The 68,848-nt window shown below is 63.8% G+C and overlaps 2 protein-coding genes across 3 annotated transcripts; both read right to left on the reverse strand.

The window, feature by feature from the left end:
* Positions 1-2,669: 2,669 nt before the first annotated feature.
* On the reverse strand, positions 2,670-33,552 carry SLC45A4 (solute carrier family 45 member 4). 2 transcript variants are annotated; one of them, XM_056125200.1, is made up of 9 exons: positions 33,398-33,552; positions 16,638-16,729; positions 14,276-14,813; positions 7,680-7,868; positions 6,728-6,907; positions 5,627-6,642; positions 5,423-5,522; positions 4,779-4,990; positions 2,670-4,075 (listed from the first exon to the last, which is right to left on the reverse strand). In XM_056125200.1, the coding sequence occupies exons 3-9, from the start codon at positions 14,508-14,510 to the stop codon at positions 3,716-3,718; spliced, it is 2,292 nt and encodes a 763-aa protein (XP_055981175.1). In that variant the 5' UTR covers positions 14,511-14,813; positions 16,638-16,729; positions 33,398-33,552; the 3' UTR covers positions 2,670-3,715. The 2 variants fall into 2 exon arrangements, with proteins under 2 accessions (XP_055981175.1, XP_055981176.1); XM_056125201.1 differs by lacking the exon at positions 16,638-16,729 and having other exon boundaries at positions 33,398-33,482.
* Positions 33,553-52,927: 19,375 nt separating this feature from the next.
* On the reverse strand, positions 52,928-53,968 carry GPR20 (G protein-coupled receptor 20). Its single transcript, XM_056125404.1, has one exon. It carries the CDS (start codon positions 53,966-53,968, stop codon positions 52,928-52,930), a length of 1,041 nt encoding a protein of 346 aa, XP_055981379.1.
* Between the last annotated feature and the right edge of the window lie 14,880 nt (positions 53,969-68,848).

Here is a 68,848-nt window from a genome sequence, read left to right on the forward strand (position 1 = left end):
AGACAGCTATCAAGGAGACTGAGGCAGTGAGACCTGTGTTGTCAGGGCCCATAACGTGGACATCGGATGTGCCCTGGTGCCGAGGTGGGGGCGAGTCGCTCCTGGGCAGTGATCTGACTGCCCAGCTGCCGGCCCACGGGGGAAAGGGCCAGTGCTGGACTCTGAGGAGGCCCCTTCCCGGACGAGGCAGCCAGAATGGTGGCGTGCAGGGGGCACGGGGATGGGGGCTGTGCAGGTGGGCCACCAGCTTGTGCTGCGGGGCGGCATGGAGGTGGGAGCACGGCCCCAGGACATCCGGGCCACGTGGCCCCAGGTGGTCAGTGCCAGAGACGGGCGTCGCAGGAGGCAGCAATCAGGGACGCCTGCACCAGGCGGCTAGGGACGGTCCCCAGGGCAGCTGCTCCCGGCCACGGATGGAAGTGTGCATCCCGGGAAACTGCATGCAGAGATGCTGCGCCCCGGGCCGGAAGCTGGTGCCTGTGGGGGCGGGGCTGGTGCCCCGGGGGGGCAGGGCCTCAGGAGTTGGTGCCACTAGGGGGGAGTTGGTGCCTCTGGGGGCGGGGCTGGTACTCTGGGGGCGGGGCCTTGGGAGCTGGTGCCTCTGGGGGCGGGGCCTCGGGAGTTGATGCCTCTAGGGGCGGGATTGGTGCCTCTGGGGGCGGGGCCTCGGGAGCAGGTGCCTCAGCGGGGCAGGATATATCCACCTCTGGGCCTCGAACAGCCCAGAACAGTCCAGCCCCGGCCACCTGCTGGACTTCCTGATGAGAAAGCCGTGCTTCCGTGACATGGGCCCGGCAGTGACAGGAGTGACGGTCAATGCTGGTGGTGCAGGGGATCCAACTCAGACCTCACACAGGGAGGGCAGCTACTCCTTCCCTGTGACCTGTCTCCCAGCTCTCTGATGAAAGAGAAGATGCGGGAGAGCAAACAGGTCTGGGGGTCCCGCTCAAAGGCCCAGAGCACAGGGTTTAATTGCTGGAGACCCAGGTTTGACCTCAGTATCACAAGGTCGCCCGGGCACTGCCAGGAGCAACCCCGAGCACAGAGCCGGGAGCAGTCCTGGGTAGCACAGAGCACAGTTCCTCCCGGTCCCTCCCCCTAAAGAAGCCATCTGCAGGGGGCCGGGCAGGGCCTCACAGCTGTCTTCATTTGGTTCATTTGTTTGGGACTGCACCTGGCAGTGCTCGGGCCACTGTTGCCTCTGTGCTCAGAGGTCGCTCAGAGGTCACTCCCGGCAGTGCTCCAGGCGGGGGCAGAGACCGACCCTGGCTCTGCAGCCCCCTGAGCCCTCTCCAAGGCCCGCTTAGCAGAGGAACTTGCCCCGAGGATGTTTCAGGGCCATGCTTGGCCACTCTAGCTGGAGACCAGTGAGTGTTGCTGCTCGGCTTATGGGAAACACACCTGAGCACTGCTTGGTGTGAGCACTGGGTGGTCCAATAGGGCCTGGGCCCACTGCAGGTGGCCCCTATCAGGCCCCTAACAGGAAAGCCTCCTGAGGGCCATGTTTAACAAATGCAGGGTGCAAGAGCAACGAAGGCTTTCTTGCTTCCTGTCCTTGTAGGGGCCACACCTGGCGGTGCTCAGGGCTCACTCCTGGTACAGCTCAGGTTGGAGTCCCTTTGGGTTCCAGGACTCAGGCGTGGGCCAGCCGCCTACCTGCTGTACCCTGCTCTGGTCCTATACTTCCTGCATCTGCCTAGGGCGACAGCTGGACAATGGAGATGCAGTCAGAACAGCAGCAGACACAGGTTCTCACCGAGCCCACCCCTGGTCTGCACGCATCTCCGGGGCTGCCATGATGATGAGGTGATGCCAGGTGAGTGAAATAGATGAGGTTTATGATGGGACTTTCTCCCGATGTCGCCGTCCTGCCGTGTGGGCCAGTGGCGAGGAAGATGAACGACATTCCCCTCTGGGCTCATCCAGGGTACCTCCAGGCCTCTTCTGCCGGCTATGGCTGGGAGCAGACACCAGGGGGCGCTGCTGGCTATCTTTGCAGGGCAGGACCCAGCCTGCGGGACTGTGGGATGCAGGCAGGGCCCCGATGGGGGCGCCAGCAGCCAGGATCCAGGCAGGGGTGTGACAGGTGGCTGGGTGGGGAGGTGAGGTTCCAAAGGTGCGAGCTTGCTAGCAGCAGGAGAAAGACCTCCAGGTGATGGGCTCACTTGGGAACCAAGTGACTGTGGCTGCCCCCAGCCCAGCCTAGCCTCCCGGCACCCCCATCCCCAATTCTTTCCAGGGCCCTTCAGTGGATGAGACAAGTCCCAGCCACTGGGTCTGTTCTCATTCTGCTTTGGTCGGCCAGCCCCTGCCCACCCACCTGCACTCCCTGGGGGCGGGGTGTCTCCATTACCCCCCAACAGGCCTCACACTGACTTTCCTCAGCTGGGGCTTCCTACTTGCTCCCCCAGGCAGAGGGAACCCAGGAGGGCCAGGGACAGAGCCAGACTACCAGGTTAACAGGTTGAGAGGGTGCGCCCCCCCCCCCATTCCAAAAGGGCAGGGGAGGACAACCTACCCCACACCCGTGACTGCGCGCAGACCCTACGTGTGCTGTGCCCTCCACCCACCAGGAAGCCTGTAGGGCTAATTCCAGGGCGGTGCTCCTCCTCCATGGGGAAATCTCCCGTTTCAATAGCCCACAAGGCCACACCCATCACCACAGGAAGTACACAGAAAATTCAAGTAATTTATTTAAAAATGGTTGGTTTCATCCTGAAATATATATTCGTGTCTGTACATTTGCTCGGACGGTCACACTGCAGCATGATTCTCCGCCCTCCCAGCTCACTCTGAGGGTGCCGACTGTGCGGCAGGTGGGACCCTCGGGCTCTCGGTGGTGGGGGCCCAGCGGAGACGGGGGGCCTGGGAGTGGGCACTGGGTGGAGGGACAGTGCATGGCACGGGGGCAGCAGCTCCCCCGCGCCCCCTGCCGTCCCCGCCTGTGCTCCAGTGTCCAATGGTAGGCAGGCGAGAGGTCAGATGCGTCCAGGGGGTGCCAGCGGGGGCTCCGAGGTAGGCCTGGTGGCAGGATGGGGACAGGGACTGGGGCGCTGCTCTCCCGAGGCCCCCAGAGGCGGTGGAAGAGGCTCAAAGTGCAAGAACAGAATTAGCTGTTGGTGAGCCGAGGGCTGAGGGCAGGCAGCCCGACCCGACGCCACGGGTGTCTCAGCCCGTCCCCAAAGCTGCCTGTTCCCCGAGACCCAGGGGTACTGCTCCCCAGCTTTGGTGCGAGGCGTACGGCCAATCTCACGCGCGCCAAGAACAGGAGCTGCCGGGCTCCGGGAGAAAATCTGTCAAAAGGTCAAGAAAACTAGTCTCTGCAGACAGCACCCCAAAAAGTGCGGGCGCCGGTCACACACGGCGGGCAGCGGCCCAGGACGGGACCTGAGACTCAAGCGGGGGGCAGGCTCGTAAGAGGGCAGATTCAGGCTCTGCTCCACGGCCGCACTGCAGACCTGGCTCACAACGGAAGAACATGCAGAAGGAGACCTGCCAATAAGAGGCCCGAAGTGAAGAGATCTTTCTCAAACATAAAAAATATTTCAAACTGATTAACTGCAGAAAAAGTAATTAGTGTGGTACTTCTGCCTACTGCTGGGGGGGCGCTGGGGGACAGGCAGGAAGGCCTGCGTGCGCTCCCCTGTCCCGCCGCGCCCTCGCCCGGTGCAGCTCCTGCTTTGCGCCCCCCGCTTGCGTCCCCCCCCACCGGCGCTCACACCATGGACTCTGTCTCCACCAGCCCTGCCCGGGCCGCGCCCTCCTTGCCCGCCAGCCGCAGCACCATGGGCTTCTCGCTACTGCTGTCGCCCCCGGCTAGGCCCGAGAGGCCCTTCTGCTCGTCCTTGGTCTCCTCCGACGTGTCGGGGTAAATCACCAGGAACGTGGCTGTGAGGAAGCCCAGGAAGGAGCCCACGGAGGCCACCATGGGGATGACACGCACGGTCCCCACGGCGTCCACCACGCCCCCGAGGGCCGAGGCCACGAGGATCTGCGAGATGTAGACTTGGCAGGAGAGAATGGCGCAATCAATGCCGAAGCCGCGCTTGGAGTTCCCAGGGCTGTGGTGCACGTACTGCAGGGGAAGACGACAGCAGCGTCTGCAGAGCTCTCGCAGCCAAGCTGCACCACGCCCGCCCTGCACCTGGCCCCGCCCACCAGTGGAGCCCCGCCCCTCAGGCCCCACCCCTGCCGAACCCCACCCACCAATCGGAGTCACACCTTTGTGCCCTCGGCCTGCTCAGCCCCGCCCACAAAGAGGAGCCCCGCCCCTCAGGCCCCGCCCCTGATGGACCCCACCCAATTAGAGCCACGCCTCCTGGTCCCAGCCCCTGCTCAGCCCCGCCCACAACACGGAGCCACGCCTCTTTGGTCTCCCGTCCCTGCCCAGCCCCACCCACCGATCGGAGCCACACCTCAACCCAGATGGGTTTGGGGGTCTAGGTGACAAAGGAGAGTCTGAAGCTAACAGTGGAGCTCCAGGGTCGGGCGTCCCTGCAGCCTGAGGGCCGGGTGCCCTCCCACATGCGCGGGGCTAATAGCCACCATGGCCCAGGGCAGGGCAGGTGGGTCCGCAGAGCACACACCTGGGCACAGGGCTGCTCAGGGCACTGTCTGCTTGCCCCTGAAGGCTCCTGTCCACCAGGACCACAGCAGGCCAGCTTCTGGCCTCAGGAGGGGCAGTGAACCTCTGGACAGCGCCAGGGGCAACACTAAGAGCTGGTGGCCAGGTCCTGACCTCCCACCCCCCAGAGCCCAGCCCACCCGCCCGTACGCACCTCCTTGATGTCGTGGTACTGGCCCAGCAGGGCATAGGGGCAGTAGGAGATGCTCATGGACACGATGCCCATGGTGCTGATCATGACCATGGCCACGTAGACGTTGGCGAACATGGCCATGACGGCTGTGCCAATGGAGAAGCCCAGGGTGCCCAACACGTAGATGACCCGGATGCTCAGATCGTAGTTGTCCAGGTACTTCTGCAGCAGCGCTGGTGAAAGGATGAGGCCAGTGGGCACACCCAGGGCCCTGGCCACTTGCCCGCCACCTCCACACACAGGCCCTGCCCACATGTGCCGTGGTTTGCCAACACCCCCAACCATGGCTTCCGGGGCCAGCAGGGAGCTCACTGCACCCTTCCTGGCCCGGGACCAGGCTGGGCCTTCCCCGGAGCCCTCCTGGCCATCCCTCGTGTGGACAGCTGAGCACTGGCCAAGCCTCAGGTCTTCTCCTGTCATGGCATCTCTGCCTACAACACCCGCCCGCCCTCCTGGCTGGACCCCTGTGTGGATGCCCAACCCCGTCCCGTCCACAGGGGCTCAGGACAGTCAGGTTCATGCCCGACCCCGAGGTTCAACCGGGAGACGTAGGGCTCCCTCGCACCTGTCCCCACAAGGTCACCCACTGGGTCAGGCCCGCTTACCGGAGCAGATGGCGCCAGTGGCCGCATAGATGACCAATCCCCAGCAGCCCATCTTGACCCCGTCGTTGTAGTCCTGCCACTCGGTGGAGTTGGAGGGTGCCTGTTGCAGAAGCAAACGGAGCTCAGGAGGATGAGGTGGGGGGCACTGGCCCTGGAAGGGTGGGCTCCACGGCACCACCCGCCAGCGGGCGAGGGGCGGCTCACCTTGGGGTCCCCCTCGAAGATGACCTGGCCCATGAAGTCGGTGTAGAACACGGCCTCGGCGATGACGGAGAACCAGGTGAGCAAGTGGCAGAGGCACAGGCGCGTGAGCTCGCGCGGCATCTTCAGCATGGACAGCCACAGCAGCCGCACCGTCGTCTCACCCTCGCCCTCCTCACTCTCCGTGTCGCCGCTGGATGTGGTGGCGCCGCTCTGGTGCCTGCGGCGGCAGCGCTGCCGCTGGCGCTTCTGCAGGTCGTAGAGATCGCTCATGCTGCGCGACGGCTTGATGAGCACCACGGCGTTGGCCCGCCGGAAGCGGTAGCGGTGTGAGCCCAGCTTGCCGTAGTAGGAGAAGGTGCTGGATGCCTGGCGGCGGAAGGCATGCCGCCGCCGCCGCATGGAGCCCGGCACGGCGGCCGTGGGCTTGGCGTCGATGCGCGCATAGTCCCCCAGGCCGTCCCAGGCCTGGGTGCCGCCCCCGTTGGGCACCTTGGCATCATCCGGGTGGCCCTCCAGCAGCGTCTCGTCCTCTGTGGCGCCGTCCCCGGGCGGGGGTTGCCGGCGGGGAGGCCGGGCCGGGGCCAGCTCCCGGCTGGTGCTGCGGGGCGTGCCGGGGCAGGAGGCGTCGTGGAAGATGGACGGCTCGATGCCGTGCAGGAAGAGCGTCTCGGGCTCCAGGGCCAGCGCCGCGTCCGGCACATGCAGCACCGAGTCGCTCTTGCTGCGCACCAGGTCCGCGTCTGGGAAGTCCAGGCCCAGCTCGTGCTCCGACTGCACCTCGTCAGGAAAGGGCGCGGGCAGGCGTGGGACAGCGGGGCCGTCGGGCTCGGCGCGGCGCTCCTGTGGGGGGCTGTACTGCTCCTCCTCGATGCTGAACAGGTGCAGGGTCACCGACACCGAGAACACGATGGCCGCGAAGAAGAACAACACCTGGTTCTGCGTCCGGAACCAGGCGCCCAGGAAGGTCTGCGTCCAGTCCAGGCCGCCCAGCACATAGCCGATGGCCCCCCCGAGGCCTGTGGGCGGGAGGGAGGGCTCAGAGCGGGTGCGGGGGCGGGGAGCAGGACCCCCCTGACTCGGTGGGCCGGGGCGCGGGCTCACCGGCCGAGAAGGCGTGGATGTTCAGCGCCATGTCCTGCTCCTCACTGTCCACCACGTCCAGCAGGTATGCGCGGATGGGCCCCTCGGTGGCGTCGGCGTTGAAGTCTAGGACCACTACCCCCAGTACGGTGAGGACGATGCCGATGGGCTGCCGATTGGGGGCATCACCGAGGGCCAGGCCTGGCGAGCACAGCGAGGGTCAGGGGAGACGCCCACACCGACCGCGTCTGCCACCCTTGCCCAGGAGTCTCCTCTGTCCCACCCAGAGGACTGGGGACCCTGCCCGAAGGGACTCAACACAGGCCCAGTCCCTGGCTTCGAAGTGTCCCATGGCCAACACAGAGCAAGAGGGCGAGCATCCCGGCCAGAGGAGGCCGCGCTGGGCAGGCACCTGCGGTCCCTGCTCCTCGGGCCAGGCCTTGCAGGGAGCACTGCTGCCTCCACGGCCCCAGGTCTGGGTGCTGCCACCCCCCAGGACAAAGCTGGACCAAGTGACGTCACCTCCAGGCCAGTGGGAACGACCTGCAGGGAGCCGGGACAGGAGCCCCCGCCCGGGAGGCCCCCACGGGCAGGCTTTGTTCCCAGACTGCTGACGGGCACCACTGGGGCAAAGATGGGTGTCCCACGAGAACGCCATTCTTCCCAACACCCCAAACACAAAACAAACGTGAGAAGCGGCAGCAGCGGGTGCTGGCGTGGGGGGGTTTCAATACAGAGCCTGAGAAGACGGCAGAGCGAAGGGACGCCCGGCAGGACGTGGGGGACAGGCAGGAAGGCACAGCCACAACAGGAAGCGTTTCCCTGTGAACAGGGTCCCGTGCAGTTCCCACGGGGGCCGCCGGCACGCCAAGCAGGACCCCGAGCCGGGGCCGCGCCAGGCGGCCACTTAGCAGGGCCCCCCCCTTCGTCAAGCGGAAAGCTGCCCCAGCTGGGACTTCTCGGGGTCACTCACCAATGGCAGAACCGTTCAGGAAAAGCGCGACGCCGAACAGCACGCCCACACACAGGGCGAGGATGAAGGGCCGCCGGCGGCCCCAGCGAAGCGTGCAGCGGTCACTGGCAGAACCGATGAGTGGCGTGAAGATCAGGCCAAGGATGGGGCTCAGAAACCATGTCAGGCTGTAGTACTGCTCCGGGAGGCCTGCGGGGACACGACGTCAGTCAACAGCACGCACGGGCACACACACACGCACTCACAGACACACAGACACACACGGGCACACACACACACTGACACGCATGGGCAGACACTCAGACATACAGACACACATGGGCACACACACTCAGACACACATGCACGAGCATACACACACACTCAGACACACGCACAGGCAACACACATAGACACACACGGGCGCACACACACGGGCACACACACTCAGACACATGCAGGGGCAACACATACATAGACACACAGACACACGCACGGGCACACACACACCTACAGACACACAGACAAACATGGGCACACACACTGACACACAAACACACTCACGGACACACACACACTCACAGGCACACAGACACGCACGGGCACACACTCATAGGCACACATGCATGGGCATATACACACACTCAGACACATGCAGGGGCAACACACACATCGCAAACACAGATACACACATGGGTGCACATACACACTCACAGACATATGCACAGGCACACACACGGGAACATGGACACATACAGACACAGGCACACATGCACACACAGACACATGGAGACACACACAAACATACGTGCAGACGGGCACATTCCCAGACACACATGCAGAGAGGAACAGTCACGTGTGTGCAGACGCGCACACAGACATGCACCCTCACAGCTGACAGTGTTGAGGGTAGTGGAGTGTGGGCACCAGGACCACCTGCTGGCACTGTGCAGCGCCCAGGTCTCGGGGCAGCTTGGTACCATCCTGGGCACACCAGGCACTGAGCCAAGTGGGCCACAAACAGCCCCTCCGAGGACACCAAGGCCACGGCAGCCATGCTGGAGCCCCAGTGGAAGCCCAGAACCAGGGAGACTGGGACAGCCATGGCCAAGCTCAGGTGGCTGCCTCATCTGCAGTGGCACGAGATGGCAGCCCTGCGCCGGAGCAGGCCACCGACGGGACGGCTCCAGGGGCGGCTGCCAACTGTGCACCAAGCCCCGTGTTCTGCGCCCATGCCAACTGCACTTTCCAGATCCCAGGTGCCCTGGTAGTCGGGCGGCAGGTGCTGGGCCCCGGAGCACACACAGGCAGTGCGGGCAGCTCCCCCCGCCAGGCGGGCCAGCCCTGCCCTCAGCAGAGGAAGCAGGAGCTCCTGAGCGGGTTCCGGAATACCGCGAACGCACCAGTTCCTCATCCATCACCCCAGCCCGTCTGCAGGCCACAGCCGGGTCGACACAGCAGGGCAACCGGGAGAGCCCCCAAGGGACGCCCAGACAGAGCAAGGAAGGGCCACGTGTGGTTTCAGGGAGTACCACCGCGTGCACAAGCATGCGGCGCTCACACACATGCACACATGTGCATCCACACGTGCGAACACGCACACTGTGGATGCACACACGCTTGTGCTCACACAGGCACTCGCACACAGCACGCACACTCGCGCATGTGCACATGCTTGCACGCAGAGCGCTCGGCTGCCTTCCTAGGGCCCACCTTCCCCTTGGAATCCTGGACAACTCCGGGGGGTCCCAGGGAGACTTCACAGTGGGGCACCTGCTGCACTTCCGGGGAGTGCAGCTCTCTGTGGGGTGACCAGGCAGCCACGGGCTGAGCCCAGACTCTGGACGAGAGGCCCCGAGGCCCCCGGAGCCCCTGAAGCACCCCTGCCCACCCCCAGCCGACAGGACAGGGCGGCCTCTGGAACACACCAATCCTGAGCTCAGGCCCAGATGGGCTGCCAGCCCTGGGTCCCCTCTCAGCACCCGGCCCTCACCCCCAGGAGGACAGAGGCACCTCCTGCCTGGCATGCCAGGTGCACACGTGGCATGGCCTCCCCTCCCCCAGCCAACCCTGCACTGGACACGTGCGCGGGACCCCGCTCCTGTACCCGTGCCCCCCCACCTACACAGTCAGAGCAACTCTGGGTGTGGGCATGGGCACCTGGGGAGGACACGGAAGGGCAGTGCCTCCTCGTGCCCACACCCTGGGGAGGGGTCACATCAGAGCCCAGGTCGGCCCCCTCAGGCGGAGAGGACACTCGGGATCCAGGGTTCCTGCTGGACAGGCTACACCCAGGCTGCTGCTGTCCTCTGGCAGGAGCCGAGGTCACAGACGAGTGAACAGCTGAGAAGTGACCACCAGGGCAAACGCCTTCCACATGGCCATGCTTGGTACCATGTGCCAGGCCTCGTCAGCTGACGGACTGCTGGGCCCAGGAAGCTCAGGGGAGGGGGAACTGGACTCTGCGCCCACAGCCCCCACCTGTCTGAGCAGGGGGGCAGGAAGCTCCCGCGGCCCCCAGGAGGTTCATTAGGGCCCCCAGAGCTCAGGGTGGAACTGCTGTCCAGACACCAGGGGGCGAGTTTGGGCATCTGTGTCCAAGGTCCCCAGAGCAGCAGACACAGAGTGTAACCCCCGGACACCACAACGGCCAGGCGTGGGGAACAAGGGGAACCCCCCACCCCTGACCCCATGGAACCCAGAAACCAGCTGCCTCTGGGGACAGGGGAGTGGGGGATGGTGGGCCCGGCCCCGTGACGGCCCCCGGAGCTGCTGTGCTCAGCACAGGGCATGGGGCCGGGCTCCGGAGCCTCTGCCCAGCCCAGCACCCCCTGGGCTGGAGCGTGGGTCCAAGGGCCGCCCCTCCTGCCGTCCTACCACCCCAGCCCCAGGCCACCATCCGGCCAGCCCAGACATTCCCCGGGGCCATCGTGAGCACCAAGTCAGGTCTGGAGCCTGCCCCAGAGGTGCCCCTTTCGCGGCCACCAGCCTGGCCCTCAGCCCGTCCCTCCCCCAGCTGGAAAGGCTACCCCTCGAGGGACAAGCAAGGCTGGCTGAGACCTCGGCAGGGGGGCAGGGGCCACTGGTCCCGACGGCGCCCAGAGCCGGAGCCCCGGCACCGGGAGGTCTTGGCACCGGAAGAAGTTGCTCCCCTCGCGCCCTCTGCGACGAGGTGGCCGGGTGGCGCTGCTGCCCGCAGGCCGCGCGTTTCCCAGCCGTAAATACGGTTTGTTTTCTTCCAGCGACAGCCGGACAACAATGGTGGGAGCCGCAGCCACAGGAAACGCGCCGGTGTCACGCCGGCGGGGGCGGGGGGAGGTCATGGGCCACGCGGCCCTGCCATCACGCCGTGGCTCCCGTCCAGTCCCGCGTCTCTGGGTCAGGACAAAGGGCCTGGCTGGGAACTGGGCTCACGCGCACGTGCTCAGACAAAGCGTCCACAGCCAGACGGGCTCGGCCCGAGGCTCCTCCCGTGAGAACCGGGTTGCGGGGACCCTCACGTCCAGTGCAGGAAACAGTCCCTCAGGGACGCCAGGCTCCAGCCTGAGGCCGGGCACGGAGCCGCCGGGAACGTTCCAGAACCTGCCCCCTGGGGAGACTCATGTTAGAGAGAGGACAGGGCAGTGCAGGGCCTAGGGGGTGGGGGTGGGGGGGCGGCACGGCAGGTGGGGGTCAAGGTCGTGGCCTCCTCACACATCACAGGACATCTCCGGCCACTGCGGGTGTCTGCCTGCTGCTGGGGAGGACAGGCAGGAGGGACCAGGGGGTTCGCAGTGGGGGCACAGAGCCACGAGAACCACAGGCCTCCAGATCACGCGACCCCTGGAAACCACAGTGTGGGCCACCCCCACCCCCCCGGGCACTGGGTGTGCTGGTTACCCATTGGGAAAGGTGTCTCCTGGTCGTCCCAGCCCTCCCGACCGGCTGCTGCCGCATCTCCATTCCAGAACAGCACATGTACAGCCAAAACGGAACCATCCCCACGAAGCTGCCCTCCGCCCCGTGCCCAGAGGCCCCTCGAGGCCGGTGGCTCCACCCATCTCTGGCCTGGGGCTCTGCGGAAGGCACCCCCGCAACCCCCCACCACCCGCACCTAGCTGAGAAGGTTTGTACAAATACACCCCAACTCCCTGGCCCGGGCCACCTTCACAGTGCCACCAACTGGGGGATTCCCAGAGCCCCCCACGGCCCCTGGGTGGCGGAGGGTGAGGGCCTGGAAGTCACCACAGCTCTGCAGCGGGCTTGGCGGGGCTGTGGCCTCCTGCATGGTGGGGACTGGGCAGAGGGTCTGGGGGTGTCCGCAAGAGAAGGGTGGGAGAGCCAACGGGCAGGCTCAGGGGAGAGGGCTTCCTGTCCCCCAACTCCAGAGGGCCAGCTCGGCCCCAGGCCTCCAGCTCGGCACCCAGAGGTTCTGGCCCGACACACAGAGGGCCAGGGAAGAGCTCCAGGCAGACGGGCAGGACTGACTGCCACCGCACATGTCCAGCCCGGGGCTGCAGGCCCAAGAGGGGCAGGCAGGGGTGCTCCAGCCCCCAGGCAGGTCCCCCAGGGCTTCCAGCACCTCAGGGAGCAAGGCAGAGACACGGGCGGGGCAGGGTTCGGGCATATGGCTGGACCTGAGGAGCAGTGGCGGGCAGAGCAGCCAAGCTCCGATCCTGAGCCCAGCCACTGTGTCCACACCCGACTCGAGAGGCAGAGCCTCAATGCAGGAGGTGACGGACAGGGACACGCCCCAGCTCCTGGCTTGGTGGCAGTGGCAGGGTTCGGGGCCCCACCAGGGCCAAGATCCTCACAGCCCACCTGAGGGGAAGCCAGGCTGGCCCTGAGACCCCGTGAAAGGTCAGGTCTGCTTCTGCAAGGCCGCAGGGGCGGGGGAGGGAGGGAGAGAGGAGGGGTGGGAGGAGGGGCGAGAGGAGGAAGGAGGAGGAGGGGGAGGAGAGAAGAAAGAGGAAGAGAGGAGAGGGAAGAGGGGAGAAAAGAGGAAGGGGAGTAGAGAAGGGGAAGAGAGAAGAGATGGGCCAGGAAGGAATGAGATGGGGGAGGAGTGAGAGAACGAGGGAAGAGCGGGAGGAGGCGGAGGGCCTGGCCCCAGCTCGGCACCCAGAGGTTCTGGCCCGACACACAGGCCAGAGGACGTGGAGGTGGGTGCTGGGTGCTGAGGGGCCTGTGTGCAAGGTGGGCCGTGCCTGTGCCCATGATGCCCACACTCTGAGACTTCCTGGCTGGAGCCACGGGGCCAGTGGTCTGCAGGAGGCAGCGGGGAGGCAGCAGTCATCAGGGCCTTCCTCAGTCCCAGACTGCGTGGACCCCCGACCCCAAATATGCTGGCAGAGGAGACTGTATCTGAACTCCAATGTCCATGCACCCAAGGGTGCAGGTAGCCCAGTCTTGGAGCAGAGACATATTGGAGGGGGCTGGCGGCAGTGGGTGGCAGGACCGAAGGAGGCCTCGGGTACCAAGCCCAGCGCGCAGCGGGGACTGGTGGGATGAGGGCAGAGGTGCAGAGAGACGCAACCATGAGGGGAAAGGCAGAAAACGGGGGCCACTGGCTTGAGGGGGCCTCCAGACACTGACCAGCACCTGGAACCCCAATGTGAGACAGGCCCATCGGTGCCTGGGGACAGACTCAGGGCACAGCCACTGAGGCAGAGAGGCACAGAGACCCTAAGTATAGGGCATGGAGTGTGGGGGACCCCAGGTATGGGGGTGCGGGGCATAGGGACCCCAGGTATGGAGGCTATGTGTGAGCACAAGGACACAGTGACCCTGAGCTACGGGAAGTGTCATGTGAGGAGCATTCTGGAAACCCACCGTGGTGGGCCTCTGGTGCATCCCTGCCTCCTGGTGGGAGTGTCCAGCCCACACCCAAGGCTGAAGAAGCTGTTGGCATCTCAGGCCCCTGACCTGTTCAGGTTCAAGGTACTTGCTAGTTCCGCCCCCAGATGGGCCACACCCAGATGGTCCTGCCCCAAGAAGGAACCACGCCCACAGACGGCCCCACCCCCAACGGAGCCACGGACCACACCCTCAGATGTCCCCGCCCCTGATGGAGCAGCCCCGCCCCAGATACAGCCCCGCCCACAAATGGAACCACACCCTCAGAGAGCCCCGCCCCAGCTGGAACCATGCCTCCAGGTGGAACCACGCCCCCAGATGGAACCACACCCTCAGACGGCCCCAGCTGCAACAGCTTCTTCAGCCTTGTATGGGCTGGACACCCCAGATGGAGCCACGCCCGCCCACAAATAGAAATCACGCCTTTGGACGGCCCCGCCCCAGATGGAGCCACGCCCACCGGTGGCCCATCCTAGGTGGAGCCACGCCTGCTGGTGCCCCGCCCCCAGATGGAGCCACGCCTACTTATGGCCCCACCCCCAGGTGGAACCACACCCTCAGACGGCCCCGCCCCCAGATGAAGCCACACCCACCGGCGGCGCCCGCCCACCGTGGCCCCGCCCCACCGGCGCTGGTGCTGACTTTGGGTGCGCCGTGGGCCCTGTTCTCCCTGGTGGGGAAGCAGCGGCGTTGTGCGGGTAGGCGGGCGGGCCGGCGGGCAGGAAGGTCCTCGAGGCGGCCCGAGTTCGCGAGAAGCCGCACGCGCCTGGCCCCGCACTCACCGATCTGCAGCAGGATGGGCGTGACCAGGGCCGTCTCCATGGCGTAGCAGAACTCGCGGCCGAACATCACGGCCCCGTGCATCACCCAGAGACGCACGGGGATGCGGTCGATGGAGCCCTCGCTGGCCGCGTCCTCGCGGGCCTCGGTGCCCGCGGCCTTGTGCAGGGGCAGGCCCACGGGCAGCTCGTGTACGTGCATGGACTCGGAGTCGGCATTCTGCGGGGCCATCCTCATCACCGGCGCCCCCGGCACGCGGCGCTCCTCGGCCTCGGCGCTCCGGCCTCCCGCGCACGCGGCCCGGCACACGGCCCGCACCTCTCGCTCGCACAGCAGAACGGGGCAGTTCCGGTTGGGCTGTGAGCATGTGGTGCTGGTTACTGAGCGTCAGAGTTAAAAATCCATGAGTGCCATTCAGTTAATACCAGTTTCATCATTACTACTGAGCAGGTGCGAAAGCAGCAGCTCTGGCGACACAGAGGCGGGAAGGTGACACCAAGAGGGGGTCCACGGTTGCTCCCCATCGAGTGACTGGTGGGTCTGTGAGAGGAAATCGAGCAGCAGAGTCAGAGGCGGCCACCAGCCCCCACCCAGCCCTGGGTCGAGGAAAGGGGTGGGGAGAGAGTGGGGAGAGAGGTCCCGCAGGGTGCTCTGTCCCTGCAGCAGGGTGCTCTGTCCCTGCAGCGCACCTGGGTCACAGGCGAGGGAGCAGGTGGGGGGAGGGGCAGGAAAGGTGATGGCTGGACACCAGGTGCGTTCCCGTGCGGCCAGACAGCTCTGGCGGGGACAGAGGCACAGCCCCTCTCTGGAAAAACCACCACCCCGAGCCAGACTTCAGAGGCCCCTTCTTGGGGCTCAGAGACCCCCGACCCCACGGGTCCCGTGTCCCTCCTGACTGGCCATGGCGGCCAGGTCACAAGTCCCCACCTGCACACACACAGGAAAACAGAGGGCACCAGGGAGCTCAGAGCCACCCCGCACCCCGAGGGTGGGCCCCACAGTTGGGGCTGTGGCTCATCCTGCCCAGGAGCCCGTGGGGAGCTGACAGTCACCAAGTCCCGCTCCCTAAGAATGGACCCGGAAATGGGGGACACCACCTACTCCCCAGAAAGGCCCCAAGACCTGGAGCCCCCCGAAGCTGCGGAGGGCCCTGCTGCAGCTCGACCTCCGTGGGTGATCGAGACCTCGGAGCTCAGCCGTGGGTGACAGCAGCCTCTGGAGCTCGCTCCTCTGTACATGGATGGCAAGAGTGGACAGCAAAGGTCGTGGGATCCTGCCACAGCCCCAACCCCCTCCCACAGCCGCTTCGGGGGGAAACATGCCCTCAGCCTTGGGCATATCCAACTCCCGGGGTCACTGCTGGAGCGCCAGTGTACGAGCATGCAGTGTGTGGACAAGCACACACGTGTGCACATGTGCATTTATGTGAATGTGTGCATGCGTGTGCCATATATGTGCACGAATGCAGGCACTTGGAGAGGCTGGGAGGAGACAGCTGGTAGAGGCGGCTTCCACTGGAGCCTGAGGGGTCTGGCCTCGTCCTCGCGGCCACAGCACAGGTTCTTTCCAGTCATCTGATGATGCGACTGACCGTGGGGTGAAGGTGGGGGGGGGTGCTACCAGCCGGCCCAAAGGTCACGGCGTCAAAAGGGAAGCGTCTCCTTCAGGAGGGCGGGGGTCTGGGATGCTCTGCAGGTCGGCTGGGAAAGGGGCAGTGTACAGCTGTACAGCGGGACTCGAACGCCCCCCCCTCCCAACTCCTGGGAAGTGTCTGTTGTTCCCGCAGCCTTCTGAAAAGGCAAAAGCTGTTCTGGGCAAATCCACGCCGTGCACCCAGGACCACAGCTGGTGACCCCTAAGATCAGGGGGTCCCTGGGGTGTAAGGGCAGGCCCAGGGCTGACGGAGTGGGCACTGCTGTGCTCACACCCCCATTTGCCTTCACTCCAAGTGAACATCCGTCACCTGGCAGAAGCGGAGATGGCAGTGAGTGGGGCGGGTGACTGAGAAGGCGGGGCGCAGGCAAGGAGGACTGGGGGCGGGGCGAGGGGCACCGCCCAGAGGCTGCAGAGACACCACAGCCTCCCCGCATCCACTCAGCCGCAGCATCTGAAGCCAGAGGCCGGCCTGAGGGAGCATCATCTCGGCACGGCACTGCCCACTAGGTCTGGCCTTGGCAAGCGAGTGAGGAGGAGGGATGTGGCAGGTGGGCTCAGGCCCACGGTCCAGCGGGATGCGGGCGGTCAGGCCCTCCCCAGCTCCCATCAGGGGCTGCCCAGGGCTGGGGAAAGCCTGGCCCCATCAGGACATGAGAGGCTGCGGGGCAGGAGCCGGGGGGGGGGGGGGGGGGGGCACGGGCAGGTTACCTGTTATCCGAGTCGTGCAGGCATGGACACAGCCACGTTCCTCCTCCAGCCGGGCAGGGCCGCACGAGCTACTCGGCGGGCGGCCCTCTCATCTACGGACAGAAAGCAGCCGGTCAGCACCACCAGCAACGGGCAGAGCTGCTCCAGCACAGCCCCGGGGCCTCTGCGGGCCTCCCGGTGACGGTGCTGGGGCCAGGTCTGCGAGACAAGTCTCAGCTGGGGACATCCGCCAGAGACAGAAACAATGAGCACAGGAGCCAGAGCCTGCGGGCAGCTGCACAAGGGATGCAGGGAATGGGGGGGCCTCTGCCCTGGGGGGTCTGCTCGCAGGGAGGGGCAGGCTGACAGGCGCCCACCCAGGCCTGGTGCCCTGCACTCAGCCGGCTGCTGGCTCTCCATCCCGGGATGGCTTGGTGCAGGGAGTGGCCATGGGCGGGTGCCGGGCGCCGGTCACTCCTCTGCTCGCTCACTCCCAGGCTCTCGGACTTGCCCCCGCTGACCCTGCACCCAAGTGCACGCCCAGCCGTTGCATGCCACATGGCCCTGTCCAAACCCCATCACCTTGGCCTTTAGCTGAGTGAGGAGAGATTCCGGAGACACTACCTGTGTGCTGACCCTGTCCACCCTCACGCTGTCCCCCAAAACCTCCTGCAAGAGGCCACTGCATGGGGTCACACAAGGGGACACAGAGAGGAGCAGAAGCACTTGCAGGGGTGAGGCTGGGGCTCCCCACCCCGCACCATTAGCCAAGTACCCCAACCCCCGCACATCTTCACAGTTGGGGTCCCACTGCCTCAACATGCTCCAGAATGTGATGCAGGGCCCAGCGGGGAGCCCTGGCCCCGGGGTAGGGCCCGAGAATCCCCAATCCTCACACTCGTGCCCAGTGTAGCGCCCTGGCCCGGGGTGAGACCCGGGAAGCTCCTCTCACAGCACAGACCGTGTCCCCGGGCTCTGAGGATGCATCTCACGGATCCCTCCTAGCGGGAAGGGACCCCCACCCCGCACAGCGGGACACGCTGAGGGCTAGAAAGGGTCTGCGCCTCTCTGGAGTCCGGTCCGCCACTGCCTGGCTTCCCGATTGACAGCACTCTGCTCAGGATTTGAGATTCACCGAGATAAGTGAAACCACAATTGTCCCAATCAACGACTTCCTCTATTGTCCTGTTTCTAATTTAAGGGTGGCCCAGGCCAGAACACGTGACTTCCGGCCATTCGCCATGTGGGAAAGCTGCTGGAAGCGGACATCCCAAAGGGCACTGCAGAGAGGCCACCTCAGCGCAGCCGCACGCTGTAGCCGACCCCCTTCCCTCCTGGGAGACGGAAAGGAGACCCCGGGCTCCCACAGATGCTGCTGCCTAGGGACATGTCAGGGACAAAGGTGCTCATGGCCTCCCCATCCCAAGACACCCGCCAGCACTGCGGGCACTGGCCTCTGCACGGGGGAGTCACCACCAACCCATGCCGCCGGGGACCCAGAGCGGGACAAGGTGTCAGACCCTGTCAGCAAGTTCAGGGGTGCAAACAAGAAGGAGGAAGAGCTTTGGCAAGTGCTGACCCTGCAGAGGGTAGGGAGAAGCCCATTTCCGGTGTTACCAGCAGACAAACAGAACAGGCGGTGGCCAGACACAAGACTTTCAAAGCAGAGCAGGAGTCACTGATCTGAACGCGAGCGCTATCGGCGGACAGCAGAGGGGCCCCTGGGGGTGGTCTCTCTAGGTATCACAGACCCCGTACACAGGACCAAAACACAGCCTGGGCCAGGGGACTGCAGGTCTGACACAGGCACTGCAGGGTGTTCCTCACACGTGGATAGACTCGCCACTGTGGAGTGTTCCTCCCACACGGACATATGTGCCACTCCGGGGTGTTCTTTCCACGCGGACACATCGCGCGGGGTGTTCTTTCCACGCGGACACATCGCTGTGGGATGTTCCTCACAGATGGATTCACCACTGTGGGGTGTTTCTCACACGTGGATATACTCGCCACTGTGGGGTGTTCCTCCCACATGGACACACCACTGCAGAGTGTTCCTCACATGTGGATACCTTGCCACTGTGGGGTGTTTCCTCCCACATGGACACACCAGCCACTACAGGGTGTTCCTCACACACAGTCACACTCACCACTGTGGGGTGTTCCTCACACACGGACATATGTGCCACTCCGGGGTGTTCTTTCCACACGGACACATCACTGTGGGATGTTCCTCACAGATGGATTCACCACTGTGGACTGTTTCTCCCATATGGACATACCCTCCACTGCAGGGTGGTCCTTATACATGGACACTCGCCACTCTGGGTGTTCCTCACACTAACACACCACTACAGGGTGTTCCTCACAGACAGACATACCACAGCAAGGTGTTCCTCACACATGCACACACTACTGCAGGGTGTTCCTCACAGACAGACCCACCTGCCACTGCTGGGTGTTCCTTATCCACAGACACTGCCACGGATAGCAGGTTGCTCCTCACACATGGGCACATTCACCACAGCCCTCTCTCAATGTGGGGGCATGGAGTCAGTACCCACCTTCCCTGCCAATAGGGGCAGGAGAGGACCTGAACTGCTCTCCATGGGCCTGCTGGCATGGCTACATCCCCCTGCCTGCTCCCCAACAGTGCTGCACTCCCAAGGTCACAGGTCCTAAGGCCTCTCAGCTGAAAGCACCTCGGGTATCCTGCAGGCTCATTCAACAGTCGCTGACTTCTCCGGGCTCAGTGCTGCCCTTTGGCACAAGTCACCTCCATGGTCTGCACTCAGCACCAAAACACAGCTGGAAACAGCCAGAATACAGCCAGGACAGAGTGAGAAAACAGTCAGAACACAACCGAAAACAGCACCACATTGCAGGAAGCCAGGCAAAAACTGCAGAGCACCACCAGAACACAGCTGCAAAAAGCACAGACATGGCCAGAAGAGTGAGGGAAAGTCGGACACGGTCTTAAACAGTCGCAAAACATCCAGGGGATAGATAGATGGAATCTGGTCAAAACACTATCAGAAACAGTGGGAGAACAGAGCCACGACAGCCCAAACCAGCCAGGACAAAGGGAAAACCTACCCAGGAGCACAGTTGATACGCAGCCAGAATACAGTCAGAAACAGCCAGAAGCACAGCCAAAGCACATCTGGAAAACAGCCAGGACAATGGGAAATAGCCAAGAAGAACGGAACACAGTCAGAATGAACCAGAACAAAACCTGAACCACAGCCAGAACAGCTGAGACCACAGCAGAAAGAGCCAGAACACAGCAGGAAACAGCTAGATCCCAGTTAGAACCATACCAGAACAGCTCGAATACAGTCAGAACAAACTGGAACACAGTCAAAGCTACAGCCAGGAGACAGCCCCAAACAGCTAGAATTCAGCCAAACATACCTCAAACGTCAAGGGAACAGAAAGAGCCTGATCACAGTTGGCGGAAAGAAAAAAAAAACCATCAGGAAACGGCTCAAACCTGACAGAAAACACTGAAAACAGAGATGAGCTTTGCGGAACACGGATGGAAACACCCATCACACACCTGTGGGCAAAGAGCCCGGGACGCCCGGCACCTAGCAGGGATGGCAGCGTGGGCAGGACTGCAGCCGGGGACCACCGTCCATCCCCACCCCTGCCCGGGGCACCAGGCTCCTCCAGAGCCCAAGGGGACGCGGGAAGTGGAAACACTCCAATGGGGCGAAACTGCAAGGGGCACTTCAAGACACCACACTCCTCCTGGGCCTGCCGAGTGCCACAACAGCCGTGTACACCTCCACATGCAACACAGTCACACACTTTCACACACGCACCATCACACACTGCCACAAACACACCAGTCAGTCACACACCTCCACACACAGCAGCCACACACTTCACACACACACAAAACAGTCACACATCTCCACACGCCAGTCACATACCTCCACACACAACAGTCACACACTTCACACACACATCTCCAACACACCACGGTCATATACCTCCACACATAGCAGTCACACGCATCTCTACACATACCTGTTACACACTGCCACACACACCACCCTACTGGGCACACCTCCACGTGCAACACCCACACGGGCACACCTCCTGTGCTCAGTGCCCATCAGGATGCCTACACACCTCCACGTGTCCAGGCAGTGGCTCAGCAACTGACCAGGAAGCACTGACCAGGGGAACCCTCCGACTAGGACAACTATTCAGACATACTGAAAATGTTTGGGATGGTGAGAAAGTTCTGGAGGACAATGTGGTGACCGCACAGCAGTGAGTCCTTCCTGCTGCAGACACACACGTGTCCTTCATGCTGCGGGACGGGCACGACAGTGCTGAGGGTGGCAGGTCTGTTCACCAGGAGAGTCGAGGAATCTCTGCTCAGAACAAAAGGGAAGGACCCTGCGAGGCGAGTGGCAGAAGGCAAGGCTGCCGGGCTCCCAGCACCCCCGACAGTCCGGCCGCTTCCTGGGCCACGCTGTGGGCAGTGTGAGGAGACCAGAAGGGGGTGCACCCCAGCCTCCAGACTGCAGTTCAGCACGGCAACAGGCGGCGGGCACAAGGGACCTCAGGGCAGCCAGCAGACAGACGGACAAACACAGGCAGACTGAGAGACAAGGGAGAGGGAGGGAGAGACCAAGTCCAGAGGGCCGGGAGGGGGGTGTCCTGAGGTCTCTAAAGGAGGCTGGCCGGGCCCTGCCCTCTGGCCAGTGGCACCAGCCCTCCGGGTCCCCAGGCAAGCATAAGGTGCTATCCAGCCTTGCACCCTGACCCGCTGCCCTGGGCAGTTCCTGTGTCCCAGCCACACCCCTCTCTGGGCCTGCAGGTGCTGCAGCAGACCCCCACCACGCTGGCAGACCCAAGGCTGGGTGAGAACAGGCCATGGCCCCCCGGCCTGTGCAGCGGGGGATGGAGCGCAGCTGAGAAGGGCACCTCAGGGAAGGTGGCCCTGTGCTCCCACCGCGTCCTCCGCCTTGCTCTGGTGGGCTTCCCTGCACACATGTAAGACCCGGGGGACCAGCCTGCCTGGAAGGAGGCAGCCCAGCATGGCCAGTGGCCAGCGGTTCCGGTTCCTGGAAAGCCACCAGGAACAAGCCACGGAGCAAGCAAGAACACCTGGAGGGCTGCTGGGACAAGGCACCGCCCCTCTGGAAAGCGTGGGCCCCTGGTGGGAGGGCGGGCGGCGGAGACAAAGCGCTCTTCACGGGAGCGGGGTCGGGCACAACGTGGCCGGTGGGGACAGTGCCTCAGTTTATCGCCCCAACAACAGTCCTCTGTCAGAGGCCAAGAGAGCCCTCCACAAACACGCAAGCTGGCATTCTTAGGATACTTTGCAGGATAAATATTAGCTTGGGGCTTGCCCACACGCAACGTGGAAGCTGCCACAGCAGCGACTTCAGAACGAAAACGAGTGAGGCAGCTGTGGGAGGGGGCAGCTGGCCATCTGTCACCCTCTGGGGCCTGTGTCCTGAGGGGAACACAGCCAAAGTCCCGGCCAGCAGAACGAGGAGTAGCCGCAGGAAACAGTGATGTGTGTGGCTTCGGGGTGGGGGGCGCCCCTGGCTGGGTTCGGGGCACCCCATGGGGTGCTGCTCCCCACCGTTCTGGCCCCAGGTGAGGTGAGGTTTGAAGTTGCAGCCTTGAGAGCAGAGGATGGGGCAGGAGAAAAGCAGCCACAAGCCGAGCAGGGACCCGCCACCAGCCCACGCCAGCCGCCCCCCTTCCAGGTCCGACTCTGGGAGCAGCAGGCGGCCGGAAGGCCCCGGCACCCGGTGCAGGCGGGGAGTCAGGCAGACTCCCTGGACACGGCCCTCAGAGAAAACGGGCAGAAAGGAGGACCACGTCCGGCCAGCTCGGTGGCACCCAGGTGGGGAGGCAGGGGCCCGGGTCCCAAGCCCAGCGCCCCGGGTCCCTGCCCTGCATCGCAGGGCAGAGCATCATGTGGAACAGGGAGAGGCTGAGCTGGGCGGAAGCAGACAGGATGGGGCACAGCAGGATGCGGGGGGCTCGCAAGGATGGTGGCAGCCAGGCCACAGCAGCACGTCCGGTCCCAGGGCTGTGACTGGAGAGTCGCATACACACGCGCTCCTCGTGGCTACCCACACCCACCTGCTACACCATGCGAGCCATGGACAGTGTCACAAGGCCCAAAGCGTCATGCCGGGACAAATGGGGAACCCGAGGCGAGCAGCTGATGTGGCGTCTCCATCTGTCACGGGCGCTGAGGGGTGCGGGGTCCCCACCTGACACAGGTCCTGGGCTGGGCAGTGTCGGCAGCGAGGTGGAAGCCAGACTGTACTGTGGAGCTCCAGGGATGTCCCTGGAAACAGGTCTGAGGCTCCAGGCCAAAGGAGGCCCAGGGAGGGGCCCGAAGGTCCTCCTCAGAGCTGGGCACCCTGTCCTGAGGGTGGCTCAGGGCTGGACATTCTCCTGCCCTGAGGTGACACTGGGGCTACCGTGGCCAGGGGTCACCACGGCTGAGGTGACAGGGAGCAAAAGCCAAGCACAGGCTGACCCCTTCAGCCACACCCCAGCGCTACTGGCTGACCCTGAGGAGCCCGCTCCTCGCCACACGCCCAGCCATGGGCACCCGCCTCATTCAGACTGCGAACCCCACTCTGGGGTGGCCCCCCCCAGCAATGCCCTCTGACCCTCGTGGTTTGTCCCTGCAGCCTGCTGGGACCACAGGGGCCCTACAGGTCCCTGCCCCGGGTTAGATGGAGAATGCCAGGGACAGAAGGTCAGTGCCAGGGCACAGCGAGCAATGGACACCCTGAGGGCCGGGATGGACGGTGAGGGCCAGGGGTAGGTAGTCAGTGCTGGGGCTTCATGACGGTCAATGCGGACAGCGGGGGTGCCCCAGGCACTGGAGGCCAGGGTGGGGTGGTCAGCATCAGAGATGGGCAGTCAGTGCTGAGCCACGAGGTCTCCCTGGCTCTGACCTTCCTGGACTCAACGCCGTGTCCTCCCTCCGGAGAGCTCCGGGGGGGTCCACAGAAGTAGGAACATCTCAGTGAGCCGAGGGCACCCCAAGGGTGTGAGAAGGATGCGCTCGGCAGGTGCGGGCTGGGATCCCGCAGGGGGCGGCTGGGGGTGGCTGACGCGCACCCAGAAGCTGGTGTGGAAGTTGGCCGAGCACACAAGAGCGCCTGGTGTGCATAAACGCGGCCCGGGAGGCTCTGAAGCGGACCCACCTCTCATTCTTCTCCCTTATTTGCCGTGGAGCAGCCGAGCAGGGCCTGCCCCAGGAAGGGCTGCAGCTCCAGGCCCTGCACCGGCCCTGCTGGCTGCCATGTCCCACGGGGCAGGGCTGCACACACAGTCCCGGACAGGCCCACGTGGTGGCCCACACTCCCATCCTTCCCGATGGCCAACAGGGGACCGGGGAGGGGGCACCCACAGAGAGCCACACAGCACATGCAGTATACACAGTACACTCAGCACACAGCACACAGTATACAGAGGAACAGCACACGCAGAAGACACAGCACACCTAGCATACACAACACACAATATACACAGTACATGCAGCACAGCACACACGGTATATACAGTATACTATATACAGTACACGGAACCGTATACACCACGCACAGCACACACAGTATACACGGCACACCACACACACACACACACACAGCACACGCAGTACACACAGTACACATAGCACACACAGCACACAGTATACCAGCAACAGCACACGCAGTATATACAGTACACGCAGCACACCTAGCATACACAGCACACAATATACACAGTACATGCAGCACAGCACGCACGGTATATATGGTATACTATATACAGTACATGGAACCGTATATATCGCACACAGCATACAGCACACACAGTATACATTGCACACCGCACACACAGCACATGCAGTATACACGGTATACACAGCACGCAGCACATGCAGTATACACAGTACACATAGCATACACGGCACACACAGCACACGGTACCCACAGCACGCAGAGCTCCCATACAGCACAGAACAGGCTGCCGACATCCCGCACTCAGACCTCCAGCATCTGCAAAGGCTCTTCCGACCACTGCCCTGTACAAGAGGAGCTGGCATTGGGCTCAGGAGGGTGGAGGCAGGGAGGAGCGCCCTCCAAGTTCTGACCCCACAAATAGCTTCAGGTCCTGATGCGGGGAGCAGACAGCCGGGGCCCAGCCTCTGTTCAGCGCAGCACTGGAGCCGGCAGGAGGTCTGAGACGGACGCCTCAGTGGGCCGCACTGGAGGATCGGGCACCCCCAGCCATGGAAGTGCAAGGGGAACACCCCCATCGGTCTCCTCGCCTCCAACCAGGCCTAGCACTCTGTGACCCCTCAGTGGCACACCGACACGTCCAGAGGTCTTGGGAGCAGTCCTGTGCACCCGTCCAACACCCACCACGGAGCAGACCAGACACAAACTGTATCCCGACACACACACACACACACACACACACACACCGCGGACACATGCACAGACGCACAGAGACTCACAAACACACACACATACACACAGACACACACAGACGTATACACAGACACAGACACACGTATACACATGCGCGTGTACACACACATACACACACACACACCCATCCAGGCTTCCCAGGACACCCCCAGAAGGCGACAGGGGTGGGGTGTCTGCAGGACCCAGGTTACAGTGGGGGTCACACACCTTCCACGCCCTCCCCCTACCCCAGCCCCGCACCTCCCACCACGCAGCTACAGGACCCAGCCTGGCCCCAGACCACACACTGGGGACATGGGTGGCAGGTACATGAGGAGTCCCTGCAGCGGGCATCCCCAGCACCGCCCTGCAGCCCTGCTTACAACCCTCCCGTGTGCCAGTCGCCAGACAACTCACAGCAGCAGGCCACCCCCACAGGGGACCCCCCCCTCAGCAAAGGACAGAGCCAACACTGCCCACGCCCCCGGGCAGATTCTGATAGAGGACAGATGCCGATGCCCAACAAGGGAGAGGGATGTTGGGGGGACAGGACCTAGGGTGGGAGAGAGAACAGCGGACAGGGTGCTCGCCTTGCACGCCAACCGAATCTCCAGACAGTCCCCCCAACCCCACCAGGAATAAGTCCTGAGCACAGCCGGATGTGACCGCCAAAAACACACAGACCAAAAAAACCAGACCAGACAGTGACACTTGACCTGGGAGTGTATCCCAACACAAAACAGATCCCAGAGTCCAATATGGGATAGATCCCAACACAGAACTGATCCTGACTCCTGACACAGGAGCAGATCCCAAAAGAGAACAGACCCCAACACAGAACAGGTTGCGACCTGACACGGGAGCAGACCCTGACATCCAAACAGACCTGGGTCCCCAAACCCGAGCCCCCAGTGGACGCCAACACCCACAATGGCTGGCGGTGGGGGTGTCCTTTCAACACGGCCGCAATCCTAACGCCAGAGCTCAGGGACTGCTCCAGAAAGCCCACACCCTATGGGTGGATACGGCCACCAGCGGCTCCGGGGGACGGCAGTTGGCCAGCCTCAGGGCTTCCTCGGAGCTTGTCCCTGTCCAGACTCACCCCGTGACCCTGCCCTCTCGTCTGTCACTGGCCTTGGGGGGGGGGTGTCCCCTTCCTGAGATAAGGGGATGGGCAGGGACACAGGCGGGGCGACAGGGCCAGGCCTGTGGGGAAGGCAGCGCAGTGCCCGCGGCACCCTCATGCCGGGTCGCGCTGTCTCTGCAGGAAGATGGACAGGGACAGCTCAGGACAGAGCCACTGGCTTCCCTGGCTGGGGGCTGCGTGCCCGAGAGAGCCAGGATTCCGGGCAATGGACATGAGCCGTGGGCCTCTGACCACCCATGGGCTCCATGAGCACCCATGAGCAGGAAAGCCCAGTGGTAACCTCTGAGGGCAGCCGGGCCCTGAGGGGCACTCCGGTCCCGGGCAGTGGGTGGGGACCCCCAGGTCCACGTGCATGGTGCCACTGTGGACGGAGATGGCACAGTGATCCCACTATGGTGGCACCCAGCCCAGCAGCAGCTGGACACTGTCTGCCCCGAGCCTGGTCCAGCCACAGCTGGCCCGCAGTCGGCTCCTGGTCTCAGCCCGGGCAGCTGTCCCGCCGGGTGGCCTCTCGGGGACGGCACCAACCAAGGCCGGCTTCCACCGGCCAGGGCCCAGCCCGAGCCCAGTCTGACATTGCCTGCTCTTGGCCAACCTTGACTGCCGTCACTCCCGCTAATTTTAACCACCCTCCGCGTCCCCACGGCGGAAGAGGGCACTGCCAGGCCCATCCCACAGACAGAGCCGTGCCCAAGGCTCACACCAGAGGCACTGTCAGGCAGGCCCGGGGCACGGGCTCCAGCCTAGCGGGTCTCCAAATTTCAGACGCGCCCCCCCCCACCCAAGGACCAGGTGCAGACACGGGTCTGACCCCAGCGCCGCCCACATGCCAGGCACGTCAGTGGCCTTGGCGTGACCTCTAGCACCTGGCCACAATCGGCCGCAAGCACGCTGGCTGCTGGGCTGGGCTGGGCTGGGGGTCCGGCATCACCTGCTCCTGGACAGTCAGGGAAGGCGAGGCTCGTGGGCAGAAGGGGTGGGGGTTCCTAAGCTGCAGGGTGTTCCAAGGGGAGAACTTTCTGGAGTGCCGGCACTGAGTGACGTCAGAGCGTCCTCCCCGGGCCCCGCCCCTGCAGGGTGGTCGTGGTGGGGACGGAGGCGGGGAGCGGGTGGGGCGGGCACGTGCTGGCCCCCGACCAGGCCTGCTGGGCGCCCTGGCTCCGTAATGAGCTTGTTTTGAACCTCCTGTGCGTGGGATTAGCTCATTCATCTGAAAGCGACCCAGGACTGCCGAGCTGAGGAAAGTCCGAGGGAGGAAAACAGGTCAGCAAAACATGGTCTCACGTTTCATAAGCCAGCGCCAGCCGGGCCCAGCTAAGTCCCCGCCTGCCAGCCACGGCCGGCCCCTCTGGAGGGCCAGGGAGCCCAGACAGACAGCCGGCCTGTCCTCACGTCAAGTCTGAGGTCTGGAGGGTCCGGGCTGGATGGGGCATACCACCCCCCCCCCCCCCCCGGGCCCTGGCGCCTACCCGTAGCAGACTCGGCAGCGGAGAGGCCAGTGACCACCAGAAGGCTGATGTGAGCTTAGGATTTGGCCCCACTGTGGCCCCACTGACCACCTCTCTGCCACCCAGAGCTGGGGGCGGCCACCAGCCAGGGAAGCCCAGTGCGTGTCTCCCAAGCGGCTCCTCTGGGCTGCTACGTGCTGAGATGGCCCCTGTGTTCCCCCTCTGCACAGATGTGCAATCCCCAGCCTGGAGCCCTAGAGTGGGCGTGCAGGAGGGACGGGGCCCTGCCCAGCAGGGGCTCCCCATGCAGGGGTGCGGGGAGCAGGAAGTATGCTCCGGGGCACCCCGCCAGGCCGCAGAGACACCCGTGATTCATCCGGAGCCATGCGGCCCCCAGACAGAGCAGCTCACCGCACCCACTGCGCCCACCACCTCTGCCAGCCTCGGGGGTCATGACGGCCGCAATGGAATAGACCCGCACACGCAGACACGCTCGCCTCACGCCCTGGCGCCGCACAGCTGCCCCGCGGGGTCTGGTCCCAGAGAGAGCAGGAGGAAACGGCGTGCAGGCCACGGTGTCAGAGGCCACTGTACGGTCACTCCCCGGGCCCGGGACCAGCCCCAGCAGGGGCTGTGGAAGTGCCCCCCGCCAGTATTCACAGAGCCCATCCCAAGGCAGAGGGGAAATAGGCAGGCAGGGTGGGGAGTCATGGCCTGATTGGCCAGGGCCGGTGTCCCCCAGCAGGACAAGTGGCACCCCCACCCTGGGGCAGCACTCCAAGGGAGAAGCTGGCAAGGCCCTGCAGACCCCCGGGGACTCTCAGAAGCATCCAGCCCCGCCCGGGCCCACGGGGCAGCAGAGGGCACAGGTGCCCGGCTCCGAGCTGCCCAGGCCGCCAGCTACAGGACTCGGCTCAGTCCCTCTGCCCGTCCCAGGGCACCAAGGCAGCTCAGGGAGAGGCCCGGGTGTGTGGTGAGGTCCGGCCTCTCCCTGACCCCGGGCACGCAGGAGGGCGGGCAGACCCTCTACAAGGCCTGTCTGCAGCTGTGACACAGCCAAGGGGGTCCGGGGTGACCTCCAGGGTGGGGGAGCCCCGCAGGGTCCGGGCGCCGCGCAGCAACCGGGCCAAGGTCTCCCAGCACCATACTCAAAGGCCCGCCTGCCCCGTGTGTGCCTGCCGCTGGGGTCCGCCCGCTATGACAAAGCCAATCCAGCCAGCCAAGAGGTGACCCGCCACACCCCAGCTGACTGTCCCCTAGGCTCCCTCCGGGGCCTGGCTCTGAGCCTCCTCCTCAAGAAAGTCCCCCTGGACTGCCTCGGTGACTCCCTCCAGGCATCACTTTCTAACAAACATGTTCCCCACACACACACACACACACAGGGAACCCACCCCAGAGGGAGCTTACCATCTCCCAAAACTGGAACTGGGTGGTCAGTCCTCCCTGGCACAGACCCAAGGCATGGCTAAGCCGTGAGCCCAGGACCTCACAGAGGCCTGGGAAGGGAGTGGGCAGCCGGGTGCCCCCGATGGCCCCAGGAGTGGGCTCAGCACCCACCCCCAACCCCAGGGAGGGCCCGTTCTAGAACCTGCTCCCAGCCCCACCCCTGCCCACGTGTCTCCCGCTTATCTGTACACAAGCAGCCCGCGGCCACACGGGGGCTCACCCGCCCGCTGGGCATGAGCCAGAGAGTCAGCAAGTGGTCCCCTGCCCCAGCTGAGCCCCCAGACCACGTGTGGGGGTGTCACGGGGCCCGTGTCACCCACGAGCACCCTCGACACACGGGGACCTGTGTTGTAGGCAGAGGCATGGGCACTGGGTCCGTCTGCGCGAGTCCCCAAACTCCGGCCAGCCCCCCACCCCATCTCAGCCCTGCCGGGGTCCAGGCCCACACCCTCCCACATACCCCACAACACCCCCCCCCCCCAATCCCACTGTCTCCTCTCCAGGCGACGCTAATTCCTACTTGTGCTTTAAAATTCACCTCGAAGATGAGCGGAATGTCCATGGCTGTTGGGCGGGGGCCCGGGGCCAGGTGGGGTGTCTGAGGCTCACCAGCCCACCCCTGCCTCCCTGGGGACCCTGCCGGCTCCTCACTGCTGTCTGGCCGAGGCTGCAACCGAGGTCTCCTGCTCGCAAAGCCCATGCTCACGGGCAGTGCACGCGGCCTGCACCCCAGCTCAGGTGGGCACCGGAGCTGCCCGGAGAGGAAGGGGGACAGAGGACCAGCCCAGATGGAGTGTGGCGGGAAGTGGGCGCTCCGACAGCCCACCTCTCAGTGAGTGCCGGTAGGACACCGCCCCAGAAAGTGGGGCGGCCAGGGCCCTGAGCACTGTCCCCGAGGCGCACTGCCAGCACCTGGGGACACAGCTGGGAGCAGCCTCCTATGTGCAGCTGGGGGCAGTGCCTGAGCCTCCCTGGCCTCCCGAGTGGCCACTGGGGCTTGTCTCAGGCGAGGCCAGCCACGGCCGTGGGGCCCGGGCTCCAGCCCGAGGCGCGGCCGCCCTCCCTGGGGCTCAGGCACTTTCAGTTCTGAATAATTCAGGGCCGCTCGCCCCCGGCTCTCCCCTGCGGCTGTAGCAAGACAGCAGGGTGGCACCACGGCCCTGGGACCTCTGGCATCTTCCCGCAGCTCCCCGCCCCCGCCCGAAGCTCCAAGAAGGGTCTGCGCTGTGACAGTTGGGCAGGGCGGGCCGCAGCCTCCCGCCCAGATAAACGCTCTTGGCCGGCGCCTATCTCCCAGGGCCCACGGAACAAAGGCTCGACCCGACCCCCCCCCACCCCAGACAATCCAGGCCCAGGGCCGACTCCCCACCCGAGCCCTAGAGCCGAGCAACTGCCCCCTCGGCCCAGGCCAATGGCAGGGCGAGGCCCGGGTCCCGCGATGCCAATAGTCAGCCGGCTGGGCACTACCTCTGACTCAGTTTCTCTCGAGCTGCTGTGGGACAGCAACAATGCCCAAGCCCCTTTGGCTCGAACACAGGCTGGCACGGAGCTGTGCACACCTTAACAGGTGCCCGGGGGGCCCGGGACAGGCCCAGGGATGCAGACCTGCCGGCAGCCGGTGCCCACGGACGCCGGCCCCTTCCCAGGCCACCTTTCCAGCACATTAAAGTTTAACTCCAAGGCACAATTCCACAGGCTTAAATTTTAACCTAGCCAAATAAAAACACAGACACACACTGACTCGCATCTCTGCAACGCGGCCCTCGCCCTCTGCGGCCCGCTCCGTGTCCAAGTCTGCAGGGCATGCCGGGGAGAAGAACCTGCATCCCCAAGGGAGGGGGGGGACACCCCAGGGGACCAGCGCAGGAGGGGCCTTAAGCCAAGTCACAGGCTGGACCTGCCACCGTGGGGGCCCTGCCCATGCTGCCTCCACCGCCCAGGAATGTTCCAGCACTCAGGGCATAGCTGGCACGGCCCAGCACTGCCCACCCAGCCCCAGGCCCACCCTTCGGCAGCCACTCACTGCAGCCACGCGGCTGGGTTGCCAGACCGAAGGAGATGAGCAGAAAAGGCGCCTGAGCCCAAGACTCCGCAGTCTGTGCTCAGTCAGTGAGGGCCCGGGGGGGCGGGGGGAGGACACACACGTGCGAGGACCGAGGCACCACCATCGGCTCCCCCCCGCGGTCCTGAAACATCAATTTAGCTACTCGGTGGCAAAAAAGGCCCCATGGGGCAGCTGGGCGTAGGGGTAGGACGCGGGGTCCCGCTAGCAGCAGCCTCTGCCAGGGTCACTCCCCAGTACAGCATGATAACGACTAGATACATCCACGAATGTCAAGGTCGTCCCACAAAGCCGGTGCAGAAAAGCTCCAAGACAGGGGTGAACACAGCAGCCGCCCCCCTCTCCCGTGCCTCCCCGAGCCCAGCCTGGCCCAGGGTGCGAGCAGGACCGAGGCACTAGCCTTCCCTGTGCCCGGGGGCAGTGCCCGGCCGAAGCCGGGAGCCGCTTCCTCTGCACGAAACGCAGCGCTCGGGCGCGGGCTCAGGAATGCAGCTCCCCTCTGCCAGCAAAATCCTTCAACAGGTTTGGGAGGATAAAAACACCAACGAGCGAGGCCTGAACAATGCCTCTACCTGGGCCCCGGGCCAAGCAGCAGGGGGGCATGGGCCCTGCACCCCACCTCTGGCCAGGCAGCACCCGCTGCAGCAGGGGCTCATGGCAACACGGACCCCGGGTTTAAGAGGCAAGACCCCCTCTTCCCTCGTGCCAGGTTGCCCTGCCCCCAGCCCCGGGTCTCAGAGCCGGGGGGCCCAGTGGCCGCGTCTGATCCGAGTGGCTAAGTTGGGGTGCAGCACTGTGGGAACAGAGCTGAAAGGAAAACTCTGGCAACGGGGAAACAGTAAGTGGATTAGGCCGAGCCCTGCAGTCGGGGCCAGGCTGTAATCTCCTTTACCGCCCTCCTCTGAAAGTCACCTGCAAGGAGGGTTCAGGGGCCCCCCAGCAGCTCGCCACCCCCCTTCCCCCAGTGCCCAGGGCCACAGTCTGTGGACAGGGATGGAGTGTCCCCCCGGAGGGCAAGCCAGGCTTTCGGAGCCCACGAAGTAAGGGGTCCCCGGGACCCTCGTTCTCTGGAAGTGCCACGTCACAAAGGCTTCCCCATTCAAGAACTTTTAAAAAAGGAAGGGGAAAAAAATGCCACTCGAAGCCCATTTTGAAAGTTCTTGTTCAAAAAGATCCTTGTTCATTGATTTGGGTGAACAAGTCTAACAGGGGGACCCTGGGCCCCACACCCTGGGCCGCCCTTCCGGAGGGGCGCCAGCAGGGGCTGCCTGCCACCAAGGGTGCTGTGTGTCTGGCCAGGGTGAGAAGTCGGGAAGTGACCGCTTGAGGCTGGGCTGGGGAGCAGTGCACAGGCAGGCAGGGCGGCAGTGACCACCAGCAGGACATGGGGACAGACGGGCTGGGACTCAAGCCCCTTTGGGGGCTGGGAGAGTCCCCGGCGCAGAGCAGCGGCCAGTCAGCCCGGCTCCTGCCTGGGGGCCACCTCCCCTGCCATCAGCCAGGTGGGTCCTCAGCACTCCCCAGCCCCCAAGATGGGCCCATCCCTGCTTCTGGTGGCGACCGCAGCATCCTCCTCCTGCGCCAGGAGAGCTGACCCCAGAGGCCTCCCCAGGGGCTGCCCCCCACACCCTGCCCGCACAGAAGACCGGATCGGCCTCCCGCATGCAGGCCCAAGACGGCCACTGCGCCCCAGGCAGCCGCAGCCCAGGAAGGCAGGCGAGCCGCCCCCCGAGTGGCCAGCCGCGGACCCCCCACACACGGACACCCCGGGCCGCAGCCCCGAGTGGCCAGCCAGCCCCGGACACGCGCGCCCCGCCGGTCCACACGGGCTCCGGCTGCCCCCCGCCCGCCCCGGCACGGCCCCGCGCGGGGCAGCCCGCACCTGGGGCGGGCCGGGGGCGCGGCGGGCGGGCGCCCACCTGCCCAGCCCTGCGCCCGGGTCGGCGCGACCGGCGGGGCGGGGTGCGGCGTGCGGGAAGCAAAGGGCACGGCGGCCACGGACTGACTCACCGCTCCCGGGCGCGTCCTCCGTGCCCGCTCCACGGGGGCCCCGGGGCCCGCAGACACCTGCCCGGGGACGCGGCCGTGCGCCCGCGCTGGCCCGGCGCGGCGGGGCCGTGCGGGGGGGGCGGCGGCGGCGGGGGGCGCGGGGGGCGGCGGGGGGCGCGCGGGGCCGCGGGGCGCGGCAGGTGCGGCGCCAGGTGCAGGCCGGGGCCGCTCACCTGCGAGTGTCCGCGGCCGGCGGCGGCGGCGGCTGCTCCTCGGCCGGGCCGGCCGGCGGGGCGCGGGGGCGGGGGCCGGGCGGGCGGGCGGGCGCGGACCGAGCGCGGCGAGGCTGCGGGCGGCGCGCGGGGACAACGCCGCTTTATCGGGTCGGAAACAGCCGCTGCGCGCCGCTTCCGCTGACGCAGCGCCGGCCCCGCGCTTCGGCTCTGCAGCAGCCGCGCGCGGGGGGCGGGGCGGGGCGGCGGCGCGCGCGCCCATTGGCCCGCCGAGGCCCCGCCCCCGGCGCCCCGCCCCGAGGCCCCGCCCGCCCGCTGAGGCCCCGCCCCTCCTGGAGTCCCCGCCCCCTCGCGGCGAGGTCACGCCCCTCCCGGGCGGGGCGGGGCCGCCTCGCGCCCCCCCCCCCCCCCCCGCCATCCCCCCCCAGCGGCCCGCGCCGCTCGCAGGCGGCTGCAGTGCGGGCGGCCCCTCGCGGGTCCCCGGTTCGGTCTCTGCTTTCCCCGCTGGTCGTTTTTTCTCTCTCTCCCTCTCCTGGCAAACACCTTCCCGCGTCTTCTCCTCCGCCCCGCCCCCAAGCCCGGGTGGCTGGCGAGTCGGGGTCCCCTCGCACCCTCAGCAGCCCCGCCTCCCTCAGCCCGGGAGCAGCCGGGGGGCGCTGTTGGGTGCCCCCTGCAAGGTGCAAGGGAACAGGGTTGGCGCTGCAGGCCCCGCACGGAGGGCTCAGACGCAGGCAGCTGGGCTGCAGGAAGCAGCACAGATAACTCCCCGCTCTTCACCTGTTTAGGGGTGCGGGTTGTGCCACGTGAGATCTGGGCCTGGGGCCGCCTGGAGGTTCAGCAATGAGGCTGCAGGGGGAAGAGCTGAGGATGGCAACTGTTGCAAGAGGGTGGAGCGACTGGAACTCTCATGCCTGGCTTTAAGGGAAGGGGGTGCTGCATGCAGGCCCTGTGACCTCTCACACTTCCCCCACTCTCTGTGCGACCTCCGTGACCCGGTCTCTGTTCATAGCTGTGCCGTGGGTAGCAGCCAAAAGCTGGGTGCTCTTCGTGCCTGTCAGTCCTAGAACGGGGGAGCACGTTTCGATAGGTCCCCACTGAGGAACGACAGCAGAGAGGAACAGCACGTGATGTATGTATGTTGTATGTATGCCTGTGTTCTACATTGGTCCACATGCAACAGCCGTGACGCTCATAGTGAGAGGGAATCACATGCAGCCACACGTAGTTTGGGTGGATTTGGTTTTGCTCAGAGGTGAGCTGTGCCACATCGGCTGGGCGGGGGGCAAGCTCAGGGTGCTCAGACGCTTGGCGTGTGCTCTACACTCAAGTCATATAGCTGGCCCCCCCAGGAAGATTTTTGAGAAAAATAAAGACAGCCGTAAAGCATGCAGTTCTCATGCCTATAAAGTGGTCAGTAGTCGTGTCTGAGCCTTAAGCTTGCAGGGAGGGGTCACGGAGGGAAGAGTGGGGGTCCGGAAGGGTCTGTTTGTTTATTGGGAAGGTGCTAGTTCCAGATGGCGACCTTCTCCCAAATTTTGCACCCAGGTAGCCGGTGCGCAGCAGGCTGGACAGACGCACAGAGCACACGCCACATGCGGCCGCCTCCTCCCCCACCTCAGCATCTCGGCTGCGAGCTCCCTGCCACCCAGCCCGAGCCGTGACCTTACACCTTCCCCACCATCACCATCGCTGAAGAGCCCGTCCTCCTGCCCCCACCCTCCCTCTTCCCACCTTTACCCTCTCCCTCCCCCATCCCTCCCTCCCTCCTCCCTCACCCCCACTCCTCCCTCAAGGTGCTCTCTAGCCAGTGACCCACACTCACCCACACGAAAAGCAGGTGTTTACTCCCTCTAATTACTCCTCAGCAATAAAACACTCGCGTTTATTGAAACTTCATTCTTATTCGTTCTTCTCTGTATCAGATTCTGGAGGGCAGCCGGGAAACAGATCCACCCTTCCCTGCGGGCTCGGAGACAGGCTGGAAGGACCTCGGGAAGGGAAGGCTCAAGAGGGGCTCGGAGACAGGCTGGAAGGGCCCCGGGAAGGGAAGACTCAAGAGCTGCTCAGCCCGGGGCCTGTGGAGTATCGGGCGAGAACCCCCCCTCCCCCAGGAAGAACGGACAGGCATGTGCAAAGGGTCACAGAGTTTCACAGATCCTATACCGCAAAGCACTTCCGAGCCTTCAGAAACATCTTGATTTCCTCCAGCCGGCTGGAGCTGGGGACAGCAGGTCACAGGGTCCCGGGTACACGTGCTTGGCACTCCTACGCATGCACACGTGAGCATATGTGTGCCTTGCAGGTGCTGTGCTCGCACACATGCATATACATGTGTATGTGCTGTGTGGGCACTGTGCATGCTCACATGTATACACCTGTGCTACGTAGGTGCTGTATAAGTACACGTGTGCATATGTACATCTCTAGGGTTTATCTGTAGGCAGTTCATGTCTACTTGCGGGTGCCCATATGTGTTCATGTACATGTGTGGTTTACATATGTGCCCTGGGAACCCTGCCAGTGCTCCATCCTAGTCAGAGCACCTGGTCGGACACCTTTGTGCCCCCAAGTTCAGTAGGAGCACCGCCTTGCAGTGGGGAGGTCTAAGGAGCTGGTCGGGTCCTCTGGGGGAGCGGTCAGTAGCAGATCCTCCGTCCTCCCGCCCCCACCCTCCCTCCTCCCACCTTTACCTTCTCCCTCACCCCCACCCCCCTCCCTCCTCACTCTGCGTGTCCCCACAAGGACCATGCTGAGGCTCTGTCCCGAAGAGGCCTCCAGCGGCCCCCCCAGGCACTCTAGCAGGTGCGCTTGTGCGGGGGGGGGGGGGGGGGTGCGGGCGGGGACTGTGAGAAGTCAGGCCCCAGCGGAAACAGAGCGAGCAGACTGTGGTCCCAGCATCTGCCACCAGGGCCCCCAGGCAGCCCCTCATGGCACCCAGCCCTGAGGACAGAGCCCGGCACCCCTGGCAGCCCTGGAGTGAGTGAACTCTGTCCTGCGCCCCAGCAGGGTGTGGCAGGACTTTCCTGGGCTCGGCCCTCCCTGTCCTTCAGAGCCTCCTGGTCCCTAGCAAGGGCCAGGACCCAGCACTGATCTCTCTGCTCTTTGGGGAGCACTGAGCAGGAGTCTGTTGTCGCCCTGTAAGCACTTTGCCTTCTCCCTCACCTGTGCACTCAGAGAGGGCGGTCCCTCACCTCTCAGATTACCGGAGCCTCAAAATTGCTAAGCAGTGAAACTGTTTAACCTGATCATTTCTGTAGAGCTGCCAGGAAACTCCTCCTCCAGGAAGTCCTCATGGGTATCGAGTCTCAAAGAAAGAGCAGCCCCTTCCCACGAGCGCTGAGGCACTGTGCCCTTCATAGGTCACCCCGAATTGCAACTGACCATTCTGTTCTGGGCCATGGGGGCTTTGCCAGCCCATGCCAGCGTCTGGTACCAGGCCAGGATCACTGCTGCATTGCAGAGTCAACCCATATGGGGACCGGTAGGTGGAGCAAGAGAGAGAAAAGGAGATTCTCAAGGAGGGTGCAGGGGTGGGCTGGGTGAACATGGCACATGGACCCGGGAGCGATCCCTGAGTTAACTCGTGTGTTTGCTCACTGAGCCCTCCAGGTCATGAGGCTGGTGCTGGCGGGGAGGGGGCGGCGGTGGGGGGGTTGGCATGGTCCCATGGTCTCAGGGGGGCTGAGCCCAGTGCTGGCACCCCCATGGTCTCAGTTCAAGGGGCTCCTCTGTGTTGTCTGCAAATGGCCTTCGCTGCTTAAGCAACACGCTTTTTGCTTTTTGGGTCATACCTGGCCATGCTCAGGGCTGACTACTGGGTCTGCACTGAGGATTATTTTTTTAATTGAATCACCATGAGATACAGTTAACAAAGCTTTAATGTTTGAGTTTTAGCCATACAATGACCTAACACCCAGCCCTCCACCAGTGCACATTCCCCACCACCAATGTCCCCAGTATCCACCTCCCCTTTCTACCCTTCCCCCTGCCTGCATGGCAGACAATTTCCCCCATATTCTCTCTCTACTTTGGGGCATTATGGTTTGCAATAAATATACTGAGAGGCCATCACGTTTGGTCCTTTATCTACTCTCAGCACACGTCTCTCATCCCGAACGATCCCTCCAGCCATCACTAACTTAGTGACCCCTTTTCTATCCCAGCTGTCTTCTCCCCCAGCTCATGAGACAGGCTTCCAACTATGGAGCAATACTTCATACTTGTGTCTACTGCCCTTGGGTGTCAGTCTCATACTATGATATTTTATATTCCACAAATGTGCACTCAGGAATTACTCTTGGCGGTGCTCAGGGGACCATATGGGATGCCGGGGATCGAACCCCGGTTAGCTGCGTGTGATGGCAGTGCCCGGGACTGATGCTGCAACCCCAAGATACACGTTTAAAAAAAACCCTTGCCAGAGTGCCAGGGTCCCCTCCATTGGCTCAGGGACCACCAGGCCTGCCCAGAGGCTTGCGGCCTTGAGAGTACCCCACCCCGTTCCTCTTTTGGGTCAAGGTCTGACCAGAGTCCTCAGAAACATGATGAAGGCAAGTGACCTGGGGGCAAGTTCCTGCCCCCAATCGTCCATCTTCAGTCCCACCCACCCACTGGCATGAGCAGCAGCCGCCTTGGACCCCTGGGTCCACTCTTTTCCCTCCTGCCTTGACTGACAGTTTCTCCCTCCAGCAGGGCCCCCTCCTCCAGGAAGCCCTCTCTGATCACCTGGCACAGGCTAGCCCTACCTCCGCAGCAGGCAGCAAAGCCAAACCGAGCTTGGGTAGGCCCTGCCTCCCAGTTTACAAAACACGGGGCCCTCCCCGGAAGGCTGGGCGGCGCCGGCTGGCTCAGCCTTCTCTCCCGTCAAGTACCTGCCAGCACCTCCCGGAGCAGACGAGGGAAGCCCAGGGTGAGGGGGTGAGGGTAGCACCCCTCTTCTTCCACAACTCCTGCCAGGGCCCCAGGGGGGAGGTGTCACACGCTGTCAATCCCAGGAAGGAGGTGGCTGGGGTGGGACGGAACGGGGGCTCAAGAGGGACTGTGTGGAAGGGGCTCAGGGGGCAGCCCATTTGGGGTCCTGGAGGTGAGTGTGGTGGAAGTCAGAGCCCTCTGACCTTGAGGCAGCCGAGCCCCAGAGAGGTTTCTGGGGAGACGGAGGTGGAAGCCAAGAACGACCCCGAGGGCGCCGGGTGCCAGGATCCATTTCCCGTGGCGCGGGCTGGCCCAGCTCTTCGGCTCCAAGATGCCGAGTGTCTGGGCCGCGTTCCCAGGGTCAGCCCTCAGCAGCAGGCTGGCAGGCAGGGAGGGGTGCAGGGGTGCGGGGGTGCTGCCCTGAGCCAGCACAGGAGGCCTGCACCCTACCGGTCACAGCCCACGAACCTCCCATGAGCTCTGCGGAGCTGAGCTGCGCACCCCCTCAGGCCGCCCGGCCGGGAAAAGTGGGTGACGCTCGGGGACCGGAGAGATCTGCTCGCATCAAAAGTCGTGGGTCCGGGCCTCACAGGTCACTCGACCCAGGGACAGAGGGGGACCGGACAGAGGGGGACAGGGCCAGGGTGTGACAAGGTCACAGTGTGACAGGGTCTGGATGTGACGAATTCAGGGTGTGACAGGACTCACGTGTGGCGGGGTGTGATTGGGTGTGACAGAGTCCGCGTGTGATGGGCTCCGGAGTGGCCCCCCTGCCCAGGCTTGCAGGAGCCCAGAAGGCTCATGGTTGCGTGTCCCTGGGACTGCTGGATGGAGAGGCCTCCTGGGGCAGCTCTGTGGGGCCCCACGGCAGGCCAGGCACTGCTTCAGGGGGGTCAGAACTGAGACGGGGGGGGGGTGTCATGCAGTTGGTCCCACCCAGTGACTAGTGACTAGTGATGACCAGGGGACTCCCTGCCAGACCCATCCCCCAGGAGCTACACAGATGGGAAGGAATGAAGGGCAAGGGAATGAAGAAATGAATGGCAAGGATAAATAAATAAATGAAGGAATGAAGGGCAGGGATGAAGGAGTGAAGGAATGAAGGACAGGAATGAGGGAATAAAGGGCAGGGATGAGGGAATGAAGGTCACAGGAGAGGGAATGAAGGGCAGGGGTGAGGGAATGAGGGAATGAAGGGCAGGGGTGAGAGAATGAAGGGCAGGTGTGAGGAAATGAGGGAATGGAGGGCAGGGATGAGGGTGAGGGAATGGAGGGCAGGGGTAAGGAAATGAAGGGCAGGGGTGAGGGAATGAGGGAATGAAGGGCATGGTGAGGGAATGAGGGAATGAAGGGCAGGAGTGAGGGAATGGAGGGCAGGGGTGAGGGAATGAGGGAATGGAGAGCAGGAGTAAGGGAATGAAGGACAGGGGTGAGGGTGAGGGAATGGAGAACAGGGGTAAGGGAATGAAGGACAGGGGTGAGGGAATGAGGGAATGAAGGGCAGGGGTGAGGAAATGAAGGTCACGGGAGAGGGAATGAAGGGCAGGGGTGAAGGAATGAGGGAATGAAGGGCAGGGGTGAGGGAATGAGGGAATGAAGTACAGGGGTGAGAGAATGAGGGAATGAAGGGCAGGGGTGAGGGAATGGAGGGCAGGGGTGAGGGTGAGGGAATGGAGGGCAGGGATAAGGGAATGAAGGGCAGGGGTGAAGGAATGAGGGAATGAAGGGCAGGGGTGAGGGAATGGAGGGCAGGGGTGAGGGTGAGGGAATGGAGAGCAGGAGTAAGGGAATGAAGGACAGGGGTGAGGGTGAGGGAATGGAGAGCAGGGGTAAGGGAATGGAGGGCAGGGGTGAGGGTGAGGGAATGGAGGGCAGGGATAAGGGAATGAAGGGCAGGGGTGAGGGAATGAGGGAATGAAGGGCAGGGGTGAGGGAATGGAGGGCAGGGGTGAGGAAATGAGGGAATGGAGGGCAGGGATGAGGGTGAGGAAATGGAGGGCAGGGGTAAGGAAATGAAGGGCAGGGGTGAGGGAATGAGGGAATGAAGGGCATGGTGAGGGAATGAGGGAATGAAGAGCAGGAGTGAGGGAATGGAGGGCAGGGGTGAGGGAATGAGGGAATGGAGAGCAGGAGTAAGGGAATGAAGGACAGGGGTGAGGGTGAGGGAATGGAGAACAGGGGTAAGGGAATGAAGGACAGGGGTGAGGGAATGAGGGAATGAAGGGCAGGGGTGAGGAAATGAAGGTCATGGGAGAGGGAATGAAGGGCAGGGGTGAAGGAATGAGGGAATGAAGGGCAGGGGTGAGGGAATGAGGGAATGAAGTACAGGGGTGAGAGAATGAGGGAATGAAGGGCAGGGGTGAGGGAATGGAGGGCAGGGGTGAGGGTGAGGGAATGAAGGACAGGGATAAGGGAATGAAGGGCAGGGGTGAGGGAATGAGGGAATGAAGGGCAAGGGTGAGGGAATGGAGGGCAGGGGTGAGGGTGAGAGAATGGAGAGCAGGGGTAAGGGAATGGAGGGCAGGGGTGAGGGTGAGGGAATGGAGAGCAGGGGTAAGGGAATGGAGGGCAGGGGTGAGGGTGAGGGAATGGAGGGCAGGGATAAGGGAATGAAGGGCAGGGGTGAGGGAATGAGGGAATGAAGGGCAGGGGTGAGGGAATGGAGGGCAGGGATGAGGGTGAGGGAATGGAGGGCAGGGGTAAGGAAATGAAGGGCAGGGGTGAGGGAATGAGGGAATGAAGGGCAGGGGTGAGGGAATGAGGGAATGAAGGGCATGGTGAGGGAATGAGGGAATGAAGGGCAGGAGTGAGGGAATGGAGGGCAGGGGTGAGGGAATGAGGGAATGGAGTGCAGGGGTGAGGGAATGAGGGAATAGAGGGCAGGGGTAAGGGAATGAAGGACAGGGGTGAGGGAATGAGGGAATGAAGGGCAGGGGTGAGGGAATGGAGGGCAGGGGTGAGGGTGAGGGAATGGAGAGCAGGAGTAAGGGAATGAAGGACAGGGGTGAGGGTGAGGGAATGGAGAGCAGGGGTAAGGGAATGAAGGACAGGGGTGAGGGAATGAGGGAATGAAGGGCAGGGGTGAGGGAATGAGGGAATGAAGTACAAGGGTGAGGGAATGAGGGAATGGAGGGCAGGGGTGAGGGTGAGGGAATGGAGGGCAGGGATAAGGGAATGAAGGGCAGGGGTGAGGGAATGAGGGAATGAAGGGCAGGGGTGAGGGAATGAGGGAATGAAGGGCAGGGGTGAGGGAATGAGGGAATGAAGTACAGGGGTGAGGGAATGAGGGAATGAAGGGCAGGGGTGAGGGAATGGAGGGCAGGGGTGAGGGTGAGGGAATGGAGGGCAGGGATAAGGGAATGAAGGGCAGGGGTGAGGGAATGAGGGAATGAAGGGCAGGGGTGAGGGAATGAGGGAATGAAGGGTAGGGGTGAGGGAATGAGGGAATGAAGGGCAGGGGTGAGGGCTAAGGGCATGAGGCTGGTGGGAAGGGGAGAAGTAGGGCAGCTTTCAGCAGGATGGGGCCCATGTGAGCCCCACGCTGGCAGGGACATGGGCTGGGGCTGGGAGGCCTGAGGAGTCAGGGGTCCTCGTTTCCCTCCTTTGGGAGCTGAGGAGCAGCTCACCCCCTGCCCCAGCGGGGTGGGCCGCCCAACAGCACACCACCTCCCAGAGCCTGGGGTTCCGGTACCCGTTCCACACCACCGGTCTCAGCATCCTCAGTCTAACTTCTGCTCCCCCACCCACAGTGACTTCAGAGGAGAGGGAGCATGCGTATGTGTGTGTGTGCACATGTGTGCTTGCATGCGTGTGTGCATGCGTGCATGTGTGAGTGTGTGCATGTGTGTGCATGTGTGTGAGCATGTGTGTATATGTGTGCATGTGTGTATGTGTTCATCTGTGTGCCTGTGTGCGCGCATGTGTGCATGTGTGCGTGCATGTGTGTGCATGCGTGCGCATGTGTGCATGTGTATGCATGTGTGCAAGTGTGTGAGAGTGCGTGTATGTGTGTGTGCATGTGTGCGTGTGTGTGCACAAGTGTGCATGTGTGAGCATGTGTGTATGTGTGTATGCGTCCATGTGTGTGCATACATGTGCGTGTGTGTGTGCGTGTGCAGGGCTGGGCATCAGACTGTGCATGTAGAGACCCCACGGGGGGGCCCAAGGACCCTCATTCCTTTGTTTGGTTGAGACAGACGCAGCACATCCGGAGGTGGGAGGCCCAGGGCACAGGGACCCCCTCAGCTGTGGAGCATCGAGCCCCACCCTGCTAGAAGCAGCGAAGCAGGACTGGGGGCCCAGCTCTGAGGCCTGGACAATGGGGGCTGGCCAGTTGTCTCTCGCCACGTGGGTAGAGTGGCACCCGCATGTTCCCTCTGCATCTAGGCTCAGGTTGTCTCAAGGACCCAGAATAACGTCACGGTCCTGCCACCGAGGTGGGGTGCAGGGAGGGGACCAGGCCCACCCAGTTCCCGATGGACCTGCTGGGTCAGTTTGTCCCTGCCAGAGCCCCAGCCCAAATGGCCTGTGCCACCCTCCCCGCTGGCCACTCCTCAAGCAGGGCCTGCCCACCTGGCTGGGGTGCCAGCCCTGGGCACTCACTCTCTGGGGATGGTGCAGGCCCCCCAGGCCTGTGAGGTGGACAGGTCTGGCCCCAGGGGAGGTCAAAGCGCAAGTCTGGGAAGCAGGCCTGGTGCATGTGGTGCTGGTCTTGGTGCCAGCGAGCGTTTGGCTTGTGGCCTGAGGTGGGGGGTCCAGGGGCCCAGGGGAGGGACGTGAGGCACAAAACCCTGAGCTGCGCTGGACAGGCATGAACGCTGTGCACGCTGCGGACCCGAGACCCCAAAGTGCACGCGCACGGCCAGCCCCTGGATGCGCACAGACCTTGGATCCCCTGCAGAGCCCCGGGGGCCAGAGCGGCGTCAGATTTTGTCCTTTGTCTATTCTCTGAACGACTGTACAGACTTTCCTGCAGCTGCAGTCTGAGCCATGATGAGCCTCTCAGAGCACACAACGGGGGTCACTTCTGCCCACCTGCAGAGATGCCCGAGCACTGTCAGGCTGGGGGGCACCTCTCAGGGACCCCCATCACACCCGGTCTCTACCCCTGGGGACCCCATCACACCCCTCCTTTACCCCTGGATTATCATCCATCTAGGGCAGCCTCCACTGCATCCCCCTTCTTGGGAGAACAGGGGGGACCTCGGGGTCCACCCACTAGCTTCCTCCCCGTGCAAAGGGTCATGACTGTCCCCACCTGGGGCTGATGGCCATGTGGCAAGAAGCTGGCCACACCTGGAAGTCCCTGGATCCTGGTGTTTGGGGTGTGGACTTGACTCAGAGAAGGGTCCGCGGTCGCCCAAAGGCCTCCCTCAAGCACCTCGTGCCCACCCCATAGCCACATGTGGGGATCTCTGCCCTCCCTCATTCGCTTTCTCTCCTATGACACGGCCTCCAGGCCTGTGGGGACGACAGGAGGCCCTTGGGGGTTGAGGCCATCTGCATCTGCATCCCAGGTTCCATTCAGCTCCTTCCAGAAGCTTCCCCTACCCTTTGAGGCTGACAGGTATGTGAGTGTCTCCTGCCCCATCTGTGTTGCGTGACTCTGTGTCCTGACACAGCCGGGGCCCCTCTGAGGAAGGGTCAGGCTGGCACGGACAGGACACAGGCACCATAGCCCCCCACAGAGCCGCCTGGCCGCGGGGCTGGTGGTGGGTCCCGTCAACACCCTTCCCGCCCCCAGCTGTGGGAGGACGAGGCGGGCAGAGGCTCAGAGGGGCAGAGGTGAGTGGGTAGGGCCTGGACCCTTGGTCACGGCTCTTCAGCCTGGGGCTCTGTCCAGGCCCGGCCCTGACCACCCTGGGAGGTCAGTTACAGCCTGTCCTGTTCGTCACTGCAGGGAGAGCTTGGGCAGAGCCGGGCAAGGAGGGGTGAAACCAGGCCAGGAGGACGGGCTGGGCAGGGCTGTGTGGACCCTCAGGCCTGGAGCCCTGCGTGGGGCCTGTCAGGCCCTGGCCAGCCTGAGGCTCTCAGAGTGTGAGTGTGTGTGAGTGTGAATGTGAGTGTGTGAGTGTGGGTGAGAGAGCAATAGGTGTGTGTGAGTGTGGGTGAGAGAGCAATAGGTGTGTGTGTGAGTATGTGAGTGTGAATGTATAAGTGAGTGTGTGTGAGAGAGCAATGAGTATGTGTGAGTGTGTGAGTGTGAGAGTGTGTGAGTGTATGAGTGAGTGTGTGTGTGTGAATATGAGAGCAATGTGTGCGTGAGAGATCAATGGGTGTGTGTGAGTGTGTGAAATGAGCAAATGTGTGTGAGTGCGTGAATCTGTGAGTATGTGAGTTGTGAGTGTGTATACTTGTGTATGTGTGAGTATGGATGTGAGTTTGTGAGCATGTGTGTATGTGCATGGGAGTTTGTACGATTTTGTGTGTGATATGTGTAAGTGTACATGAGTTTGTGATTGTGTGTATGTGACTAGACGAGTATATGTGAGTGTATAAGAGTAAGTTTGTGAGTCTGTAGGTGTGAATTGAGTTGTGTGACTGGGAATGTGTGTGAGTGTGTGTGTGAGTCTGTGAGTGTATGTGTCTGAGTGTGTGAGTGTTAGTGTGTGTGAGTTGTGCGCACGTGACTGTGTGTGGAGGGGGTTGCCAGGGCGGTGGAAAGTACCCTGTAGGTGCCATAGTGATGCCCCGGGGGCTACACCCAGGCCCATCACATGCCCAGTCCATGCATGCCCTGGACAGCTCAGGGCCCTAGCTCTGCGGGAGCTACCGGCTCCACCCCCGAGGCCCTGTGCCCATAGTGGGGTTTTGCAGGAGCCACCGGGAGGTGCTGGGGTGGGAAGGCAGGTGCCCTGCTGGCTCTCACCAGCCAGCTGCCCCGAGGGACTCCGAGTAGAGAAGTCATAGGGTGCTGGACCGCCCCGCTCTACAGGAGTCACCGAGGGCAGCACGGGAGAAGGCTGGGGTGGCCTCAAAGGTAGGGCGGGTCTGTGGGCCGTGGGAATGGTCCCGGGAGCTGCGGAGGAAATGGGGTGCCTGGCACCCCAGCCCAGTCTCGAGGGGGAGGCTGTCGCAAGGCCCCAGATGTTGAAATGTGGTGGTGACAGCCGCCAGTGAACTCGGTTCACCCCCCCAGCCGGGAGCCGCCCTCCGCCCTCCGCCAACCTGGCTCCGGGGCCACACGCAGGCTGTGTGCTGGCTCGAATCCCCCAGTTCCGACGACGGGGCCTGGGTGTGTGTGGGGGGGGGGGGGCGGGGCCTGCCGCGGGCGTCCCTGGGCCTCGGCCCACACAGTTCGGGCGGGGTGGGGCGTGGATGGCGGACGTGACGGGGCCACGGGTGCTGGAGCCAAGGCAGCCGGGAGCCCGCTGAGCTCCTACCCTGGCGCTCGGGAGCGCTGGGCACAGCCTGGCAGGCGGGCACGGGCGCCAGAGGCGTGGGCGCGACATGAATATTGAACAGGCAGCTCCTCCGAGCGTGGCGGGCAGCTGCCAAGGTTGGCATGGGCTGCGGCTGCGGCTGCGACAGAGTCGAGTCTGTCTGACGGCGGAGGCTCAGGGCCCCTGGGGACTCACTCGGACTCTTTGCCTCAGTTTCCCCGCTGACCGTTGCACCTACCACCAGGCTTTCCCCATGCAGAGGCCAGCCAGCTGCCTTCCGTGCTGGGAGCTGCGTGCTGAGGTGAGGGGATGTGGGGACAGGGACACTGACCACAAGCGTGGGTCTCCTGCAGCTCTCGGGTATCAGCCCCCCTCGGGACCTTCCTCAGCCATACTCGGCTGTGGGCGCCGCCCTGGCCAGTCGGCATGGCTGGGCCCGACTCGACCCCATTGCTCGCCTACCTGCCTGCCAATTAGGGCACCCACAGCTCCACAGCTGTTAGGAAACCACCAGGAGGGGCTCCTATGACCCTGTCACTGTGTCTGGGACCCCCTGACCCTAGGGTCCGGGGGGGCCACAGGTAGGGTGGCCCGGCCACACACCCATCTGGCAAGCCCCAGAATGCAGGGGAAAGGGCTGAGGGACAGGGGCTGCCAGGGCTCTGAACTGGCCCCACATTCCCGACTCACCCCTCCACACTCCCCCCTCACCCCTCCTCCAGTGCTCCCCGACTCAGCCCTCCGTGCTCCCCAAATCAGCCCCCACACTCCACAATTCACACTCCGTGGGGTGTGCAGGGGGGCGGTCTCACCCAGCCATGGAGACAGGCAGGGAATGGCGTGCAGGGAATGTGCCCAGCGCTCCCGAGCGCCAGGGTAGGAGCTCAGCGGGCTCCGCCGTCAGACAGACTCGACTCCCGTAGTCAGACAGACAGCGGAGCTTAGGAGCAGGAACTGCTGCTGAGTAGCCGACAGGCTCGGAGCGAACAGTTGCCCCCGTAGCCTTTTGTAGAAAGTCGGAGATACTCGTTGGAGATACTTGGAACTTCCTGCCTGCACACCAGGACCATGGTGTCAGGAACCTGCCCTGACAGAGCCCTCAGGGCCTGGAAGGTGGAGAAACTGTCAGGTGACGGGCGTGGGGTGGGCACAGGTCACAGGGCTGCAAGTGGAGGCCACAACCCAGAGGGCCACCGGGCACGGGGGCTCCCAGGCTGCCTTGCAGTGCCAGTCAGGCAGTGCACACCGAAGGGCCCATGCAGCCCAGAGTGCAGGCGGGTGTGGGCAGCAGAGCCACCAGAGCTGGTGTCAGCCTGGACAGCTGGTGCCTGCAGCTGCCGGCCGGCCGCAGGCCTGTCCACCCCACCCCCTGCACGGCTTCCTGTCCCGTGGCAGCAGGGCCGAGGCTTGACCCCGAGCCCTGGCGGGAGGAAGCCTCCTTGATGGGCTGGCGGGGTGTCCCGGGGGAACCCTCGGAAGCCCTTCACACCCTGCCGGGCGCCTGGCCAGGGCGGCCCCCCGCAGCGGCAGGAGGCCCGGCCCGTGCACCCGTGTCCCCGAGGGGCTGATGAGAACGGGCCAGCCTGCTCACTTCCTCTGCAGCCCGGGTCTTGCCCCAGGCCAGAGCACATCCATAAACCAAAGACGTCCACGGGTCAGGGTATGTCCATGTGCTGTCCAGGTGCCCATGGGCCAGAGGGTGTCCTGGAGTGGGCTATGTCCACCAGCTGTGCCCATGCACCCGAGCATATCTCAGGGGCTCTGTGGCCACTGTCTCTGTGCAGAAGTGTGTGGAACCAGGGGAACCCCGCCTGTCCATTAGTGCCCATGGCATGGCAGGCAAGTTCCTGCAGTCTTTTGTCCAATGCACAGGTGCCGTCCACTCAGCTGGACCCTGTCCTGGCATGGGGCGCTCCTGACCCAGGCCGACCCTCCCTGGAGTCAGGTCTGGGTCCTCCTCCCACCAGCCCCTGGGGTCAGGTCTCCCCTTTTTCCCACACCCACATGGGGCCTGACCGACCCCCTCTCCTTCCCGCCCCCCCCACCACCCTGCCACCTGCACCCATCTGTTTTTATGGGGCACCGACTCTGCCAGGTGTCTTGAATTTTGAGCTGAACAAAATCTCAAAGGGATGCTGCAGGGGGCGGGGCCTTCTGCAGCACAGAGTACCCTGGAAAAGGGGCCCTTAGGCCTTGGGGGGGCACCGTTTGGCTGTCACTGAGCGGGGGAGCAGAGGAGGATGGAAGGAGGTCCTGAGGCTCAGGAGATGTGAGGTGTGGGGCCACAGCATGGACAGAGGCTGTTGAGAGCCCCTAGGTTCTGTGGCAGGGAGGTTCTGGCCACGTCCCCTTGGTTCTGGGGCCACTTCACTGGCTGCGCAGGTCACGTGGATCCAGACAGGGCAGGACACCCCAACATGGCAGGGGTGTCCTAGCTGTGCACCCCAACATGGCAGGTGCAGTCCCCACAGTGCTGAGGGCTGCAGTGGGCCTGTCTCCAGCCCTTGTCCAGCCGCGGGTCAGCTGTGCCTGTGTCCAGCCAGGGTCAGCAATGCCCATGTCCAGCCCGAGGGCCAGAAGTTCCCGTGTCCAATCTGTGCTCGTGTCCATGTGTCAGCAGTACCCATGTCCAGCCTGTGGGTCAGCAGTACCCGTGTCCAGCCCATGGGTCAGCAGTGCCCATGTCCAGCTGTGGGTCAGCAATGTCCGGGACATTGATCCATCTGAGTGGTCGGCACAGCTGAGCCCAGGCGTTCTGCCAAGGTGGGCCAGGGTGTGAATCAGTGCCCAGACACCTGTCCATGGCACCTGGCAGAGGTCCCCAGCTGTGCTGGACGCTAGGCCCAGCGTCCAGCTCTGGGGGAGGGATTGTAGCACTGCGGAGCAGATGTGAGACTGTGACGACTTTTCGGGGTCCCAGCTAAGTGCCTGCTGCCAGCCAGGCCTCCTGTGGGGTGACGACCAGCTGGTCCCTCGCGGGGCCCAGAGAAATAGGTAGGGTCTGGACCAGGTGGCCAGGGTGACGGGCAGTGTCAGCTCCCCCTGGAGGCCAGAGAGGGAGCTGCAGCCCCCACTGCCTCAGGGTCCTTAAAGCAAAGCCCCTTGCAGCTCCAGAGCCCCTTTTCATGCATGGGCCAGGCTGATTCGGGCTTCTTCCCACCCTCAGGGGCTGGGGGCTGGACCCCTAGTTTCTCAGAGTCCGAGACTCACTGAGATGACAGTCACAGCGTGGTGCCCTCGGCCAGTGGCGTTTAGAGGTGCCAGACCTCCAGGTCAGTGCTGAGCCCCACAGTTCTGAGGCCCTGAGCTGCTGGGCTACAAAACGAACACGCCTTAACCCCCCCCCCACCCGGCCCGGCCCTGCCCACCAGGCAGCCGCCCCCCACCCAGCAAGGAACCCGGACAACTCCCGTGTCCACCATGGTTTGCTGAACCTCTCCTGTCCCGGCCGGCAGTGCCCATGGGGACCTGGCTCCTCCTTGCAGCCCAGCCGGACCATTCAGCACCGGCACCAGCCCTTCTCCGCAGGACCCAGTCGGGTTCCCTGGGGTGTTTGATCGCAGGAGAGAGGCAGGAGGTGTGGGGGTGTAGGGCAGAGGCGGGGAATGTGGGGGTGCAGCATCTGCTCTGGGTCTCCTCCCCACCCCGGGGGCTGTGAGCTGGGCTCCGCCCCCACCCTGCATGCCCCGGCCTGGGACCCCTGAGCCCTCCCAGGTACCTTGCCCTGGGCACCCACTTCTCCCCACTTCCTGCTCCAGCTCCCGAACCAGTTCCTAGAGCCCCTGGAGATAAGGCTGCTCAGGTTCCAGGATGGGGAGCCCCCCTGCACACCATGGTAGGTCCCCTGGGGACACACAGTCCTTCCGACTCATCACACCTTCCTGAGTGTCTTCTTCCTGAGGACACCAGCTCAGGGTCACCCAGCAAACAGCCCCACTGGCAGGGAATTCCTGAGGCTCTGGCTCTGTGCCCCTCGCCCTGTCAGCCCTGACCCTGTACTTCCTCATGCCTGGGACGCAGTGGGCACCCCCCTCCCTCGTCTCAGCAGGGGTCCTCTTCAGGGTCAGCTGAGAGCTCCTTGTGTGTGGGATGGCCAAATTCTCACCCCTTGGGGGTCTCAAGGCCTGGGGCTCCTCCTGGGAGCCATAGGAGCAGTGAGGCCGCTGAGCAGGGACACAGGGGGTAGAAGGAAGGTTCTAGAAGCAGGCACTGAAGGAGGCCGCAGTGGCACACTCCCAGCGTTGGCGTGCAGGAGTCAGCGCAAGGGTTTGGGGTGTTTCCACCCTAGCCTGGGCATGAGGACACTGAGGTCTGGGCGGGGCTGAGGGACCGCCGGGTCATCTGAAAGCAGAACAGGCCCAGCCAGAAGCCTCCCGGTCATGACCTCATGCTGGGGTCAGAGTTCAGCCCTCCTGTTGGGAACTCCGTGTCTGTATTCCCTTGGTGCCACGGCTTGTTGTGAGACTCAGGTGAGGGTCTAGCCCTCTCTGTGCCCATTACCCGCCAAAGGAGGTGACCCTGGGTGCCCACAGGGTCCCTGTCCCCTGCGTAGGTAGGAGAGAGCCAGGGTCACTGTCTGTCTTCCTCCCTCTGATGCCTCCCCCAGTCTCCTGCCTGCAGATGGGAAGAGCTGATTGACCGGCTTCCTTGGGGGTAGAACTGGCAGCCAGAGCCTCAGTTTCCCCCCTGCAGAACTGGGGTTGGGTGGGGTGGAGGCCAGCCAACAGCCCGGCTCCTCCCTGGGTCACAGCGCCCCCTGGTGGCCAGATCCAGAGGCACCTCAGTCCGGCAACCTGACCCCACCCCCAGCGAAGGCTCCCCCAGAGCAGGCTGGCAAGTGCCTGTGTGCACTCAGTCCTGCCCCCACAGGTCCAGGGACAGGGGAGGCTCGGGATACATCAGCCCAGAGGAGTGAGAGAGCACGAATGGTCTTGGCAACCATGACCATGGGTCGGGGAGCGGGGCTTAGGGCACCCCAAGTCCCTCAAAAACTTAGTGCAAACATTGGTGATGGGCACATGAGTACACACAGACAGAGCACGCCATGCACATCCATGCGCGCAGAACATACACATGTACACAGAACACAATACACACACGTGCACACAGCAACCACACCTACAGGTGCGCACAGAACTCCATGCACACAGCAACCACGCACACCTCTGCACACAGCACAGCACGAACACAAAGCACATGCTAAGCGCAAGGCATATAGATCAGGTGTTCACATACATGTACATGCGATGCTCACATCCTAGCAATACACTCGGAGCACATGTCACACACCACACACACACACACACCCCACATGTACCCACACTAGTACCAGCATCGGCCACACACAGCAGTGCACACGCGTAGAAGCACAAGCCGGCCGGGAGGGAGCTCGGCTGTGTGGTACGTGCCTAGCCCCGCCGCAGTGTGGCACCCAGAGGCCGCCGGGGGCCTCTCCCCTGTGGACAAGCATACTCAGGGGGCACCCTGAGTGGAATCGGGAAACTTCCCCCAAAGAAGGAAGAGAATGAGGCACCCGGATGTGTTAGCTGCCCACCTGATGGAGGGAGAAACTGAGGCTCCCAGTGGAGAAGCTGGTGTGACGAGGGCTGGGGTGTGGGGACACAGTGTCTGGGGGTGGGGTGGGAGGGTAATGACAGGGGCAGCGTCTGCTCCTTTGGGGGGGCCCTGAGCCCCTGTCCTGAACGATAATGGGGGGTGATGGGCCGGAGGCCCGAGAGCGAGGGTGACGCTCCTGCCCCCCTGCTCACTCCGGGAAGCTGGGGCCGGCGCCAGCGTGACACTTCCTGCTATTAATGGACTCTAATCTAAACAGGCCCCAATATTTACCTCCAGACGCCTCCGCCCGCTGCCAGACGGCCAGAGTGATGGTCCTCGTGCCTGCAGCCCTCCCCATCCCTTGGGCGGACAGAGGAGGCAGGAACCGCCCTGGGGGCAGCCAAAGCCTCAGTTTCCCCGCCTGCAGATGGGGGCGCTCCACCTCAGGCTTCCAGGTGGGCTCAGCAGGCCTGAGGGTTTCCCTCCGGGATTTTTCAGGCTAACCCCTGCTCCCTCGGCCTCCTCTGAGGGCGAGAGCCACGCGCTGTGGCCTGACCCTGCTGATAGCACTGCGGCCGGGGACGAAAGGTCTGCAGCGCCCCCTGCTGGAATGTGGACTCGGTGCACAAGGAAAACAGGTTTAATTGGGCGGTGGACAGATACATGCATCACTCAGCCTTGCCCGACCCAGGGTCGGGGGAGTCCTGGTGGGGTGCAGGGCCTTCTTGACACCCAGGCCCTAGAGGGACTGGTCACTGTCCCCTAGGGACAGGGGTTGTGGGACCCAGACGAGGTCACAGGATGAACCCCAGTCCCACAGCTGAGGAGGGGGGAAACTGAGGCCTGCCTGGCAAGGTCAGATAGAGTTCTCAGATGGTCCCCCAAGTCCCCTCGCCTATAGGGCAGGCGACCCCCTCTGGGCCAAGGAGGGGCAGCCACTCTGATCCCTCACCCTGCCCTCCCAGCCCTCTGGAAGCCTGTGGGTGGGGGAGGGGTTCAGCCCTCCCAGGATGGGGTCCCCGTGCCCCCACAGCCTTCCTCAGGGAGGCCCAGTCAAGACCCCCCAGATGGGCTGTTCTCGGAAGTGCCGCTCCCACACAGAGGGTCTGGAGCACCCCTCGCCCCACAGGAGGGTCCTCCGGGTATATCAGGGTCCCTGCTCAAGGCCCCCGCCATGCCAGGTTCGCACACAAGCCAGGGGACAATGGCGGGAACTGACAGTTGGGAGGCCCACCGAGCCCCGAGAGCCGAGGGTGGCCATGGCAGGGCTGGGCTGGAGCCCGCCGGCCCCTGTGATCCCCACACCCCGCCCCACTGCTCATGCTGCTCAGCCCACACGGCGTGGCAGAGCCTAGACCGAAACCAGTCGCTTGCTCTGGGCAGGGCAGCGGGAGGTCGGGGACACTGGGCACGCCCGCAATTGCTTCTACCTGGTCCTCAGGCCATGACCCTCATGGGAGCAGATTCTTGGGTCCTGAAACCTACCCACGTCCGTTTCACCAGGCCCTGGGGCAAGCAATCGCTACCCCGACTTCTCAGCAACACACTTGCAGGGCGGGCAGCATGGTGGACCTCCAGTCCAAAGTCACTGCAGCCAGCGGCCGGGGGCGTGGGTAGCCTCCGTGCCGCCGTCCATGCCAGGAGACACAGTGTGGTGCTTGTCCCAGTCCCGTCCGGCTAGCTAAGCCTCAGGCCCGTTGGCCAGGGCTGTCGGGAGGGCGCGGGGGCTGGGGCTGTGCTGCTCCCCGGTGCCCTTGGAGGTCTTGTGCAGGCCCACCACGTCCCCGCTGCTGGGCTCGCCATCTGCACCCGGCCGGCCCAAGAGGCCACGCACCATAGCCTGGAAGCCGCTGGTGACGAAGCAGTAGACGATGGGGTCCAGGCAGCTGTTGAGGCTGCTGAGGGCCACAGCCACATGGTAAGCCACGAGACTCAGCGGCCGAGGCACGTCAGGCCACAGCACCACGGCCACCTGGCGGGCGTGGAAGGGCGTGAAGCACAGGAGGAAGATGACCAGCACGGTGAGCAGTAGCTGCATGGCCCGCACGCGGCGCTGCCGGCCCTGGGGCAGGAGACCGGGCCTGGACAGCGCGCACACCATGCGGCCCGTGAAGGCGCTGAGCACCAGCAGTGGCAGCAGGAACTCCAGCACGGTCAGTGCCACCACGCGGAAGCACAGCCTGTCGCCGGCTGCCACGCCCAGCACTGACAGGGTCACGGTGCCCGCCGCCAGCCACACGCAGGCGCACACGGCCCGAGCACAGGAGGGCTGGCGCCAGCGCTGCGAGCCGTCGGGGCGCACGATGGCCAGGTAGCGGTCCACACAGATGCAGGTGAGGAAGAGGATGGAGCAGTGCATGTTGAGGAAGTAGCCGAACACATGCGGGAAGGCGCAGCGTGGGCAGCCGGGCGCGCCGTAGAACACCAGGAAGCGCGTGGGCAGCGAGAAGTCCACCAGCAGGTCGGTGACCACCAGGTTGAGGGTGTAGATGACTGAGGGCGTCTGGGCCCGGGTGCGGCAGCAGAACACGTACAGGGCCAGCCCGTTGAGCACCAGCCCCGCCAGGAAGATGACGCCGTGCACGGCCATGAGCGCCAGCCACAGGCCGGGGTAGGCCGCATGCAGTTCTGCGTCCAGCTGCGCGAACAGGTGGAACAGGGACGTGCTGCCGTTGGCCGTGACGTTGGGGGTGGCTGGGGCCGTGGGCAGGGCGGGGGCCATGGCGGCGGACCCTGGGGCCTGTAAGGAGAGACACACTCACTGGGGCACACACTCACTGGGGCACCCTCCGCCCTGCCTGGGGGGGACCTGGGACCTCTCCCTGCTGTGTCCCGCTAGCTCTGCTGACCCCAATGGGTGGGAGTGGAAAGGGTCTGAGCCCGCGGGTCCCAGGCGCAGGGGGGCCAGCCCCAGGGGCCTGCGTGCGTGGACGGGGCCGCTCACGTGGCATCTGAGTCTGGAGCATCACAAAGGCCTGACGCCAGAGGCTGGGGTGAAACACCGGGGGTGAGGGACCCAGGGTGAGGGACCCGAAGTGAGGGGTGCTGGGATGAGGGACCCGGGGTGAAGGGCTGAGGGGTTAGGGGGTGAGTGGCTGTGGGGTGAGGGGCCCCGAGTATGCTGGTTCAAGCCCTGGACTGTCTTTGCTGCTCTTGCAGGCCCTGGGGTCTTGGCTCCCACAACACTGAATTCCAACCTGCCTCAGAGATGTGCTTTCCTGCCCGTGTGGGTCCGAGGGCCTCCCGTCACCACTGGCCCTGCCATGTTGGCTGTCCGGGACTAACCTTGAGCCCAGATGTCAGTGCTCTGCTGCCAGAAACTGAGTTAAGAGGGGGGGTGCGGGGGGATAGCTCCAGCTTCTGGACCTAGCCTGTGGGGGTTGCTGGGTGTAGGAAGCATCTAGCGTCTTTTGTCCCTGTGGCTAAAATGATCCTGGTTATCCAGCTTTCTTTTTTTTTTTTTTTTGCTTTTTGGGTCATACCCGGCAATGCTCAGGGGTTCCTCCTGGCTCTGCACTGAGGAATTACCCCCTGGCAGTGCTGCGGGGACCCTATGGGATGCTGGGCATCGAACTTGGGTCGGCTGCGTGAAGGCAAACACCCTCCCTGCTGTGCTATGGCTCCAGTCCCAGGTTATCCAGCTTTCATCCCATCCTCTCTCAGTTGCAATGCCTCTTTCTTCAGAGAGCCCTCCCTGATTGCTCCAGTAGGCTGCTGCCTCCTCTGCATGGCCGCAGTGACCACTGCTCTGCACAGTCTGGCTTGGACCCTCTTGCTGCTCCCCACGGGTTCCCCAGAGGGGAGAGTCACATGGCCACAGCCGGAAGATGCTGGTCTGGGGAGAGCGCAGGTGAACTCGGCTGGCGTGGCTCAGAGGCCGCATGCTCACGACCCCCCAGGGCGGCTGCCCTAGTCAGGAAAGCACCACGGGAGGGCAAGTCTCCTCACACGTACCCTGGCCCATGACCTGGCAGGGGGGTGTCAGGTCTCCCTGTGCCACCCTGGGGTGCAGCCGTGAGAGGGGAGTCAGGGTGGGGGGGCCCGTTGGACTCAGGCATGTCCAGGGAGAGGCGCGCAATGCTGGACACAGACCCGGGGACTTGCAACTCGCCCGTACGTCCACTGGCCACAATAGACACGGGGGCTCTGCCCACACGGCCATGGGGATGGGAGGGTGGACATGGGGGGCTCTGTCTGCATCCTCCCGGCCACCCCGAGGGCTCCTCTGTGATCCTGCGCAGCACACAGGGCCTGGGCAGTGAGGGCCCCCCCCAACTGATCACACGGGCTGCAGCCAGGCCTCTTCCCTGTGGTGGCTGCTCTGCCCCCGCGCCCCAACTCTCCCCGCTCACACCCTCCCCGCACTCCCGCCCCAGCTCTGCGGCCTCAGTCTGAGACCCTCAGTCCTGTCCATGCCCCCTCTCAGCCACTGTTCCTCGTGGGTGTGGTGAGGACCCTGAGGCCCCCAGCTCTTCGGGAGGCGGATGTCTGGGGAGTCCCGGCCATCAGCTGCAGGAGCATGATCACCAGGTACTCAGACACACGCAGCCCGGTCACACCTCAGTGTTCCTGCGACACCATCCTCTGCAGAGCCATGTCAAGGGTCCTCCACAGGCACCTCACTGCCCGTTCCCCTCACCGTGGGACGCTGCCTTTACCCACGCAGCTGTGCCACCTGCTGAGGGCCCCTGCCCCCACGGTGCCCCCACAGCTCCTTGATCCCACAGGCCCTTCCGGCAGTGCCAGGCCACTCACTGCCTACAAGGCATGGAATGGGGCATCTGGGGCTTTCACGGTGGGAGTCGGAGCCAGGGGAGCCACTTGAGCTGGCAGTGGGAGTCCTCTTGGGAGGCTCTGGGGCAGGGTGCTTGCAGTGGTGCCAGTGCAAAGGCCCTGGGGTTCAGTGCGGACTCACAGACTCTGGGCAGGGGATGGAGCCAGCTAGGACACCTCAGCACTTGACCCTACCCCAGCCTGACCAGTAAATGAATCCACACCCCCTGCCCAGGCTGTTACCCCCAACCCCATGATTTGAGACCACCTCAGTCTGTTTGCCCACCGGTGAAATGAGGCCAGAGTCACCCGCTTGCTCACTGCCTCAGATGACCCCAGAACAAAAGGGCCTCACCTCGGCTGCAGAAGGTGCTCAGAGACACCGAAGGCCCCTGCCCACTGTGTCCTGTCTGCGGCCACACAGCTATGCCTCGTTCACTCGCCTGCCTGCCCGGCACCTTGGCCCCTGGCCAGTTCCCATCCCGCCTGCTCCTCTGGGGAGCCTGTTTCTCACAGAGCAGCGAGCACCCGCAAGAGCCAAGCAGGGCGGGCAGGGCCCCTTGAGGGACTCTGCTGGGGGACCTGGGCACACCTGATGCCCTGGGCCTCAGTTTCCCACCTCTGACGGGGCAGGAGGGGCGGGTTGGGGGCAGCAGAGGGTCTGTGTGGCAGGACGCAGCACTGACCATCCTTCAGGGCGGGTCCCCCTCTTAACTCAGGGGCTCTCCCCAAGCCCTGCCCCAGCCTGGGTATAGGGTGGCCAGGACCCGATGCAACTCTGGGGCCCCCTGGCCTTTCACTGACCTGTCCCCAGGAGCCACCAGAGCTTTGAGCAATGGGGAAATTAAGACCAGCAGCAGCGGTACCTGGAGGAGAATGAATGAGTGAGTGAGTGAGTGAATGGAGGGATAGAAGAATGAATGAATGGGTGGGACCTGAGCACCAGGTGAGGGTATCCCGGGCCCCGGGGAGGACCATTTCTTCCCACTGCAAGCTCCCTGCGGGCCTTGGTGGGCCCACCTGCACGGCGGGCCAGGGACTCAGGCCCCCTTCCCCCTCCTCCCGCCCTGCCCGGCCCTGCCCGGCCCTGCCCTGCGCCTCCCTGGCCACCCGCGGGACACTCACCGCGCCTCGCACCTGGCGGGTGGGCAGCGGAGACGCAGCGGCTGCGGGACCCCGCGCGGCCTCGCAGTAGCACCGGACCCGGACCGGACCGACCCGGGACGCTGCCCTGGGCCGGCCGCGCCTTCCCGGCCTGACGTCAGGCGGCCGCGGGGCTGCTTTTGGGCAGAGGCGGCGGCGGGGCGGGCCGCCGGGAGGAGCCGCGGGCGGAGTCCCCAGGGCCCCGCGCGAAGGAAACTGAGGCCGGGAGGGCGGGGCTGGGCGGCGCGGAGAGGCGGGGTGCGGGCGCCCCGGGGAGGGCGGAGGGGTGGGGGCACCCGGGGAGGGGACAGCGCGCCCCTTCCCTCCGTCCTACCCCGCAGACCTGCGGCCTGGAGTGGCCCTAGGGGGCTCGCAGCCTGCATGCGGGGGTCTCCCTCACCCCGGGGGAGGGGGCAGGGTGGTCTTGAGAGAGCAGTGGGGGGCGGTGAGGCTCAGGGTCCGGGGCCCTGGGTCAGAGGTCGGGGCGCTGTCCCCGGGAACCCCCCGGCACCCCAGTGGTCTCTGGGGCCCTCGGGGGGGGCCCTCCGGACAGCCTGGAGCAGCCTCTGCCGCAGTGCAGGCCGAGCTGTGGGGGTCTGTCCCAGAGGGGAAACTGAGGCCCAGAGTGTCACGGGAGCCTCGGGCACCCAGGTCTTGCCGAGGTGGGACTCAGGCGGCTTCTGCGTAGGCGCCTGAGGCCACTGGGCGGAGCCAGGCAAGGCCCTGGCCGGGTCGCACCTGACCTCACCTGACCCTCCCCACCCCGGCACTCTCTGACCCCTCACCTTGTCACTCTGACCTGTCACCCCTCACCTCGTCACTCTAACCCCGTCACGTCACCGCTCGCCCCGTCACCCCTACCCCCTCACTCTCTGACCCCGTTATTCTGACCCCGTCACCCCTCACCCGTCACTCTGACCCCATCACCCCGCACCCCGTTACTCTGAACCCCTCACCCCGTTATTCTGACCCAGTCATCCCTCACCCCGTCACTCTGACCCATCACCTCTCACCCCCTCACTCTGAACCCCTCGCCCCTCACCCTGTCATTCTGACCCCGTCACCCCTCACCCCGTCACTCTCTGACCCCGTCACTCTCTGACCCCGGCACTCTGACCCCATCACCTCTCCTTCATCTGACCCTGTCACCCTTCACTCCTTCTCTCTGACCCCCTCACCCGGCACCCTGATCTGGTGGAGCGCAGTGTCCCGCGTGGCCCCCGCGCGGGAAGAGGGGGCTGCCTTTGGGCCACAGCTCTGGGGGCAGGACACAGCCCTGGTCCTCCGAGGACCCGCCAGCCCCGGGCCAGCCCTGCCAAGCCCGCGGTCCCGGAGAGAGCGCTGCGGGGCGTGGCCCTCCGCCAGTGGGCGTGGCCACCCGCCGGGGAGTGGCCTCATAGGGTGGGCGTGGCCTCACCACCTGAAGAGTGTGATCTCGGTGAGTGGGCGTGCCCTGTCACCTGGAGGGCGTGGTCTCCACGAGTGGGCGTGCCCTCACCTCCAGGGCGTGGTCCCGGTGAGTGGGCGCGGCTCTCAGACGTCCCAGGACTGCACGCTGCCCACCTTCTGCTTCCAACAGGTAAGTTGTGCGTGGGTGGGGGCGCGCTGTTAAGCAATTTAGAACCCTTTTGTTTCTCGAGAGGCCGGCTGAGCCCTCTGATTGTGGGGCGCTGGCTCCTGGAGTGGTGGTTTCAGTGGTATGACCCCCTAATGTGTGTGCACAACACAGCAAGAGGCTGGGGCCGCGCCAGAGGGCACCAGGGTGTACCCGCGCTCTGCAAGAACTGGTTCAAGCTACACAGCAAGGCACCTGAAGGTGGACTGCTGACCCAGCGGCCGGAGTGCCCCTCTCCTGCTCAGAGCCTCCAGTGATTTCTCGGCCTTGGGGGAATGGCAGGAGACACATTGCCCCCCACTCTCACCTGTTCCCCCCGATCCGATCCGCGGGACACTGCCGGCAGGGCACTTTCCTGGCAGTTAGCCAGGACGGTGCTCACTTCCCTCCCTCTTTGCACCCTTCGTTCCTTTCACAGCTTCTTCCTTTTTTTTTTTGTGGGGACACCCAAAAAAGACATAGTGCCCAGGGCTTGTCTGGCTCTGTGCTCAGGGACTGCTCCTGGAGGGGCTTGGGTGGACCATACAGGGTGTCAGGATTCAAACTGGAGTTGGCTGTGTGCACGGCCTGGGTAATAGCTCCCCTACTCAGGAAATTTGAGTTTTGATAACTTTTTTTTTTCTTTTTGAGTCACACCCAGTGATGCTTAGGGGTTACTCCTGGTTCATGCACTCAGGAATTACTCCTGGCCGTGCTCAGGGGACCATATGGGATGCTGGGAATTGAACCTGGGTCGGACTGCGTGCAAGGCAAACGCCCCACCCGCTGTGCTATCGCTCCAGCCCTTTGATAACATTTTTATTTCAAGACGGGAGGTCAGGGGGGGATGATGGAGGAGAGCCATGCCATCAGAGCCTCGCTAGCCAACCTGCTTCAGGCCCCATATCTTTGTTTTCGGTGAAAGGAACCACACCTGGTGGTACTTAGAGGCTCCTCCTGGCTCTGTGCTTGGGCCTTGCTTGGGCAGTGCTCAGGTGTTGGATATTATCCCTAAGTGTTTTCAGCTTCATCATCAGTGAATTGCCCTTTTTCCTCCTCCCAGCGAAGCTTACAGTGCTCTTATGAGCATTCCTAATCCCCTGAGTTTATCTTTAACCTTTCCTTTGTGTTTTACCCCTCGTTGTTACAGTTCCCCGAGTCAGTCTTGATTGCTTATAAGCCGAAAGTTTTTGGTAACTGTGGACTTTGTATTTGTAGTGTTATATTTGTACCTGCTTTTCTATTTCCCTTTCAGACCTTTTATATTTTACTATAGAGCAATGCTCTTTGCTTAAACACAGAAAGGCCATTAATGCTGTGCCCCTGATATTTGGGAGTTGATTGACTCTGAAATATATCTACTCCTGGGCATCTGTCATAATTACTTGACTCAGGCTTCAGTTGCTGTAGTTGCCAACACCCCAAAAGGGAGTCCCGCTGTGGGACTGGGATGGACCCAGGGCGAGTGGCGAAGGTACCCAGCATCGAAATGAGACAGTCTAGAAAGCATAAAAGCACAGTCTTGATGCAAGCTTTTATGACTTAAGAGACAGGACCCCCATGGGGAAGGACAAGCCGAACTGGCCAGTCTGGGATTTACAGTAAAAGTCTTGCTTGCTCTCAGAGCCCAGAAAACAAAGTTTTGGGAGTTTTATCTCTTACTGTTTATCTAAACGACTGCAAGTATTGGTAAGAAATAGAATTAATTGTTTGACTAATTGTATGACTTGTATGATACATAGGACTAGAAGGAAAGAGAAAAGCATTATAGATATCCCTGGGAGATGGCATCTCCTTGAGTTTATCTCCTCCAGAGAATTGCCTCTGATGGAATGTTTCACCTCTGTAAATCACACGGATGTGCTGTCCTACCCCTCTGACCCCTTCAGATGTTCTATAAGGATGCAAGCAGCTCTGCATTAAACAGACCATTTTCACCATCAAGCTGTGGTCCCTGACTCTCTCTCTGCTGGGGAAGTCTGGGGAGGATGGGAGGTGCCTCTTGGCCACCGAACACACATGCCGTCACAGCACCCACACATGATTTTGTGAACTTACACTTAGGGACCAGGTATTGAGGATAGAACCAAGCCTGAGCGGCAGCCCCTTGTCTGGAGTCGTTAAAAGGAGCCTGAGTTCATCTATAAACAACTCAACCTGTCCTTTCCCCCTAAGGAACATAAAAAAAAACCTCCTTTCCCCAAAAAGACACAGGAAATAACCAAACACGGGGCGAGCACGGGCTGATTCGGGGCAGCAGGAAGCAAGTCCCTCAGCCTCTTCCCGTCTCTGTTTGTTCCTTTCCAAAAATAAAGCAGGATTTTCAATACAGAAACAACCCTTTGGATTCAGGTCCTGTGGCCACTCTGAATCACCACCACAGCCACACACCAGTCGTCAGAAATTTGTAGGGTTTGTTGTTTTAGGGCCACTCCCAGCGGGGCTTGGGTGGATCAGACAGGGTGCCAGGATTCAAACTGGAGTTGGCTGTGTGCGAGGCGAGTGCCTTAACCTGCGTACTAGCTCCCCTGCTCTAGAAATTTGAATTTTGATGACTTTTTTTCAGGAGGGTGATGGGGAAGAGCTGTGAGGGTCCTGGTGGCCAGGACTTGCCAGCCACCCGGGCTCTTCCGGCAGTGCCCTCGCCCCACACTGCCCTGCAGGCAGCAGGCCAGGTGGGCCAGCAAAGTGGGCACACAGCCCCAGCCGCCTCTGGCCCAGGTGCTGTGGCCGACAAGGAAGGCAGGTGAGACAGGGCCTGGAAATCATGAGTCCTTTGTAGGCGCAGGGCCGGCCTGGCCTGCCCCGGGGTGGGCATTTGCCAGCTCCAGGCTGAGAGCAGCTTCCTCATGCTGCGTGTGGTTGTATCTGGGTGAGGCGGCTCATGTGGGCATGAGAGCCCTTCCTGTCCGTCATGGACACTCCCCCCAACAGGACCCCAAGACCCACAGGGCCCGAGAATTCCCGCTCTGGAACCTGAGAGGAGGCAGCCCCCCCCCTCAGATGAGGAGACTTCTCAGAGATGAGGGGACCTTTTAAAGATGAAGCAGCCCCCACAGAGATGAGGGGGTCCTGCAGAGATAAGGGGGGCCCTGCAGAGATGGGGGGTCCCACAGAGATGAGGGACCCCTGCAGAGATGAGGGACCCCTGCAGAGATGAGGGGGACCTCACAGAGATGAGGGGAGCCTGCAGAGATGCATGGGGCAGAGTCAGGACTCGAACCCAGACTCACAGCACCATGTCCAGTCCCTTCCCTTTGGCCATGGTGTCGAGGAGCAGCAGGATGAGGGGTGAGCTATGGCCTGGGTTGTGGGGGACGATTCCCAGCCTGAGCGGGCAGAGGCGGGCCAGCTGAGCCTGAGGGGGCAGGAGCAGCATCCAGGGTGGCTGACAGATCTGGTCTCCGACGCTGACCCTGCTCTCTGCAAGCCACTCAGCCTCAAGTGTCTCAGTTTCCCCAGCAGCAAAAGGAGGACAGAGACACCGGGGCCTGCAGTGAGGATCTTCAGGGAACAGATGGCTTCGGCTCTTGGTCTTGTGGTGTCCCTGGGCTATGCTTTCGGTGGGCATGGGGAGGGTGTGCCGAGGGCCAGAGCTCCTGGGGGCTGGGGGGGGGGGTGGCACTGCCTCCCCCCAGCCCCCTTCCAGCCAAGAGCACAGGCTCTCCCGCACCCAAGGCCCAGGAGAATGCTGTCTTCCCTCTGTAAATCTAGTCCTGTTTAAATCCCACTTCCGCCCTCCCACGAGGGTCTGTCCCTCATCTCCGGCGCAGCTGACGGCGGGACAGGGGAGGGCCAGGACCCAGGAGGCTTCAGGGAGGAGGTGCCGTCTGAACTGGTCCTCTGTAGCGCTGCAGGGAGGGGCGTGTGGGTTCTGTGCCCGCCTCCTGAACTGAGCTCTGGCTCCTTACTTTCCTGCTCTTGTAGCCTTGGGTACTTGACCGTCCTTCTCTGAGCCTCCATATCCTCATTACTGGAGGGAAGAGACAGTTGCATGAACCCTCTGGGTCACCCAAAGATCCTCTGGGAATGCTCAGGGGGTGGGCACTGAGGGGAGCTCTGGCAGGGGCAGAACCTTCCCTGGAAGTGGGAGGTATATCCCCAGGCTTCTCACCTCCAGAGTTAGTGACGGTGGCCCTGCGGACTCCCCACCAATCACAGGCTCTGGGAGGGCAGGCCTAGGCTGACTTGTGCCAGGGAGAGGAGGCCAGAGGCCACTGGTGGGTTCTGCACTCTCTCCTATCCCTGGATGAGCATGAAGCCTTTTTGTGTGTGTGTGTGAGTGAGGGAGCTGGCTGGAGGATGCCAGGAAAGTCGCTCTGGGTGTGACTGCCCGGCGTGTGGACTCGCACTGCCTTTGTGGTTCCTGCCGGGTGCTTTCAGAAGCTTGCGGACTCACGCTGCTTTTGTGGCTCCTGCTGTGTGCCCTTAGAAGCGTGTGGACTCACGTGGCCTTTGCGATTCCTGCTGTGTGCCTTCTTACATGTCTCCTGGGAAGCCAGACAGGCTTTCCCTGCATGCTGCGGGGAGTCCCGACCTCCTGTCGTGACTGGTGCTGGGGCGGGTGCACATGTCTGGCATGGGCGAGGCCTTGGCCTTCATTCCTGGGCCACATGGTCCCTGAGCACTGTGAGGTGCATCCTGGCGGTCCCCCAGACCTTTTCTGTGTTGCCCTGGCCTCGGCCCTCTTTCTCGCTCAGGGCCTCTCAGGCCAGAGAAATAGCAGGCAGGGCCTCCTCCACTGCTGCGGCCCTAGGGGCCCTGGGTTCCACGCACAGCACCAATGTCCTTCACGCGGCCACTCTCCCTGTCCCAGGCCTGACTACGTCTCTCAACTTCTGCGTCCTATCACTTACTCTCCTCCCTACCCCCACTCCTATCCACAGACGGGGCTTATATACATCATGTATCCCCGCCCCTTAGTTAGTTCTGCTGTCTGATTGGTCATAGCAGATGTGGTCATCTGATGGAAAGACCAATCAGGTTGTGTGTGCCCTTATAAGGGCTTGTAAGATGATCTCCGGCCAGCGGCTGCTAATGAGCGCTTGCTGGGGACCCAGGGGCTTCTCATGCCCTAATAAGGGCTGCTCCAAGTCCTGGCCCGCAAGCCCCCCACAGTGCTTTGCGGGTCTGTCCGCCCAGGGAGCCCCCCATCCTGGGCGGGAGTCAGGCGACAGGGGCCTGCTGGAGCCCGGGCTCTCCCAGGAACGTTCCCTGAAGGAATCCAGCAGCTGCACGCACGCCGCAGGCTGGCCCCTCTCCGACTGCCCCCCACGCCCTCCCTCTGCCTCAGGAGCTGGCAGCAGGGCTCTGATGCCTCTAAAGATGGGGGGCACACTGCCTCGTTAAAGATGGCTCCGCCCAGGAACGAAGTAGGCTCTGCACAGCGACCCCTGCTGGATCTGCTCTGTCCTGCAGCCCTGGGCGGTCTCCCCTTCAGCCCCGAAAGGCGTGCCCGGCCCTCCGTGTGACCCCAGTGTGCCTGAGCCCCCTGCTTGGGTCTGCGCAGGTCACCCTCCCCTCCGTGGGCTCCCTCGGTGTCTGGGGAGTGTGGCCACAGCACCCGGGAGCATGAGCTGGTGCCCAGCGGGTGGCCGGCAGCTGGGGGTGGAGTGCGTAGGTGGGTGCTGCTGTTTGCACCCTGGGTCGGCGTGCCCGCCGCTGCTGAGGCCTCCCGGTCTGCAGCTGCAGTTCTGGGCTTGAGGCTCCCCCGCCCCAACTCCGGGACGCCCAGCTGCTTGGGGCCCTGCAGAGGGTTTCAGGCATCCTGGACCCTGCTCCCCAGAGCGGCTGGCTGTGCTGCCCCCTAGTGACCGCTGCTCGCAGGCGCGGCAGCTTACAGAGTGGCCGCCGCTGGGAAGGCAGGGGCAGCGCGCTGCTGGGGACACCCCCCAACCCATAATGGAGAGTCAGGAACCTCCGTCCAGCAGGTTTCCTTGGCTTGGACGCAGTGACTTGGTTGCCCCGGGAGGCATCGCCACTGGGGGCATGTGCTTCCAGGTGTGTGTGGGGGGTGACTGGTCTGTGGCTATGCTGTCCACCCCAGACTCTCCAAGGGGGCTTCCTGCAGGGTAGGCACCTGCCAGACTCCGGACAGTGTGGCTGGGCCGAGCCCACTCCCTGGGCTACTACTCGGCTCACATGCAGTCTCAGGCCGGCCGCTAGTGGCCCTGCCCAATCTCTGGTCAGCCAGGCTCATCTGGACACGCGGCACCGTTCAGACCCCAGTAGCTGCCTCCTGCCCACTCTGTCCACCCCCCAGACTAACCTGCGCACCCACCTGGGAGGTCAGGGACCAGGGAGGGGCACCCTGGGGTCTCTTGAGCCCCCTTCCCCCCCAGCTCTCCAGCGTTCTCCTTCCCACTCTCCTCCGGGCCCTTGTGACCTGAGGGGCAGGAGAGAACCGGGCCATGTCCTGACTTGCTGCCAGCACATCCCTCATCTTGGCTCCTTCTGGGCGCTTGGCCTGGGTAAGGCCCGAGTTCCACCCCGTACTGTGAGAGAACCAAGCAGACATGCGCATGGGTGGTTGGGGTCTGTCCAACAGAGGGGCAGGATGAGCTCCTGCCAGATACCTGGGGGTGCAGGACCGAGTCAGGTGTGGGCTGTGCAGTGTCACCAGGCAGCAAACGCTCACCTTGACTGTGAAATCGGCCACCAAGGCCCTGCAGCCTCCTGAGGGGCCACCCCCGGCCCCCATGCAAGGGGGTTTCTGGGTGGGCGGGGGAGCTGGCAGACAATCTGGGGTCTCCCTCCTGGTCCCCCGTTCACCTGCCAGTTCCGCCCTCTTGCCTGGGACCCTGAACCCTGCTCCCCCAGAGTCCCGGGTCGGGGCCCCCCGCAGCCACCTCCCTCTGCCCTGCGCCTCTACCTTGCACCCTCCGGGGCTGGCCCGGGGCTCCCGTGTGCCTGGACTCTGGGAAGAGCTTCGTGGGGAGCTGACTCTGACACTCAGTGGCTGGGTGTCCTGTGGGGTCATGTGTCCCTGGGGTATGCCTCGCTCCAGGGGTCTCAGGCAAGGCTCCAGGGACACCCCTATCTTGCTGGTCACGGTGGGGGTCTCCGTGGGGGCAGCACAGCTCACTTCTACGATCTAGTGCACAGTGCAGAGCAAGCCAGGCTGGCGTCAGCACAGTGACCACGAGGGGGTGGCTTGCCTGTGGCCTGCAGCCTGTGTCCAGCCCTCTCCCTGAAATGGTCTCCCGGGGGTCCTGGGTAAAGCAAGCGGATATGTGGATACTAAGGGTCAGGAGGAGTTGCACAGTCTGGGGCTTCTTGGGGGAGCTCTCTCCTGAGCCCTGAGTGAAGGGGTCATTGTGAGGGCTGGGGAGCTGTCAGGGAGGGTGACAGCTGTTGGTTAGGGGAGGCAGCTTCTAGTGCAGCTGTCCTCACCCGGGGCCTCTGGCGCATGTGCCCCCAGCTTCTCCCCAGGGGCCACTGGGCCTTCCCTGGGCTGTGAAAGCGGAAGCCACTTCCTCTCCCTATTGGGGTGCAGGGCCTGTGACTCCTGAGGGGGGTCAGCCCCTGCTGAGCACCCCATGCTGACCCCTCCCTCAGAAGCCCTCCACCCTGAGCCCCCACCCTAAGCCCCGGCCCCGCTGAGCCCCGCTCCTCCCTGTAAGACCCCCAGCTTAATCACTGGGGTGGTGGAGGGACGGCTACAGGTCTGACTTCCGGTTTCCTCGGGGTGCCCAGGGCCCACCTGGAGCATGTAGTTGGACTGACCAGTAGCACTGCACTGTCCTCCCATTGTTCATCGATTTGCTTGAGCGGGCCCAGTAATGTCTCCATTGTGAGACTTGTTACTGTGTTTGGCATAGCGAATACATCACCGGGAGCTTGCCAGGCTTTGCCGTGTGGGCAAGATACTCTCAGTAACTTGCTGGGCTCTCTGAGAGGGGTGGAGGAATCGAACCTGGCTTGGCTGGGCCAGCGGCTTGCAAGGCAGACGCCCTACCGCTGTGCTATCACTCCAGTCCAAGTGTCATTAGAAGAAGAAAAGAAAAAAAACAAAACTGACCAGTAAGAACAGGAACTTGGGGCCTCCAAATGGGTCACTGGCTGGGTACGGAGGCCTGAAGGGGGCCAGACGGTGGCCAGGGCAGGATTAATGGATCTGGGGACCACCAACTTCCCAGGGTCATGCTGCTGCCAAGGTGACAGTCCAAAGGGGCTGTTCCAGGAAGAACGAGGCCACAGGGGGACCCACCAGGGACACTGCTATGGGCTGCTGCCCACCCCCCTGCACTCTCCTCCTCAGCTCCTGGTCTCACCGCTCAGCTGCTGCCAGTTCTAGAAAGGGGAACCCCTCTCCTCCCCTGGAAACCTCCTCTGGGGCTGGCCAGTGCCCGGGGTAGCCTGGAACGGAGTGACCCCTTGAGCTGGCCACCCTGGCCATCACTGTGTGTGGGCATGCTCTAGAATGTTCTGAGGTGGGTGGGGCCCTCTGGTGACTTAGGTGAAGTGGGGGGTCTAGAGGCAGCAGTGGCCTTCTCTTGAGTCACCCATCTCTGGGAGCCACGAGGATCTAGGCCTGTGAGCTGCCCTGGCAGGGGAGGAGTCAGTCCGAGACATACCCAGGCCTCTCTCAGGAAAGAACTTCAGAAGATGAGCAGTGAAAGAGAACAGATTTGGGAGTTTTGAGGAAGGGGGCTGTGTATGTATAGAGGGAGAGAGAAGGAGGGAAGGAGGGCGAGAGAGGGGGAGAGAGAGAGAGAGCATGTGAGCATGAACTTCTCCAGAGTGCAGAAGGAGCCCTAGCGTGTGTGTGTGTGTGTATGCGGGTGACACACATGCTCGGGGGCCCCCATGAGCTGGGCAGCACCCGGCAGCGCCTCCTTTGTCCCAAGCAATTTTCCCAGGGTCCCCTGGAGCTGCCCCTGCGGGGCCTCTGCCTGGGCAGGGTCGAGGCTGAGGTGGTGGCCAGAGGGGGCAGGGCCGGGCGAAGCTGACTCTCCTTTGGGTTCCCCTTGGGGCCTTGGCTCCCTTGGAGCGTCTCTCTCGGGGGGTCTCTGGGCCTGAGCTGGCCCCAGGTCAAGGTCTTCTCCGACCGCCCGGCGGGAGTCCCTGTGTCCACAGGTGGGGCCAGGCCGCCTTTGGGCTGTGGGCTTCACGGCTTCCCAAGAACTCGTTGCCACGCGGGGGCCCTTCCCTCTCCGCCCGCAAGCCTCATTCAGTTGCAGGGCTCCTCGCACCCTGGAAATCTGGAGCCCCTTGAAGCTGAAGTTATTTTTCAGCGGTGCGGTCACACCCATCGGCGCCCTGGGTCTACGTGGAGGTGGGGGAGGGGCTTCCGAGCCCGCTCCAGGCCCACGGCCGTGCCGGTGCCGGTGCCGGGAGCTGGGGCTCCTGGGCCTGGGCTCCAAGCCGCACGGGGGTCCTGGGGAAACTCAGGCCACAGCCGGGCCCGGGTCCCGAGGCCGGGGGACCGCGCTGGAGGCCCGCTGGCCTCCACCGGACACCGGGGCCCCTGGCAGCCCGCACACCCCGCCCTCTCCACCCCGGAGGTCCAGCAGCCCAGCCCCCTCGCCGTCTGGCCGGGCCTCCGCGGCTGAGGTCAGCCCCCCATGCTCCCGCAGGCCGCGCGGGGACGCGCTCCCATTGGGCGGCGCCGCCCACGTGGCCGGCTGCGCGCTCCGTTCGGGGCCGAGCCTGTGCGCGCGCGTGGCCGCCCTCTCCGTGGAGCCGCGTGGCGCCCGCTCCCAGGTCGGTCTCCGCACGCGCGCGCGGGTGCGTGTAGGGGCCGGGGGCGCGCGGGGCCGGGGGCGCAGGGGTCGGGGGCGCGGAGGGGCGGGGGGCGCGCGCGGGCACCTGGGCCCGGGGCGCGGAGGGGCCACGGGCGCACGGAGGGGCCCGGGGCGCGGAGGGGCCACGGGCGCACGGAGGGGCCGGGGCGCGCGGAGGGGCCGGGGGTGTGCGGGGCGGGGGGCGCGGAGGGGGGTGGGGGCGTGCGTGGGCACGTGCGGCGCGGAGGGGCCGGGGACGCAGGGGGCCCCGGGGCGCGCGCGGGCACGTGGGGCGGGGGGCGTGTAGGGACCACGGGCGGCGCGTAGGGTCCACGGGCGCACATCGGGGCCGGGGGCGCTTGTGGGC

The sequence above is a fragment of the Sorex fumeus genome, unplaced genomic scaffold (assembly GCF_029834395.1).
Source record: "Sorex fumeus unplaced genomic scaffold, SorFum_2.1 ptg000054l, whole genome shotgun sequence".
NCBI classification, from domain to species: domain Eukaryota; kingdom Metazoa; phylum Chordata; class Mammalia; order Eulipotyphla; family Soricidae; genus Sorex; species Sorex fumeus.

What these genes read in the sequence shown, in the direction of transcription:
- SLC45A4 (XM_056125200.1), bottom strand. Translation starts at nt 14,510, where the DNA reads ATGAGGATGGCCCCGCAGAATGCCGACTCCGAGTCCATGCACGTACAC. An exon ending in TCTTCGAGGGGGACCCCAAG is followed by an intron (nt 5,523 to 5,626) that starts GTGAGCCGCCCC and finishes CTTCTGCAACAG; the next exon opens with GCACCCTCCAACTCCACCGA. An exon ending in CACTGGCGCCATCTGCTCCG is followed by an intron (nt 4,991 to 5,422) that starts GTAAGCGGGCCT and finishes TCCTTTCACCAG; the next exon opens with CGCTGCTGCAGAAGTACCTG.
- GPR20 (XM_056125404.1), bottom strand. Translation starts at nt 53,968, where the DNA reads ATGGCCCCCGCCCTGCCCACGGCCCCAGCCACCCCCAACGTCACGGCC.